This window comes from Plectrocnemia conspersa, unplaced genomic scaffold (genome assembly GCF_051122295.1).
Source record: "Plectrocnemia conspersa isolate PC_06_02 unplaced genomic scaffold, ASM5112229v1 ptg000010l, whole genome shotgun sequence".
NCBI lineage: Eukaryota > Metazoa > Arthropoda > Insecta > Trichoptera > Polycentropodidae > Plectrocnemia > Plectrocnemia conspersa.
This window is the reverse complement of record NW_028277174.1, coordinates 3552169-3613116: the sequence shown is the minus strand read 5'-3', so window position 1 is coordinate 3613116 and position 60948 is coordinate 3552169. Positions and strand designations below refer to the sequence as shown.

General features: G+C 31.2%; 3 protein-coding genes across 5 annotated transcripts; 2 read left to right on the top strand and 1 right to left on the bottom strand.

Moving 5' to 3' along the window:
• Positions 1-208: 208 nt before the first annotated feature.
• LOC148230356 (uncharacterized) lies at positions 209-5374 on the bottom strand. Of its 2 annotated transcripts, none has more exons than XM_088196208.1 (8): positions 5311-5374; positions 4995-5241; positions 4818-4937; positions 4516-4750; positions 3219-3309; positions 2980-3149; positions 2658-2906; positions 209-2266 (listed from the first exon to the last, which is right to left on the bottom strand). In XM_088196208.1, the coding sequence occupies exons 2-8, from the start codon at positions 5217-5219 to the stop codon at positions 555-557; spliced, it is 2802 nt and encodes a 933-aa protein (XP_088052334.1). In that variant the 5' UTR covers positions 5220-5241; positions 5311-5374; the 3' UTR covers positions 209-554. The 2 variants fall into 2 exon arrangements, with proteins under 2 accessions (XP_088052334.1, XP_088052333.1); XM_088196207.1 differs by having other exon boundaries at positions 4995-5220.
• A 7279-nt stretch (positions 5375-12653) lies between these two features.
• Positions 12654-30355, top strand: Plc21C (Phospholipase C at 21C). Of its 2 annotated transcripts, none has more exons than XM_088193986.1 (21): positions 12654-12884; positions 18311-18457; positions 21254-21391; positions 21466-21599; positions 21668-21853; positions 21920-22117; positions 22179-22361; positions 22421-22683; positions 22746-22918; positions 23117-23363; positions 23425-23582; positions 23654-23796; positions 25571-25799; positions 25867-26046; positions 26115-26268; positions 26330-26592; positions 26660-26949; positions 27021-27219; positions 27292-27426; positions 29221-29340; positions 29410-30355. In XM_088193986.1, the coding sequence occupies exons 1-21, from the start codon at positions 12795-12797 to the stop codon at positions 29494-29496; spliced, it is 3717 nt and encodes a 1238-aa protein (XP_088050112.1). In that variant the 5' UTR covers positions 12654-12794; the 3' UTR covers positions 29497-30355. The 2 variants fall into 2 exon arrangements, with proteins under 2 accessions (XP_088050112.1, XP_088050111.1); XM_088193985.1 differs by having other exon boundaries at positions 26997-27219.
• Positions 30356-37372: 7017 nt separating this feature from the next.
• LOC148230354 (uncharacterized) lies at positions 37373-39123 on the top strand. The gene is made up of 7 exons (XM_088194323.1): positions 37373-37648; positions 37708-38106; positions 38168-38253; positions 38317-38461; positions 38522-38683; positions 38753-38937; positions 39000-39123. Exons 1-7 carry the CDS (start codon positions 37532-37534, stop codon positions 39115-39117), a joined length of 1212 nt encoding a protein of 403 aa, XP_088050449.1. The 5' UTR covers positions 37373-37531; the 3' UTR covers positions 39118-39123.
• Positions 39124-60948: the final 21825 nt, after the last annotated feature.

The window sequence follows — 60948 nt, the reverse complement described above, 5'->3', positions numbered from 1 at the left end:
ATAGTATTTCACTAAATGACATGCATTTTTTTGGCCTGATTCAAGGGGGGGTTGACATCACCGCCTCCCCCCCCCCCTCTTTCCCAAATGACGTCCATGTCTTGAAAGGCTCAGAGAATTATGATATTGAAATTTTAAAATATTTGACATTGATTAAAAAAAATCATAATAATTCTTAAAGAATAGGGTTCAAAATAAAACTAAATTATGTATAAAAATCACATTTATTGTTACGTTTCAGCAATAAATTTATATAATAAATTTCCACACATTATTGTATAATTAATTTAATAAAATGTACATCTATCAAATACTGTCCATATCACAGTAAAAAAAAAACACTGTCAAATGATAAATACATAAATATTTAACAAAATATATGGTGTATAAAAATATATATGTATATATAATGAGATTGAGTATATTGTTTGACTTAAAACATTAAGGAATACGAGAAGTTCTTAAATTATCCACCGACGGTCACACACCAATATTAGTAATAAATAATTCACAACATACTGTATAATCACAACAAACATCCTAATTGACTACTTTTACGCTCCTGATTCCAGCGACGTCTTATGCTTATCGGAATCTCTGCTAATTGACAAGTTCTGAGGTTCGTCGCTGCCCATGTTAGGTACATCTTCAGACTTTGATGATGAAGATACGTTGCCTTTAGCCACTTGCGATATGGTATCAGCGATGTTCGAATGCGAGGACAAATTTAATACTGACGAAGACGATAAATTGAGCGACGAACCATAATTGTCCATCTTCATCATTTTGGCAGGAGACGGCGAACTGTCTGTAGAGAAGTCGGCTTTACCGGCCTTCTTCGTCAACTCCAACATTTGATTCAAAAACGACTCGCCTGATTTCAAGCTAGGCATCGCAAAATCGGAAGTGTAATCGGACAGTTTTGGAATTTTAGGAATGGTCGAAATGGATACGTCCGGTTGCTTCGTTATACTTAGATCTGGTGATAGTGAAAAATCCAACTTTCCAGCGGCTTTCATTGCTGAGATGTTAACATCAGGAGGCAGATATTCTTTAGCCGATTTCATCAGATCTTGAGTACTTTTTAAATAAAGGCTCTGTTCACTGTTCTTGCCCATCAACGGACTACTCGTTGATAACGGTTTTAATAGGTTTAAGGTATCTTGCATTTTTAATAACGACGGAGATAGATACATATTATTAGCATCTAAAATAGTCTGCGACATGGGATCTGGTAGTCCCAGGAGAGCACTAGTGCTTGGAAATTTGCTGCTTTGAAAGAGAGCATTGGCGATTTCAGCTGAGCTCAACATCAGATTAGATGCAAGACTCGACGGCATCGACGATGCTAAACTAGCTGCCAAAGAAGTCGATACACTTGTCGATGAAGCTGATGATAATGAACCGTAACTATTTTTATCTAATCCTGATCGTCCCGATAATAGATTAGAGTAGCTCAATATGGATGTATCAGGCATTTTAGATCCTGTGAGAGTAGCCGCTAAGCTAGTTGAGATACCAGGAGGTAGATTTGCTAGTAAGCTATTCGCCGCTAAAGCGTCATAACTCGATGTGGATAATCCCAATGGGACATTTGGACCGAGACCTAAAGTCATGCTGGTTAACACGTCCAAACCGGGAGGCAATCCCAAGCTCGATATCGAGCTGGAATTTTTAGATGATTTACTCGACGTTGGCGGAATTGGTATGTTTAAGTGCGTCGGAAGTTCATATTTACTGGATAAGCTGGTGAACGCGTTTGATGGAATGCTTAGGGGAGGTATTCCCGCAGGAAGACTGACCATCTGTTGTAAAGTGGTCATGGAGGGTATGTTTGGAATGGAACTCTGCAGCGATTTCGGCATAGGGATTGGTTGAGAGACGGCAAGCAAAGCGTCAAGATCTAATTTATCATCGCCTTCAGTGGCGCAGCCCAAAGCGTCTTTAATGAAAGTCCAAAGCAATCCATCACTTTGCTCCCTGGGAAACTTGGCGGTCAGGGAAGATTTCAACTTTTCCAAATACGTTACGTCCGATTTGTATACATTTTGGAATTCAATGGCTTTGTCGTCAATAGCTGAAGCATAATATTTTACGCTTTTAGATATTTGTTCCATTGCATGCGATGTCAAATGAGTATCATGTACTACAGTGTATTGCATCAAAAATGGGCGAGGATACTCTGTAGGTCTTTGTTCAGGAGGTGGCGTCACCCAATAACATGTTAACGAAGACTCCAAGACTGGACTCTCTGGATTATATGGAGCTAAAATTAAATTTGTGGTTATTTTCGTAATAACATTATGCACTCAATTTATATTATATTGTTTTTGCTTTAAAAAAATATTTTTTAAAAATAAGAAAAGATAATAAAACTCCGTAAAATTTACTAACTAGTCGGTTTAGGTACAAAAATGAATTACATGTGCCCTTATAATTTGATTTAAATGATATGCTTCGAGATATATGTGTGAGAGAAAGAGATAAAAAAAAAACAACGGCAAGATATATCTCGACAAATTAGAAATACATTCAAATGAGGCATGAAGAGTAACTTATTAATACATAACCATCAATAATTATAAATTAAATAGATAAATTGTAGATATTATCTCATTAAAAATAAGAATAAAGAACCTAAAAAAAGATATACTTACAACATATGATGCCAACGCAAGGCGCATAAGTCAGATCGCTAGGTCCACGCTTCCTAATTTGATAGTCGAGCTGATTATCACAGTCCCTTAGTGTCGGCATTGCAGCATTGACTGGATGAGAATGATACCAGCCGACCAGGGTGAGACCCATGCGTTCCATTGCCAAATGGATCTGCGATTCGACTAAAACCGTTGGATTATCATCGGCCTTGCAAGTCAAACACGGAAACGCATGTGTTATGGCAAGATCTACAAAATTAAAATGATTTTATAACAAAATATGATACAATCGAGAGTAATTTATAATATAATAAATACTGACAATGTGTGTTGACATCCCACGAACCAGCTAAATAGCCGCATACATCCGACATTGATAAATGGCAATGTAAATCAAGTACAAAGCAGGCATTTGTGCTTATGGATATTAAGAAAGGTTGAACTTTTCCAATGGACGAAAACGAGACAGCTTCTACCATTGTATTTGCATCGCTATAATATAATTTAAATTTAATTAAACAGAAAATTTAAATCATTGTATGCAGTTGTAAAAATACAGACTGTTGGACCAATCTATTGGGAACTGTGTTGTGTTTTACGACAATCCTTTGAGGTGGTGGTGCCGGTTGCTGTTCAACTTCATTTTCAACCTCTGCAAATAAATAACTGGGTAATGAGAAAAAAAATTTCATCTAATAAGTTTTGTGTTCTTTTAAATAAACACATTGTATTGCTCAAAAATGGTTAGATGATATGAAGAACATGTTCTATTGAAATTACAGTATCACTTTTATCTAGTTCACTACCCGGGGTCCAGGGGCATGAAAAGACCTTACACTGATCGATTTTTAAAAATATTTTTTCATAAATTTATTACGAGATCGATTAGTTTCATTCGTTCGTCTTCGTGCTTGTCAGTGTAACTGCTATGACCAAAGTTCATAGAATTCGTTTGTCACAATCTCTGAAAGGCCTTTTAATAATTGTTGTAGTATCTTAAATATTTTTACGCTCATTTTGAAAATAGATGTGCATTCCCATATATGTGAAGATATTATTTATTATTTTGAACCTCAAGTTTGTATTATATTATTTGGAATGGTCATTTTAAGTTATATCTAAATTTTTTGTAGTATTAGCGAATAGAAATGTGCACTTTCGGTGAAACCTAACTATGGGAATGATTTATAATTATTCTTTATGATTTTCGGAACAGATGCATAATTTTTCTCGCGTTTTTTAAACCATGTAAGTTTGAAAATTATATAGTCAAGAAAATAGATTTTACGAAGTTTGTGTACAGAAAATGTATTCTTGAATAATTTACATACACATATGTATATGTATAAATAATTTGTAAGTAATCATTACGTAAATAAAAATAAAAATATTTGCGTAAATAAAAATATGGTTTCTGATTTGTCCTCTGATTCGATTTGTATCACAGTATTTTTTTACGATATTTTATATTAGAACAATGCAAATATATTAACACTCTTTTCATTTTCGGAAACTTCTGATATTGAAAATCTGATCACTATATACCTATTTTTAATGACACCCGTCCAATTGACGGGATTATTCAAAAAGTTATAGATGGAAGATTATACACGGGAAGAAACGAAATAGAAATATGAATATATATTTTAATAATATAATATATTGTTGTTTTCAACGAAATTTGCCACAGGTTTTGTGTAAAATATAAATAAGAGCTTATAAAATATTAATACCTTCTAAAAATTCTAGCAGTGTTGAAAAAAATTTTAATAAATCATTATTGATACTGTGTTATTCTCACAAAATCTCATAATCGAATATATATTGTCGTATTGTAAACAAAGTGTAAACCACTTACCATCAGAAGGTGTCATATCTCTTTGCAATTGGACTTTCCTTAACCAAGCTGCCTTATAAGCGTCCAACTTCTTCCCTTTATATTTAACAGAAGCCCATCCACATCCAGATTTCTTATCAGGATTTATTATTCTCTTGCAGTGAATGGCCCACGCTGACGGTGAACAAAAAATCGTCTCCGTTTCGTGAGATTTGATTTTCCCATCAGCTTGTAGATCTCCGACAAATTTTTGACCCTAAAAAAACATAAAAAAAATAATAATACCGAAATCTTATTACTTGAAATATCAAAGCCAAACAAACCAAATATTCAATAGTCATCGCTGCTTCCCCGGGTTGTAATATTTTAGCATCCAACAACATTTGAAGAGTGACACTCCTTCCTGGCGTGTTTGCTTTGTTACCGGCGTGTGCTTCAGATTCCTATTATACGAACCGTATTAAAATAGCTTGGCATTTAAAAAAAAAAATTAAATATACCTCATCAGTGAATTCGTCGTGACTAATAACTTCTTCCTTTTCTTCATCTTCCGGTATAGCTGATGTGGAAGCTGAAGGGTTGAGAGTTGTCGAAGGGACATTTGAAATTTCGAGAGACGCCGGCGGGAGCAAGGGCGGAGGCGGGGGAGGAGGCTGCGGAGAGATCGACGCCTCGGCGGTGACGTTTTGAGAATTAGACGCCAACTGGTATGCTGGAGGGTCCATTCTTAAATGTAAATCATTTAATCTATCGTTGTATTCAAATTATAATAAAATTGATGGGTAAAATATCGACATTGCGCAAATTTGTAATTACTTTGTGTAGAAAACCGACTCCAAGCCGATGAACGTCAACCGGCATATACAAATATATACATACTACTTGGTCCTAACGTTAAAATAATTGACCATATTATAAAATATTTATTGAAAAACTAAAAATAAGAAATATATTATAAATTATAATTAGCATAAGTATGCACCGTTTAAGTATCTAAAGCAAACATAAGTATTGACAAATAAATCCCGCACACTTACTTGATGTTCAGTTATTACTCTTCCATTTTTTACATTTCAATTTCAAATCTACAATTCTTTAATGAAAATATATTTTTAATAATATTAAATCGTTTCAGGAGTAAAACCAGTGGTGTTGTAAGGCCCCGAACTTCGTTTTAACACATTTTTTTACGACTAGTACGATTTGTTAAAAGATATGCTAAAATTTCTTTGAGCTTAATTTAATATTAATCTAAAGCAATTTTTTACTTATCACACTGCACAACCCAATTACAACACAGCAAGCAAAATAACCAGGGTAATTGTATCCTGGTTCACATGAATTGAAATTTAATTGATCACCCTAAAGAGGAGTAGCGTCTCAGTACTTCTTTTTTTAGAACTACAACACTGAGTAAGTAATACAAGAAACTATTTATTTTTTAGATTAAGCTGTATCATATGTTGTCAGACTGAAGGCGACGAGTGGATTTACACACAGATTTATTGAAAGTTATTTAAATATTTGAGTGAGCGGTAGACGAGGCACCGCCGCCGTCGTCTTCCGTCGAGGTCTACCGAAGAAATGTGCCGCCCTCCACTGCCGTCACATTAGTGTTATCAGAGAGACGCCAAGTTCTGGGCATAATGAATGAATAAATAAATAGGTAAATAGACCCGCACAATATTATTTATTCAAATATGTGAGTAACCTAGTAATATAATCTATAAAATAATTAATATTAATTAAATATATATTTTTTAAAACTATATAAATATCTTACGTTAAGATTTGTAAATCAATAAACAATGTTATAAATTATCGATTCTTTAATTTATGTAGTCCGTAAGCCCCCTTCTTGAACAATATTTTTTTCGAATCCCATCTCTACCCTAACTATTTTACGTTGTTTTTGAAATGTTTTAATAAACATTGCTACAAATATTGTTGTTTATTAAAACAAACGGTCTTGCACATTTATAGAGATGAACATTTTTATTATAAACATAAAATCAATAAAAACAGGAGTAAAATAGTAATTAAAAGCTACAAAATATTTTGTCTTAAACTAATACAAAACATTTCTTGGTCAAATATTGTGATAATAGTTTTATTATAATATGTTTTTAAAAATATTTTTTTATTTTATGAGATAAGTGAAGTTGTTTTCTTAAAACCAGAACCGCGATGTCGGGCTCAATGTTGGAAATTTTTATTCTAAGGTCCGCTTCTACATTGAGTTGGTTTCTATACTTTGATTTAATATATAACAATACCGAAAAAGCCTGTTCACATAAATATGTTGCGCAGAACGGAATCAAATATTAGAGTGCTTTATTTGCAAGTGCAGGGTAATCAGATCTGAGAGAAGTAGTCAAAAATTGATGCATTTAGTTTTGTTAAATCGTAGTTTCAAAAATGTATGGCATGACAATTCCACGAATAAATATTGTTCAAATACAAATAAATATTAACCATTAGTAACTCATTGTCAGAATCAGCACAGGGAAAATTATTCTTAAGCTGATTTTTAGAGCCATTAAATGCTCAACAAGACTCTGCCGTGTATCATTAGGGAGCTCTTAATTGAAAGTTTCTATAAAATCGTTGAGTGTCATAAATACACATAATTGTTAAAGGTTTCGACCACAAGTCGTTTTTTCTAATCGCTTCTATTTTATCTTCGACTAAACTGAAATTCAGTTCATTTAAATAAGTAAAAATATTAATCAAATAAGCAGTCTTAGGTAATTAGTAAAAATCGTCAAAATTCAAATTGTGTATTAATTGCGAAAAGAAATTGAACTCGGCGATGAAACAATTAACGAAGGTCACCAAATATACATCAATAAAATAACATCTTTATAGTAAACAAGCTCCCCGTGGGCCCGGTAAGCTAAAATTAGACGGAGATAGAATTGATAAAGTGAAGCATTTCAATTACCTGTGTGGTTGGATAGCAGAAATGGACTTTGTCGAAGAGTTAATCCGCTTTGAAACTGCTATAAGCCAGTTTTTAAATTTAAAGCTGGTCTCACAAACAAGCACTGTACATCGTCAGTGCTATTGCATAAATGCGAGACCTGGACTTATTTAAAAATAAGACTATATTATTGCTGTTTTCCAAAATGAACGGTTCTTTTTATATTAATTTATTAATTGTAAATGATTAGTTAATTCAAATTAGTTATATATTGACATATTGCTAATATCAGAGATACACATTACCTAAAAATGTTTGTTTTTAATTATTTTTTACAACATTTATCATACTGAATTTCCAGAGAAACAGTGGTCATTATAAAAACATATGTAAATAGAACACTGGGAAAAAACAAAATACAACAAAGATTATATTCAAGCCACCAGTGTCAACGTTGAAGACAGCATAGGGCTAATAACTTTTAAGGCCATATAAATACATAAAATTAAGCAGAAACAATATATAGACATCTTTAAAATACTGGACAACAGATCTTTCGTCGGATGCGATTTCAACGCCAAACATCTTAGGTGGGGTTAACGATCACAACCCCTCACCCATAAAGGCCGACAATTATACCTGTCGTTCCAAGTAAACAACATGAAATCAATAACAGGGGAGCCTACATGCTGGCCTTCGGACCGCAGAAAAACTCTGATTTAATTAATTTCAGTAAAGTAAAAGATGTCCCAGAAGCTGAATTTAATCTTGACATATCGTCTGATTATTCTCTAATTCTGATCTCATTAAATTATTACATAACAAAAAACCCAACACACCAATTCTAAACAATAAAAGAACAATTAGGCAGACCCTAAATGATCAAAGTAGCCGTAATATTCAGTTAAAAACGCCAAAACAATTGGAGGACGCAATAGCGTATTAAAGCAAAATGATACAAGATGCAGCATAAAAGGCAATCCCAAATTATGAATGTAACAAAAAATTAAACCGCTTAAAAAATATAACAACCAAAATAACAGAAAATATTTTTTTTTTAAATTGTCAGTATTCTAGATCACTTGTCGATAAAAGAAAACTGAACAATGCAATAAAATAAGTAAAAAATCAAATAAAAACAGAAAAAATGAATCAATCCAAAAATATTTAGAGAGTTTAACAAAAACTATAAATTACTCTTTATAAAAAGTTACGAACAGAATAAAAAAAAGCCTTACCAATTCATGGTTCGATGATCGTTGTTCACATGACAACTGGTCACATGAACATTAATCTCAGGAAGATTGCTCACGTGGGTTATTGCTCACAAAAATTGGTCACAAATCGACCGCTTAGAAATATTTCTCACGCGGCTTAAGAAAAGGTAAGTTTTTGAAGGAAAATTATTCAATTTCAATATTAACAGGACACAAAGTGAAAAAAATCAATTAAGTGAAAAAAGACATTAACCCGCCGTTGGTCGCGCGAGTGTTGCATACGCCGTTGGTCGCGCCTGAGCGAATAGCCGCCTCTCAGTTCTTTATGTTTTTAAGTTTAAATATCGAAAATTTATTATTTTTTTTATTTTTGGTTTATTTTAGTGTTGTATATATAAATTAAATAAATTCTTTAAAACTTTTATTTACATAACGAAAGAAGAAAAATAAAATAATAAATATTTTATAAGTAAAATATTTTTTTTTTAGATATATGCTTAAAACTTTAAAAATAACATGAAAAAATATATTTTTTTTTGATCTTGATTACTTGAATACTTAGTTATGCAATCTGGACATAATGCCGATGAATGTTCTTTGCATATTGGGTTATAGCACATGTGGCATTTGATGGTGATTTTGCGATTTTTTTCCTAGGGCAAAAATTACATTTGGGACGATTCTATTCACTTGGTTCTGGGTGATGAACTATCGCAGTGTCAGGTTTCTCTCCTAAATATTGCTATATTTTTATTTGCAAACTTTGCGATAAATTTGTTTAATTTTTTTTAATTATCTAAGGAATCGAAAAAAAAATTCAAAATAGTTTTTTTATACTATGTATCAAAAGAGTTAAATTAAATATATTTATAAAATAAATTAAAAACATAATAATAACAACAAAAAAGTAAATAATAATAAAAAGAAACTACCAAAAAATATAATTTCCAGCACGAATCTAACCCGCGTAAATAACGTTCTCTCTCGATCCTTGATTTAACACAACTAATACGCAAAACCAAATGTATATCAAATTAGTAAACACGTGTTTGAGCCTGCAATATTGAAGAAAACATAATTATTGAAAAGTAGAGGGACCCACAAGTTAATATGTTTCATACAAAAAAAACGGCATCAAAAAAACCGATAGGGTGAGCGCTGCGCCGCCGTGCGACCAACGGCGGGTTAATAAATATTCATAAACTATTCTTTAATATAATATTTTTATGAAAATCTCCGGGTTAAGTATTAATGTTGCAATTAGGTATTTTTGATTAAATAATCGAAAGCATATGGACTATTTTATAAAAATGTCATGAAATCTGCTTATTTGTTAAGCAAATATATCAATGAACGGTTATAGATATAAACATAATTACTTTTATATAATAGCTGATCATTAAAAAAATAAATGAAAGCATATTATTGCAATGTATTTAATTATTATATAAGAAATATGTTTACTTAACTCCTGCTATAATAAATAATTCACAACTACTCTTAAAAGTGTTTCAGCGTAATCCCTTTATTTCTTATGCGCATATATTTGCAATGTTGAAATACGTTAGTAAATAAATAATTTTCCGAAATTTATAAATAAATAAATAACCATCAAAGTAAGTGTTTTAAAATTTCGCAAAGAAAAAAATATAAAGATTTGCTAAAATAATTTAAAATAAAATGCATATTATATTAATCTATCAAAAATCTATCCTTAGATATGTAAAATTAAAAATGTCTCAAATAGCAGATACTAAAATATTACTAAATAACAACATTATTTATCGTTATTAAAATTTTAAATTAATTTTATGCTACTTATTGAGATTTAAGAATATATTCAATATTAATAACTAAATTGTTATTAAAGTAAAAAAATATGTTTTTTAAGTAATTTTATTTTAAAATTAACTGGACCCAAATTGAAAACAATAAATTGATTAAATAAGAAATTGTTAAATATTCATACACTATTTTTTATATATTTTTTTAAATAAGTTCTCAATAATTTGTATGCAATGAATGTGTATTGAAATTAAATATTTTTTTATTGATAATTTCCCTATTCTTTCAGTGTTTGTTAACAGTAGTCGTATTTAATGATGCTATTTAGTAACGGTATATTTTTTATTTCGATATTTTCAACCCTTAATTAACAATGGCAATGGAGATTAAATAATGCTTTATGAGTTTCATAGTGGACAATAGCAGTTAAAATCATCTTTAATGTAATGGACAGGGATGAACTTAAATTGAGAATGTACCAAATGTGGTTTTAAAATATTTGTTTCGGGAATTTTGACAATAAATATCTACGAAAGGGCGCAAGAAACAGCTAAAAAGAAAGAGGTTATCTTGGAAATTTTTGTTCATTTTTGAACGCTGGCGAAAGCTATAAATGGTCATTTCGGAAATTTTGTGACAAACCAGAACCGATGATATTAATCTGGGACGTAGGAAGTTGTTAGTGAGGATATTAGGGCTGACATCTAAGCAGGTTTTAGATTAATGATACAGAAGCTAGCACAAAAACTCAACTTCTGAAAAGGGATATTCGTTTTTCGCGTTCTTCTATTGGTCAACATTCAGTTTAGATATTCTTTATTTGATTTTTGAATATTGTAAGTCGTAATATTGTTGTAAAAAGTCGGAATATGAACGCTATAAAACCGAGTGTTTCTACTGCGACGCCACGATTCTATTGCTTTTGACGTGAATTTTAAGTAATTTTTGGCATTTGCCATTTCCCGTAATTTGGCTAAAAAAATGCACGTTATTTATTGAAATACTGTGAATCTCAATGAAATCGAAATATTAAAAAAATGACCATTGAGTTGTCAACTTCTGCCCCCCTCCTTGGAAAAATTTGAAATAACGTTCCTGTAAAACAGACTTATTATTGAATCGCTTTTTTGTTTTTGATTGTTTATAAATTTATTGCTTTTGACTTGTATTTTAAACAGAACCCTTCTTGAATTTGGTTAGAAAAAATGCTTGTCTTTTAATGAAAAACGACCATTGACTGGTTAACTTTTGCCCCTTCCCTGGAAAGAGGTAAAATGATGTACCTAGATATGAACGGCATAATTCATTATGAGTGATTGGACAGATAGTGTGCTCATCTAATTCGTTTAAAAGCGACTCAGACCATAAAGAAGACCTTCCCTTGTTAATTAACATTTTTACCGCAGCTGATATTTTTGCGCGCCATTTCAAAATTTGTTTATATGTGCGGGGGCACCTATTTATGCCATATTTTTTAAAAATATTATAGTTCAATAAATTTACCTGATTTACACCCTTAAATTAAACTGAATATCCATATTATTAGGCTCAAAAGCTTATGGCACCTATAGGTGCCCAATGAATGCTGGCGATAGTATTGACAACTTATATAGAAGCCACCCTCAATGAAAGGGTTAAAGAGGGCTATTTTTACACCAAAACATCATTCGCACTCATGTATCCAAGAATCAATGAATGTTCTTGGGAACTACTTTCTCACCCACCGTATTCTTCAACATTGCTCTAAACGATTATCATAAATTTTGCTCAACAACAGTTTTTAGATAAAATTTTTTTTACAAAAGCAACAAAGAGTTTATTGCTTCCAAAAATACATTATTTTTCGTATTAGGTACAAAAAAAAATGATTTAAATGTGAAGAATAATTGTAGAAAAAGATTATTACGTGTTTTAATTTTTATCTTATTTAAACCGCACCTTAAAAACGTAAACTTATGGCGCAACCTGATACTCCATCTGGACTTGAAAATGCTTGTCGAGAATAAATGAGGAAGAACGCGTGCGGTTTTAGGCTGCGTTCGCTTTGGAATGTATTCTGAGGTAGCAATATTGTTTATGTTGCCGGTAACGCGAGACGACTGCCAATATATTAATTTATAAGTCGTCAACATTATCGATTTATTGTTGAGCGCGCGTTTCGGAGACGGGCGCAACAGTGGCGCCGCGCACGGTACGCAGTCGGGGGTACGGCGGAAATATTGATAAGAAGTGACAGTGTTTGTCGGTGTGCGGGCGCGCGGGGTGTGCGCTGTGCGCGGCGCGGTCGCTCGGCGTTCGGCTTTCGGCTGTTTTCGAGCTGCTGCGGAGCGAGCGAGGGCGTTTCGGCCATGGTCGCCGGTCGCTGAGCGACTACCATGTCGGGGGGTGCGGGGGTTGGGGGCGCAGGGGCGCGCTCCCCGCCGCCGCCCCTACAGAGCGGCGAGAAGTTCATCAAGTGGGACGAGGTCAGCCATTGCCACTACATACTATTATACATACGATCGCATACTACCGCTAAACATTGTCTATTCTATTCTAATCTAGGACCGATATTGCGCAACCGCTTTCACTCTGCATCCTGACACTTTTTATAATCATCATTTTTAAAACACTATTTTATCGAGTACTTCCAGCTGGTTAGATTTAACTACCATGCTAGATACTCGCCTATTATAAAGGAAAATATATTTTATTTTTTTTTCAATGAAAATATAAATTTGTCGTGTTAGCGTTAATATTTTTTTAAAATGCGTTCTTTTGTCTGTACTTTACTAATGAAATAATCGGTTTTGCTTCAAATTCGACTATTGAATTAGAGACGAAAAATTGTCTTTTTCGTATGAGTTCATAACAAGTGGTAAAGCAGCAGAAATAAACTAAATAATAAGAAGGTTGTGGGCGTTCATCTCTAGTTGATAATGAACAACTGTAGGCATTACTTGAATTAGAACCACACTCAACAATTTAAAGCTTGTGTTAGTCACACGATAGTTTAGGACTATTTAAAACAGCTAAAAAACAAGAAGCTTGAAAAATGGGTGCCGCACGAAATTAATAAAAATCGCCATTACAAAATTTTTTCTGCACTTTTTGCAACAAAAAAATCTGTTTTCAATTATTTTGTAACATATAACTAAAAGTGGATCGTTTACGACAACAGAAAGCAGTCTACACAACGGCGCGATAAAAATTAAAAAAAAATATGTTAGTCTGCACTCAGTGTAATCCACTACTATTTTTTAACTTAAGTGTTGTCTAAAAATTTAAAAATGTACCAAGAACTGCAACATTTGGTTTCCCCACAGATTAATTGAAAAGGTCCAATTTTCTAGGATGATAATGTGCCACCCCGCACGAGATAAGCTATTAAATATTGCCTCATCCATCATATTCATTTAACTATTTTTAATAATTCCATAAATAAATAAACTTGTATTTAATTGGAAAAAATGTGTCAATTCTAATGATGCTTATTTCAATTGATTAATTTAATAACTAACTGAGAAAATATATATATTTGAATTTGAAGTTCATAATCAGCAAATATTTTCTATTTAACCCTTTGAGCAATATCGCGTACATGTACATTGGTCAATCTTTCACTGTTTTGAGGTACCCCAGATCCTATTGTATATTTACATAAATAACTGAAGAAATACAAAACATTATATTTATTGTATAATATTTTTTTAATTTGATTTAATGTAAACAATTTTTATAGGAAAAAATGCCAATAATTGAAGTACAAAATAAACGAACATAACAAAAAATATTTTATATCAATTTAATAAAAATATTGAGAGCCTCTGAAATGATATTAAAAAATACTTAAAACATACTAATACAAAAAAGTAGTAAAATAATTCAAAGCAAAACATCGAGAATCACTGATTTTTTCTATGATTTACTATAAATGCAATATAAAATTATAATGAAGAAATAATAATGGAAAAATACGTAAAATTAACTCACTCCCAAGTATATACGTATATTTCAGGTCTCAAAATTGCAAATTATGAAAAAGACAAAATCCAACTTTTCGCACTTTTGAAATTCTATATTATTCCAGAAAAATCTGAAATATGCTCTATCTGCTATTTTTTTTATATACTTGACCAAATGTCGTTCGTAAATTTTTGAACACTGGATGATTTTACTATTTTAGCCACACCCAAAATGTGAAGCATAATATTTATACATGGTTAAACATTTAGGTATCTTGCCAATTTTGCTTTCTTTAAAATTACATTTTTTAAAACGCTTCAGCAGTAATAATTCTTCTACAGTTTCTTTGTTAAAACTTCAAGAAAAACATTATATGTCGGTTACAAAAAATGGTTTAATGCGTTGACAATGTCTGCATCGATAGGGTTGACAAAGCAGTGGAAGAGTTATGAATTCCAAGCAATTTAAGGAAAACAATAAATATTTCGGTCAATAAAAAAAGACAATATTTGTATAAACTATTATGTCAACGCGGAGATTGGCAAGAGATTAATTTCAGCCAACAGGTGTTTCTTTGTTTAAAAAACACCTCTTTACAACAGAAACAGCGACTCAAACGCTGCAGGCTTTATACTATTTTCGTCATATTCGGTACAACATTAAACTGTATGAGTTGTATCAGGAGTCTGACATCGTCAAGTATATTAAAATACATTGTCTCATGAGGTTTGTCTCGCATGGAAATAAGAGGAGCGCAGTTAGGCAACGACTGTGTTTGGATGGAATACAAAAAAATCTCTGAATGCTCTACATCAGCGACTGAAACTGAGTGGCCCAGAATAGAGTTGCTGTAGGGCTATGATGATAACCTAACTATTTAATTGTGAGGGTTCCAATATAATTGCATTTTAAAAAGCTGTGATCTATTTATGAAACTAAACACAATAACTCGCAAGAGTTTAAAAAGCGACTAAGCTCAAAATAGCCAAGCTTTTAAAAGCCATTATCGTTCATTACCGCAACCAAAAGTAAACCACGCCAATCATCTTTATTTGTTTATGATCTAAAATTGATATTGTCTCATGAGCCGAATATATTGTTAAACAATTACTTTTGTCGTTATCGGATATCTGAATTCCAAATGACCACATATAAGATATATTTGGTAAAGCGAAAAGAAATATCGTTTTTTTACAGGGAAAAAAAAGTACACGAATTTTTTTGAAAGAGATTTTTAATAATTTTTCGATGCTTTTTTTGTAAAATTTTTGCAGGTTTGACTTAAAAAAGAAATTAGATGTTTTTTCTTATCATATTGATCTATATGTTTTCTGTTATTATCATAGAATTGAAATTTAATTTTGAATAACACTCGAAATATCTCACCAGACATAAAAAAACCAAAGTCAAAGATGGTCGTGGTGTTGAAACTGACTTTTGGCCTGGATAAAGCCATTGTTTTTTATGTGTATTGCTATAAAGGATCATTTTTCGTCTCTAGTAACAATTCGTTTCAAAAATGGATCAGTTTCATACTTACTTAGCAGCGAAAAACAAATTGTCATACGTTGATCCATGGCCGACGGTGATACAGTATTGAACACAAACTCCTTGCCTATTTTTGTCAAGCCTTTTCAAATGATCTTTTACTGTCAACCAGGAACAACTGATTTCTTCTGATAATACTTTGATGGTTTTGCGCAGATCTGATTCTACCAGTGAGTTTAACAGGTCGTTATCGATTTTTTGTGGTATTCCTAATTTTGGTTTATGTTTTAGATTCAGATATCAGATTTAGATATTTATACATTTTCACCTAAATATTGCAACCGATCACATAAAATTATTATACTTCAAATATTTATTATAAAAATATTTTTTAAATCTAATTTAAATTGTATTTTTTTAATTTAATTCGTATCTATCTATAATCTTGATGACCTCAGTAAAAAATAAAATAATTCGTGTCTGAACCATTATATTGTAATTTTACTTCAAACTTCACACATTAAAAAATTAGCACAATAAATTCCAATTTTGTATCTTGTGTTAATTAATAACTTGAAATCCTTGTTGTTTTATTAATATGTTGACTATTAATATGTAATATATTAGTATAATATATCTAATACATAATTTTGGATTAAAATATTTATTTTATTTTAAAACCTTAAAAATACTATTTATTTTACATTTACATATTTCATTTAGGTTGCTATTTACATATTTCGAGTTATTAAAATACGAGATATTTGCCTATGCAAGTCAATTTAATGTAATCTAGGATTGACCTTATAAATCCGGGACAAACGTTCACCCTCTGTATACTAAATGCTTTTATTTATAACTGCGTGTATGCCATTCTATTTCAGAAATGTATTATGCATACTGTGTGACAACCAAAACCATTACTGAATTCGGACAATTCTAGTTACATATTAAATTCGAAATCCTTTCATTAATTGATAGCATCAAAAGAGCTTTGTGTCATTTTAATCTATTGAGTCTCAAAAGATCGAAGTAGTGATAAATTGCAGTAAAATGCAAAACTTTTATTTTATCATAGAAAATATTTGCATTTCATTGTTTAATTTATCATTGAAAATAATTGCAAAAAAAACACTTCTTGCGTTCAGATTTAAAAACTGTGCTAGTAATATGCTTTATCTTTTAAATTAAGTAACTTGAGGCACCATGTTCTTTATATAATCATTTACTGTGCGGTATTCTCGAACATGCATCTTTGTGTGGTTGCCAGATAATGCAAGTTACTTATTATTATAAAGAAAGTTAAAAAAGTCTCAAATATATGAAGGAATATAAAGTTATCTAATTATATTTCTGTATAATGAACTAGGATACGGATCCATTGATTCACGTCATCACGTATACTCGAGAAAGCACTACTTCAATATGCTGATAAATATTTTACAAAACTCAGATTCTTTGAAGATCTCCGTTTTTGGGTGCCACACTTTTTTTATTTACTTGCAGGAATGGAACTATTATATTTTTTTATCCAACTATCAGATAGTATCTGTTCTCATCTGGACACTTACAGTTGAGAATGTGTTATAATTTAGTATTTTTTAATTCTTATACACATAAATGTAGGTACAAGCTTTATACAAATTTTGTTCTTAGTTAAATCAAATCTTATAACGATGTTTTTTATTGAATTATTTTCGATAGTTTGAATGCTCTTATCGTGACATTGTGATATAAAATTGACCATGAAATATACATACATCTCTCAAGTCAATTTTTGCTACTTTGAGCAACTATCTTTGTAATTTATTTATTGTCATTTGAAAATAAAGCCACATGTAGCAAAAATAAAAATGATAGAAATCGATGTGTTCCTGGGAATAAGTATGTCTTAACAATTGACAGCGTCGCATTGCACAGTTTTGCTGGGTCTAAGTTTCTCAGCAGCATTATAGAACTACTATCCTTTATTGTTGTTGCATTGGTTTGTGCTGTAGTAATCTACTAGATTCAAGGAGTTTAAGAACTCAAATATATTACTAGAACTTTCTTCTTTATCTGTCAATCTGTTTATTCAAAAAAAAAATTTAATCGACTTTTACATTACTCCTTATTTTTTAGCTGTCTATTGTGCTCCTATAATTATTAAAATAAAATTATATAACAAAGATTACATCATATTTATAAATTCGAACTATTGTTATGTGTAATTGGGATAATTTACCCGACAAAATAAAACTGATTAATATTATATCTTAACTGATAAATAAATATTTATGGTTAAACCATAATTACTCAATTAAAACCCAATTTATTTGTCATTATACTTATTTAAATACTGTTAATGTAATATTTATCTATTATAATAATTATTTTAATATTTTTCTTAGAACCTTCAATGACATGATTTACTGTTTAATTTCCCAAGTATAATCAAATTCTTGTTTTTTTTCTGTAGGATTCTGGCGCCGGTACCCCTGTTACTCTGAGAATTGATCCCAATGGATTCTTCCTGCATTGGGTGGATCAAAATCATGAAGTCGACCTGTTAGACATTGCCACCATCAGAGATGCCAGGACGGGCCCTTATGCCAAAATACCGAAGGTAACTATCGCTTATATTGAAGAATGAATGCAGACATTATTTGAACCATTGTGTATATATCTTTATAAAATAATCAGTTTTTTTTGCATTACTGATCAAGACGGGATAATGTATATTGCGAAAACGGCTCGAGACCATATGCTTCTTGTGTGTTTATCTAGAACTTGTTTATGTAAAGACGCGAATCTATGCCATATATAAATTGAATCGCAGATTTGCCAACAATAACCAACCGATAGCTGCTATAACCATAATACATAACGACAATTTTCTGTATGTATTTATTATGCATAACTCATAGTTTTGTATAATTTAACTCATAAAGAGCTTCCTAGCGGACGTAGCCATTCACACAATATTCTCATTGTGCTTGGCTCATTGTCGTACATGGCCCAGAGATCTATAATTAAAACTTATTTGATCTCAAAGTCACTAGGAATATGAAATTTAAAGGAAGTTCGCTTTGAATAACGTTGTACTCGTGAACTGAAGTGGAATATTTACGCCGGTATAATAATATGGAAAACATAGACTGATAAATCAATTATGCGATACGAGTGCGTATCGTTGGTTTTGTTTACATGTGGAGTGTTTCAAAGTTGGTGATAAGGGGTATAGCTGATTTAATAGGGCTTCTTATCTACACGCTATATCCGTATTGAATTTTTAATTGATGGATATTTTTCACTCTTATTATGACATGCATGTTGTACTTTTTGTGATAATGATATGATGTATTGTATAATAAGTAAAAAAATATATTTTTTATAAGGTTAATGCACTGTATTCGTATGTATATTTGTGTCTTATTGTTGAAGTTGTTATTACATAAGCAGCTTTGGTTAAAATTGTGGGGCATCGAGGATCAAGGTTTTTTTTTACATGATTTATTTAAAGCATATTCTTAATATTTAGTAGGTCATTGACTTTAATTTCGACAGCCACCCCTTTTGCCATGTTATCATAGACATGCAGCGGTGTTAGGCTTCTTTTTTCAAATTTACTACAAATACAATTGGATTTCATAATTTGCAATGCTTTTATAGCAATATTCATTACTATATATGATATAATATTCTTTTCTTTAACATGAATTCATGAGTCGTTTTAATTAGTGCTAGAATTGCGATTCTTGCACTTAAAACATGATTCCTACTCCAACTGCTACCATATAACTTAAGAGTAAATACTTCCATATTTGATTATATATACAGTGGTACCTCGGTTTTCGTTGATTTCGGTTATCGTCGATTTTTTCGGTTAAAAATTTGTCTCGGTTTTCGTCGATTGCCTCAGATTTCGTCGGCATTAGCTTGCCAGTGTTAGAGTTTTTGTGCTTTTTTTTGTTGATTGCGAGTGTTAATACATATATTACTACAAATAATTGCCTCCGTTTTCGTCGGTTTCGGACGGTATATCGACGAAAACTGAGGTACCACTGTATAATGCAATAAATTGATAACATGTTCCTCACTGACTTTTTGACGCACACACAGAAACTTACATCAAAATTAAAAAAAATAGTTACATCAAAAACTGACATCAAAACTTCAGTTACAGTGACAACACTTATGTTTTAATCAATCACAAAGAAGGCACAAATTTGTATGTACAATATATCTAAATTCCAGTAAAACTGCCTGCTAAATTTTTTTTATCATACTATCTACTTGTAAAAATTATATAACTATTAAAAAAAAATTCCGGCAAATGCATCAAGAATTAGATAGATTTCTTTATATAAAAGTGTGTAAAAAAGTTTTTGCTTTTAATTTTTAATTATTCACTTTTTCACCAAAAAATCAACTATTATTAGATAACACGGCTTTAAGTATTCTTGGCATGAAAGTTCTAAAATGAATTATAGCTTTAGAACTTTCACTAGGTAAAGTCCAAAATACAAATTAAACTCAGCGGAAAATAAACAGAAGATGTACAGAAAGACGTCGCATCTCGCATATTGTTCCATAGTTTGTCTCTATTTTGATATTAAACTAAGTTTTAAAATTACGATAGCTATCTTTATCGATATTACAAAAACTTCTATGAGATTATTGGTCAAAGTATATTCAAACCGAATTTTGGTCAATAGGAGGGCGCAAAAACAATTATCGTTTCTCAGAAGTCAAAAATCCACGTCAAAAGCAATAAAATTGTGACATCGCCTTCGCAATGAAAACGTTCGTTACTGAGCGTTCGGTTTGGATATGCTTCATTTTATTCCCATACGTGAATTCTAATCATTTGACGGGAGGACGTCATTTGAAGAGGGGGGGGGGTGGATAAGAGCAATTGCCCCTCCTTGAATTTGGTCAAAAAAATGCATGTCATATAATAAAACACCATGAATGTTAATGAAATCGAAATATTAGAAACACAACCACTAACTGGCCAATTTCCCCCCCCCCCCTCATCCTGTAAAAAGCTGAAATGACATCCCTGTAATGCTGCGCACAAGTTTATCTCGATTCAAAAATGTTCTATTATAGTGGTTAACTTTTTTACATAGTTACAAATTATGAATCACTGAAATCTCTTTTGATAAATCAGTTTTTTTTATCCTTCATAGAAAGCAGTTATTAGTGTAGTTCTAAGAAACGTTGTTATCTCATTTAGCGAGCGGCGCAATAAATTTGTTTATATTTTCATGATTGGTTTTACGAGGTTCATTAGTTAATTATTTATAACTCAAACTTTAGCCGACTTTGATTATTATTATCAATTCTAATTGTTTCATATTAAATTAAACTACAACAAAATAAGATATGATTTTTAATTAGTTTTTGTTAAATTCAGGATCCAAAACTGCGTCAAATCGTCACTATGGGATCTCAAGACACCTTGGAAGAAAAGACTGTCACAATATGTTACGGAGCTGATTTTGTAAACCTAACATTTGTGAATTTTTGTTGCACAAAAAAAGAAATCGCACAGGTTATTTTTATATCAACACGGTTTACGTTTTAATGCGAGTAATTTATGAATAATTAAAATATGCATTATTTTAGCAATGGACTGATGAAATATTTCGTTTGGCGTACAATCACAGCTTAATAAATAGTCCGACGATTATGTTCCTACAGAAAGTGCACACAAAACTGTCTTTGGTCGTCGATAAATCTGGAAAGGTTCCAAGCAAAAAGTATGTCTATTTAATTTATTTATTTTATCGATGAACCGTTAAGATATTAAGTGTAAGCCAATTTTTAGTATTGTACGACTGTTCGCACAAAACAAAGACGATAGAAAGAGGGTGGAAAAGGCCTTGGACGCGTCAGGTCTTCCATCAGGAAAAAACGACACAATTAGCCCTTCAAAGTTTCAGTTTGAAGACTTTTTCACGTTTTATAAAAATCTCACACAGAGATCAGAAGTTGAGAAAGTCTTTGAAGAACTGTTAGTAGTTTTTTTTTTAATAATTCTTTTAAAAACTATATTATTCTAACAGTGTTGTTTGAATAGAGTTGGAACTTCTAAGCGCCGTCTCATGTCAACTTCTCAACTGGTCGAATTCTTGAATCGCACACAGCGCGATCCTCGATTGAATGAAATTCTACATCCGTACGCGAATACGGCTAGAGCAAAAGATCTCATTCATCAGCACGAACCTAATAAGTTCAACGCACAAAAGGGACAATTAAGCTTCGATGGATTCTTAAGGTATGTGGTTTTAAATAAATGATGTATGTATTATATTTCAATTTATTTTATCTCTTCCTAGATATTTGATGTCAGATGACAATCCTATTATAGCAAATAGCAAGTTGGAACTTTGCGATGATATGGAACAGCCCTTAACTCACTACTTTATAAATTCTTCTCATAATACATATCTTACGGGACATCAACTCACTGGAAAGTCAAGCGTTGAAATTTACCGACAAAGCTTACTCGCAGGTTGCAGGTGAGTTTCATAAAATTATATCGGTACAGTATGAAATTAAAACCGATGTTTGTAAATAGATGTGTCGAGTTGGACTTTTGGAACGGAAGAACTGAAGAGCCCGTGATTGTTCACGGTTACACGTTTGTGCAGGAGATCAGTGCTAAAGATGTTCTGGAAGCTATAGCAGAGAGCGCGTTTAAAACATCTGACTTTCCCGTCGTACTCAGTTTCGAGAATCACTGTAATCCTCGACAGCAAGCCAAGATAGCTAATTATTGCAGAGATATATTCGGAGATATGCTACTTGATAAACCATTAGATTCTTATCCACTCGAACCAGGTATGATCGAATCAATTTTTTAATTTAAATATTGTACGTAACAATGTATTATTTAATTCAAGGTGGCATAATGCCTTCTCCGTCGCTGTTACGTAGAAAAATTATCATCAAAAACAAGAAGAAGCACCACCATCACCATCATAAAAAAGCTGTCAGTGTTGTACCTGATGAAAGTGGAGTTCCTCCAACGCATCAAGGAAACGGAGACATAGGAACGACTCATCATTCTCATCAGGTATTATAGCTTTTTAATATTTAAATATTTAACGACGGAAAAATACTAGAAATACTAGTTAGATTAACTCACAACACCATTTTTGGTATAGAATAGATTGCAATCCATAATCGCACGCTCTATTAGATATGGAAGCTAGATTGTCCATATATACCCGAAGAAGATTCTTCAGATGTATTTATATTTTTTGTTTTATAGCTTGCACGCCAAGGTTCAAAAGACAGCTCGGCATCATCAGAGACCGACAGTTCGTCCGAAGACGAAGGAGCAAACACGACGACAGGATCCGTATTAGGCATCATTGCAGATGTGGACCCGGTTGCTCCTGGAGTACTGCCCGGTGATAAAGCAGCACAAGCCAAAGAAACTGAAGCCGGCGCTGAAATATCGGCTCTAGTTAATTACGTGCAACCGGTTCACTTCAGCAGTTTTGAAAATTCTGAAAGTATGCATCGACTCGTTTATATGTGGCGAGTTATAAATTAATCGTAACCATCTTATTTTAGAAAAAAATCGCTTCTACGAAATGTCTTCGTTTGACGAAAAGCAGGCAACGACTCTGTTGAAAGAAAGACCTATCGAGTTTGTTAATTATAACAAGTTTCAGCTATCTCGCGTGTATCCAGCTGGTACAAGATTCGACAGTTCAAACTTTATGCCTCAAGTGTGTATTATTAAATTAATTTCAAATTGATAAATATGATGTTTTTTAAATGATGTTTTATAATATTGTAGGTATTTTGGAATGCTGGTTGTCAGTTGGTCGCTTTGAATTATCAAACTTTAGATCTTGCAATGCAACTGAACTTAGGCATCTTCGAATACAACCTGAGAAGCGGATATTTGTTAAAGCCCGAGTTTATGCGACGTAAAGACAGGTAAATAATAATTGTACAATTCATGAGGGTTAATTTAAAAGTAAAGTCCTTTTGTTTATCTAAATTGAAATATAGTATTTGTGATACGGTGCAATCTGAAAATTTTATCAGTGTGTGAATTAGTCGTTAAAAAATAATCTGCAGCTTTTGGCTGCTAATGGCTGCTAAAATTATAAATTTGTTTTGCATTTCGTTGTATTTCTATTTATCAGATTCATTTACTGTTAGAATCAAAAATCATTCTGAACGTAGCACAATACAGGAAAACATTGCAAAAGTGCACAACGCTATCTTGAACATTATCGGTGTACTATTGTTTGCAAGATTGTAAGACTGACATTAAAAATCATGAAAATAAAAATAAAGTCATTAAATCTGGATTTGCGAACGTTACACAACGGCAACACCAGTTATACAAAATCTCATCCTACATAAATGTTATCGGACTTTGCCAATGACACTTGTTCAGATGCTTCTGCATTTTGATTACACTATTTTTTATAATAATATTTATGTGCATCAGTGGCGGTGCGTTTACTTAGGTTTAAAAAGCGTATTTAATTGGTTATGATTTTTAGAGAAGTAGAATGAGGCTAGGTAAAAATCTCATTAACATCTTAATCAAGAGTTTTACAAATGACGCATATTTGCGTCAACCGCTCTTAATGATTTTTTTCACAAACGACAAATATTTAAGTCATCAGTCTGTAAAATACCAATATCAATGCTTTTAAATGTTTGATCTCTTGTGCTTATAATTTAGTTTTTTATTTGAAGCATATTTTATTGAATTCGCTACTTATTTCAATCACAAAGCCATTGAAGTGTAGATGGAAGTTCCTGGCGAAAGTGTGATGTAAGCTATGTACGTGCTTTTTGAAGTAGATTAGGTGCTTCCGCCCTTCTCCCTCGACTTTTGGACAAATGTGAGAATTTTGGGGTGGAAACAAATTATTATTTTCTGTATTTTTTTTAAAAATGTTTTCGCTTAATCAGAGGACACTAGACAATGCTGTCAGTATGATATAGCATTCCTTTGTGTTTGTGAAGACACCTATGGTAGAGATTGTACTGACACATCCCATATTTTGCCATGTACATGTTAGCATTTTCTTTTCTTCTTTCTCCCAGATAACAGAAAGACACAACTTTATACGCAAGTCCTCTCCCAGTGTACACAACAAATTTTAATAAAATACCTGTCTCCGAATCACAGCGACCACAGCTTTATTTCTACTTGGTGCTTGGTTTTGTTAAAAGATATTGCTTCAAGAATAAGCGGCCTTTGAATTTTAGCATAGTTTCGTCGATACAAATTGCCATGTAGGTGTCCTTTGTCTCGTCAATAATTGATCCAATTTTTATGAGACGATCATCACCAGTGTACTGACTCATTTTGAAAATGTAGAAAACTTCTGATTAGTTGATATCGGTCTCTAGATAATAATCGTGAGAATCCAGAAGGAAGTGTCCTCCAATATGAGTCTTGGAAGCATTAATTGTCATGTCGATATATATTGGCAAATCGCACCTAAATGGCTTAAGCAATCACATACATATGTTTAGATGCAAGAAGAGTGTAAAATCAATGGTTTACTTTTCGCTGTCATATGATGTATTGTGTGTGCTTATTTTACCTGTTCCTATAATTAACAGTAACTTATATTATACTCGTGCAATGCCACTGATGTACATGTACTATATTTACTTTTTGATTTATCCTGAACTGAAAATAAAAACAGTAATTTATTGTAAATTAATATATTCTATATAGACGATTAGATCCATTCGCTGAATCTACAGTCGATGGAATCATAGCTGGAACTGTATCGGTGACGGTGATATCCGGTCAGTTTCTGACCGATCGTCGAGTCGGTACATATGTCGAGGTGGACATGTACGGTCTACCGGCCGATACAGTGCGTAAAAAGTTCAGAACCAAGATTGTATCAAACAATGGTATGAATCCAGTGTTTGATGAAGAACCGTTTGTGTTTAAAAAGGTATGTATATAATATTTAAATTATTATTAAAGATATACTTAATAAAATTATTTTTGTTTATTTTTAGGTCGTCTTACCGGAACTAGCTTCCATACGATTATCTGCTTACGAAGAAGGCGGTAAATTAATAGGACACCGTGTTTTACCGGTCGTTGGATTATGCCCTGGTTATCGGCACGTGAATCTTAGAAATGAACTCAGTCAACCTTTACTCATGACTAGTCTATTTTTATTGGTCGTTGTCAAGGTATGTGTAGTTATTATTAACTTGTATAACATATTTCATACGGATGATGCAATATATGTTTGGAGTAGGATTACGTTCCTGATGGTTTGTCCGATTTGGCCGAAGCACTCGCCAATCCTATCAAGTATCAAAGTGAGCGCGAAAAACGCGAGCAGCAGCTGTCGGTTCTGACGGACGATATGGACGTGGAAGTTCCTGAAGATCAATTGGGCAGCACGCCAGGTTTGAATAAGATAGTTGTTTTATATTTTAGATCTTTGTTAATTTGTCTGATTTTTTGTAGCTGCTAGTAAAAAAGATGTTACTTCAGCTCTGAAGCAAGGGAAAGGCACGAGTTGGTCTCCGAGACACAGAGCAAGTGTGGCTGGTATCACACATCAAGCTTCGTTGCAGCAGCCGACGCCGGTTTCGTTGGCTGGTGCGTCTTCGTCGCCAAACATCGCCGCCGAACAATCGTCGGCTCCGTCGAGTTCTCCTGGAAATGTCCATCATTCAATCATAAGTACAGATGGTGATAGTGATCAGAATGCCGGACAAGAAGTACAGGTACATATCCATAATCATTTTATAAATTAAAGAGTGGTATTTAAGTATATTTTAACGATGCTTACAGTCAACTTTGGATCAATCATTGGGCGTCACAGTTTGCGGTGAATCGTTATCTTCTGAAGAATTAGAAGCGGAATCTTTAGAGACTATACTCAGCAGTAAATCGGTGAGAGAGAAGCGCACCGAGCTAGAGAAAAAAATCGAATCTTTGAAGAGAAAGCAGGAAAAAGAGAGAGCTCGTGCAATGCACGGTCATCAAAAGTCATGCGATTTTCCGTCATCAGACTCTGCAGCTCGTCGAACTAAATTCTATATGACAAACAAACTTGTGAAACGTCTCTCCAGTAAAAACATGTAAGTTGACGATGCAATTGGATGTTAAAATATTGATTTTTAATTAGTTTTCTTTTTCGCTCGCGTTTTAGAGAAAGCACCGTAACGTCTGATATGTCTGTCGCGCCTAATGCAGTGGATGGAGAAGGCGGATCGACCGAAATCGGAAACTTGTCGAGGGATCATGCTCTTCAGATGCAAGAGTTGCGTGAAAGATATCACGAGACCATATTCGCTCAGGCTGATAAATATCTGAAGCAGTCTCAGCAAAATCAGAACAAATTGCTTAAAGTACGATGCTTTGATTCGTTTAGAATATTATGTATTGGATTTTTATACTTATTTGTTTTATATTTTTTATAGTCTTTGTTGGAGAGAGAGACAGACGAGGTGATGAGAAAGCTGCAATCGGCTAGACGAGGAGAAGTTAAGGCGTTAGCAAAAGTTCATAAGGATAGAGATGAGCTAGTGCGCATTAAACGTGAAGTTGCATCTCAGGTAAACTATAAGCATTATTCTTTTTCTTTTGCAATTGTCACTTATATTTTTTAACCCAATCGCCCGTTTTATAAATGTGGCACATTACTTTCTTGTTCCAATCCCCGGAAAGTACTTCATATTTCCACACATCTTTAATTATCTAATATATGATTGGAGAAGTTCAGATGCGCTGGAATTCTATAACTACTGGAAGATTTATTATTTTTGAGTCTTCATTTTGCACTCACAGGGAATATATTGTGTCCGTTTCACCATGTAAATCTTACCATGCAATGTTTTTACTGTGTGGTCAATATTTTTATAAAAAGTAAATAATAAAATCTTATCAAAATGAGTCAATGAACATATTCATTCTGAAAATTTTGTGAGAATCAAAGCCAATAAAACGATTATGACTCATCAGCTATTGGCAGAAAGTTGTATAAAATTTATACAACCTTTGTATTTGCCATTTGGTCGATTACTGCTGTACTTAATCTTGTACGACTTTTGTGTCGACGTATAGGACGCCGAAGAAGCACAAGCTAGCATCTCGCACTTTTCTAAATCGATTTTCGCTATGTTTATTTTATTAGTTTTTATTTTTTAACGAGTTTATTATTTTCCATAAGAAATCGTCAACTGAATTTAGTTTAATTTTATGGCCTATGTGCCGATTTTTTCCCCCCAATTTTAACGTGAATATTGCAGGTCAATTGATTTATCAAAACAATTAATAACGCTAAGATCATTCAAATGACATTTACAAACTTATGAAAAGGCAATAGAAAGGCGTTTTGACAAAAGGACTAATAATAAGATAATACTCAATAGCGTAACTATTCTTAATGCTTTGAATATATTCTACTCGCTTTGCTTTAATCATTTGAAATATATTATATGATTCATCTTTTCTCTTTAAAGCATTTTTAACACCATCATTAAACCACGCTTTTGGGTTGAATCGATATTCTACTCTAAATTTACATTGACTTTTTATTTTATTATCCACAATATTCTCATAAATATTTTATATTTAATGTATTTATATTTTAATTATCTTATTATTTTTTTACCGTAATTACATTATGTTTTTCTATATAAAATGTACAGTAATTCTTGGAGCTATTTTCACTTAATTTGTTCGAGTTATTAGTTGTCCTTGTATTTTTGTTAACACATTGTCGTAATCCAAATATATTTCCTCATTTTTCTATTTTTAAAGTATAAAAATCCTCACATTTATTCTAATCTCTAATAAAACGGAAAAATAGTTTTATCGGTTGAAGAGCTTTAGCGGCTTCAATTCTCACTGAATATCCGGAATGATTGTGTTCACCGACTCGTTTGTTATGATTTCATTAATCACATGAAATATCGCCCACTCGGTAAAAAGGTCACACGATAAAATATACAGGGTGAAACGAACACAATAAAATGATTGTGAATCAGAATATATACAGAAATCCAAAATAAATCTATTCCAAGGATTCCGACATTGAGTTTTATATATGTAAAGCTCGCACATTAATTAAAAAGTAGCAAATCATTTGTGATAAATCTCGGTCTTCAGTTTCAGTGTTGCTTAACCTAATTTTCTAAAAGCCATACTTTATGTAGAGCTTTGCAAACTTTGAGTGCCACATCCTTGAACCTCCTGCTCACCATTTGTAATAAAATGGATGGCCTATCACAAGTTATGGATAATTGGCATTCGTTTTCATCTACTTTTTAGTATTAGAGCTGTAGAGTGTTAATTTTTAAAATTATATATGTATTCCTTTTCTAAAAAATATTTTTTTATCGTTTTAGGTTGTTGAACGGGGAGTGGCTGAACGTGTAAGATTGACAAAATTATACGATAATAAACGAGATGCCTTATTTAAGCAACATGAGAAGGTACGGTTGCAGCTATTAGCTCAAAAAGAAAAGGTATATAGAGTGACATTTTATTCCTTTAATTAATATCAATATAATATTTTTAATAAACGATTATTTTAGGAAAAGAATGCTCTCTCTCAAGAATACGATTCTGTAAATACTCCAAGTGTCGATAAAGCTTTGGCTGAAGGTAATGTGTCTCTGTAAAATTCGAAAGCATCCCTCGAACTCTTACCAGAATCCAATTGTATTGTATAAACATGCTGATCTTGCATTCAAATCTAAATGATCGACAAGATTCGATTTCGATTTTCCTTGATTCGGCGACGGTCGTGATTTCTGCGTGGAACGTAAGGATATGATGTAATCTCGATGTGAAGGAAACACAAAAAAAACCTATCGCTGTTTTGTAGTCATAAGTGGTGTAACTGTGTATACTTGTCTTCTTATTCTGATAAGAGGAATGTCTCTTGAAAATATTATTATAATACACTTAAAAAAAAAACGATGGCTCTGACTGATTGTACGATTCTTTGATGTCTTCCTCTAGTCATTTTATTGTATAAACGTGTCAACCTTTAGTGGTCCCCGAACTGTTTTCGTTGTGAATTAATTGATGTAATTTCAGCGGCAAAAGCGTGAAGTGTAAATATAGCTTGGTGATACTTTCGTTGCCGATTTAGTATTATATTGTCGCATAGTCGAGCCATCGGTTGTTTTATCATTATTGTGGATTACTTCTCGTTTCTATCATTTCGCTATTTGTTGTTAACGCGATCCAGAGGGGGTGATTTCTGAGATATAATTGGAACTGTTATTTATTGATATTAATAATATAATGTTGTGTAAGCTAAGAAGTAATTAAGTGAAAAGTGACATTACAATCATTTTTTAAGGATTTGAAATCTGGTTGTTCGGGTTTGACTTGACCTAAAACTGTTCGGTTTTAATGTTGGACGATGTTTAAGAGTAATGGTGCTAAGTTCAAAGGATATATAATCTGTAATACAATTTTACGGACAGATTTTAAAAATTGTCGATTGTATGCTTATATGAGAGAAAAAAAGAGAGCTTGATTACAATTTTATTTTCCAGTCCCATAGAGTGCAATAATTTCAATCAAATTTATTTGTGAATATCAAAGTGGGGGACATCTAGTCAAAAGATTATGTTATGTTTTTTCTTATGTTTGTTAAATTATATATATACAAATTGAGACGTGCCATGTGGATGTTGTAATCTTGCCATGATTAGCCATGATTTTATTATCCAAACGTACAACGTGGCATTTACCAGTTTAGATGTTATTTATTGCACATTTATTTTAACGTTTGTTACATCTGAAGGTACTAACAAGATGACATCAGTATTGCTTCATGTTTATTGTGTAGGATGGAGGAGGGTTTGTTGAAATTATTTATGTGTATAGATTTTATTTTGCGCGATACAGCTTTTATTATGTGAATGTACTTTAATCCCGCATTTATTTTTTTCATTAACATTCCTACGAATACTCAGCTAAATAATCTCATTCTGTTCATTAGGATCTCTTAGTGAAATTGTCTTGTGTATTTTCTTTTAATTTTAAAATAATAAAGACACATATTTTTATGTAATAGGGAGAGTTGAAAATTTGAGGAGATTTTATTTATCTTTATATTTTTTACAATATTATTCTGTAAATATTGAGTGATAAGAAAGCAACAAATTGTCTTTAGTTTATGATTAATTCTTGATATACTTTTTCTTATGTTAATGCATTTTTAGCATGACGATATCTTAAGAGTGCAGTTTAGGTTGTGGCGACGCTTACTTTACTTAAAATACTTTAAAAGAACGTCTCACGTTGACGGAGTTCCTTGTTTTTAGTGTGCAATGTTCAAAATGTTTGTGTTAGAATTTTATTTTTATATTTATTAAAATAATTTAATTTTTTTAATTATCTTTAAAATTTTGACGTTTAACAAAGCTGTATATAGATAAAAATATATTTTGACGCTTTATGCTTTAATTTGATAGTTGTGTCTTCCCATTCTTATGGCTCTTAATCAATGTTTTTATGATTTTTAGTACAAATCTGTTCAACAGATCCGTATTCGTAAATTGCTTTATTTTATTTTGTAATATTGAATTATATATATATATATTTTTAAAATAATATAATCGAATCTTATTTCTATAATGTGTTTTTTCATTATTGATGTGATGTTTTAAATCCAGGTCGGCGCATTTAAAAGTATCTCAGAATGGATTCGATGGTTGTGTCGTTACTTTTATCAATGCGCCGTCCTACAGTAACTGATATTGAATACATTCTGAACGTATATAAATATATAAAATAATTCTATATACTTTTTCTAACTGACTGAATAATATACTAATTAGAGCTGAACGCGGAAATGATTCAGTTAATCTATCGGATAAATCGTTCACACGGCAGCCGGGGTTCTAAAAGAGCCCCGAATTTTAAAAATTGTTTGGCATGATGGATTGATTTAAAAAAACACGGACGTACCATACATCGATTCGCTCTATCGCAAAGCAATTAGAAATAGATTCTAAATAAAAAAAAGGCTTCTTCCCTTATGAATAGTCATATCGTAATTATGCACGATTTTTTTTAACACGATTTATCCTCGAATTGATGTTGTGTTTTAGATTTGACTTGTGTAATATACGATAAATATAAATATATTATAATATAAAAAATATTCAGATTTTTGACATGGAGTAAGTGTTTATGGATACTATTTCTTGCGAATTTAAACTTCAGGGTAAAACGATACAAATAAATTTCGGAGATCCAAAAGTATTTTTTTAAACTATATTCGTTTCTTATTTACCGCGTAAAGGTAAAATAAAAATGCATTTCGCCGTGTTGATGTTTTTTGACACAAACTTTTCACGTAATCCATATTTGTGTATGTGTAAAGATAAATTGTTTGTTGTTATCATATTTGAAACATATTTATCACTGTGAGCAATTTTAATAGGCTGGCAAATAATACTGTACAACAATTTTGCATATTTTTGTCACAAAGATAATATAACTATTCAGTTTTTTACAAAACTTTTGCTTCGATAAAATCTCAAAAATGTTTTTAACTGATTTTTCATTGTAGGTTATGATACATAGTATATATTAAATGTATTTAAAGCTAAATCTTTAGTTCTTAGAGTTAAAAAAAATAAGCTTCTACTTAAAATAATTTTGTATATTTTAACGATTACGTCAAAAATATATTACAAAAAACTATACCAGTAGTTTACTCCACATCACTATATTAACAAAGATTATGATATTATTGAAAGCGATTTTAATTCCAAAACTTTTTTATACTTGATTATAATTTAGTTGCTAAAACAAAACATTAAATGAATTCTATATGTCACAATCAATAAAAAAATTCAATAAAAAGTTTTTTTAATATTTTGACAAAGTAAAAGTGAAAAAAAAACATCAAAATTTTACCAAAAATTTCGCCAATTTATAAAAACATATTGAGAAAATAAATGTAATCATTTTTAAGAATTCAATATGTTATATACATAATTTACTATAATTACTAACTATTATATACACAGATTGGAAATCAAATTTAATTTTACATTTAACCCAAGTTAACTTATCTTTGTAACAACAGATTATTGTACACTGTAATTTAATTCATTTTTATTGAATATATTGTCTATAATACAAACCAAAGGTTAATGCTGGTATTTTTATTAACTTATATGTATGTATATAATTTCATATATATGTTACGACTATACTGAAACATATAATATAAAAATACATGAAAAAATTACACTATGTACAAAATATATAACAGATTTTAAATTGTCAGTCAATGTATTTTCTTGTCATGCTGTGTATTCGAGCATTATGCTCAAATGAGTGTTTAATCCGCCGTAAATTTGCTCACAAGGTCCTTCATTCACCCTTAATAATCATAATGTTATTAACACGCACACAAAGTGAAAATATTTTTTTTAACAAACTCGGCAAATGAAACTTTTTTATACCCATTGAAAATTTCATGTATGTATTATGATGACGCGTTATAAAATTTACATAGCAGTTAATATTGTTAAATGTGTACGAGATACATTTTGAAACACTTGTTATTATAAATAGCCGGTTATATTATTATATTCGTGACTATTTTTATTCTTCAATTTTATAAAAATAAATGTATTGAATAACCAAAAAAATAAAATATAATATAGTTATATTAATATTATACTGTAATATGTATTACTTCTGATATTTTTAATTCCTGCGTACTATATACGATTGTATAACAACTGACCATTACAGTTAATGATATATAAGATATTTTTATGATTTAATCTATGCTAAGTGTCTGTTTTATTAAATTGAAGATTATTAAACTCATATTATATGTCTAAAAGATGTGTTAACTGTGAAAAAAATACATAAGGTGCTTATCCTTTGCTTGGCAAAATAATAAGTTGTGAGTTGTTTTGCAAAATTATATATTAAACATATAAATAAATCTATTGCGGTTAAACGATACAATATTTATATTTTTTGGAATGTTTATTTAATTTATTATAAATAATATATTTATGTTAACGTTGAGATTCGAACATGATATACAATTTGACGGTTTATTTAAAGAACAAAATCTATTGTGAGTTATTAATTTGACAGTCGCACATTTTAGTATTAGTTTTGGCACTTTGTGTATGTTACAGTTTATTCAGAGACGTTAATAGCGCACAATTTCTGCTTAGACTTTATATGTGTATTTATTTTTGTTTAGAATTGCTGTTATGTGTATTTATTGTTACTAACGAAAAATGACAATTCTAGTCAGCGATAGTAAGACACCGCTCGGTTTAAAAAAAATGGTTTCATGTTTATTGTGTTGTTTTTTTCCATAAATTGAACGTAGACTAATATGAAACATTGTTGTGTGTAGTTAATTATCTATTTTATATATTATAATAAAACTTTTATTATAATCATCGTCAGGACATAATCTTAAACCTTGTACATATTCATTCAATTCAAATGAAATTAATCTGTTTCGTTTATTTGTGTTGAACTTTAAGTATTTACTTACATATCATAAACAATGTACTTTGACCTGTTAAAAAGTAATATGATATTTACGAAAGTTTACCCACATTAAAATGTTTCTTTACTAATCGATAACGTATATGTTGTGAAAATTTTTGTGGTGTATTGAAGTTATTCAAAACATACCTTCGTTGTGTTATATCATTAGAAAAATTAAAGGCCTTACCCTGATGTTTTCCTAGTATCTATATGGTGAACTGCCAAACAATGGTAATAATCATCTATAAATGTATAATGTAACAAATACCCCTCGTTGTAAAATAATATACATTTTGCCATTATACATACGTTGATTTCAACACTGTCACCAAACACAAAAAAAAGCAATATTCATTATTAAAACATCTATTTAAAAAAAAACAACATCCAAGCGATTTATATATTTTTTTGCTTGCGATATAAATCTGTATGTATTTTGGCATGTATATTTTTAAATATATAAAATAGTGTAATTATCTATTTAATTCTTGATTCTGTGATTACGTTAAAATAAAATTCCATTACGTTCAACGTATTTGGTAAATCGATATATTATAAATATAATATATGTATTGTAGTTAAACAAAAATATGTTTAGGACATAGTAATGCAACTGTTTGTGAATGTACGTAATGTATTAATAATAACCCATTTAATCAAGTTAATAAATAACTTTTCTGAAAGTTGATATTACTAATTCGATTTTTTTTATTATTTTAACTTTAATTTGAGATGATGCGATACTTAAAAGCAAGTATAATAGTTAAAAAGGTAAGTATAGTTTTCGATTGCAAAGAATAATTAAAAAGAGACATTAATATTACTAATTTTTAGACTGTTCGGTAAACAAGTTACAGTTTTTAGGATTACAATTTTGAACAGATTTCCAAGGGTTTTTGGAACCTCTCTATAACTGCTTTTCGAGAGAGATGAAAGCGCGATAAAACATTTCTAAAATAAAAATAAAAAAATCGCTGCCTTATCACACGTTTTAGAGTGCTTCAGAGAAATCTCCTACTTCCCCAGTCAACAGGAATATCAAGAGTTTTAAACCAAGCCAGACGCTAGATCTCACCAGAATAAAAAAGACAGTGCACTTACATTTCTCTTCGCCTGACGCCAGAGTTTCTTTAAACCTTTTGTTCGTCACTGTCTAGGGAGTGGCTTGAAACCATTGATATCCCTGGAATCTGGTTATTGGAACCAAAAACTCACAGGACTGTCTTTTTTTATAATTATGCGGCCTCAATCATATCAGAAAGGCCATCTTACTGAGGCGACGAAGGACCAGTGAAACACTTGGATGACTGTTCGTTTATTTTTTATTTTCTGCATATTTTACAATTAGTCCGCGTCTAGTTTACACGGCAACTAATAGTATAAGAACGAGCGTCAAATGTACGTTTGGTTAACTCTATGCATCTTGGTCATAACAACAGTTTTACCATAAATTTCAGAAATAAATCAGAACAAACATAACACACATTAAATGTGATTAGCCTTAGATTTTTAAGGTTTTATCATTTTCTTTATTCCTTTCACTGGTTCAGTTCCACAATATCTCTAGCGCAGTTGCGGTCTTCCAAGCTAGAATTAAATTTTCACTTTTGTAGTGTACTATGTAATCGTTTATCCCTCTTTATATTTATATTGCTGCTTTGAGCTCTAAAAATATAGACAAATACATATTAATAACTCTCATATTGACAATTACAGTCCAATAGCGTTGATTTCAGAACCTGTAAAATTATTTGAAATTGTATTGCATACATATATTTTTAATCATTGCAGGTGTATGCTTCTCGAGCAGCAACATGGTTTCCGTCAACCTCAATCCACTGTCACTAATCTTATGGTTTTTTCTATCTTTCTTTCAAGATCACTGGACTCTGGTATACAAGTGAACGTTATGTACACAGACTTTGAAAAGGCATTCGATAAAGTTAATCATACATTACTTGTAATTTTCTTATCTAATTTCGGGTTTTCTGAAGGTCTTATAAACCTATTCTCAAATTACTTGACCGATAGATATCAGTTCGTCAAGTATAAAAACTCTTTTTCAGAACGATACCTCTACTGGAGTACTTAAAAGATCCAACTTTTGTTAATTTCTGTTTCTAATGTTCGTTAATGACAGAAACAGTAATGCATCATTTAATTTTTTTAATATATGCAGATGACTTGAAAATTTTCAAGAAAATGCAGTCTCAATTCTTTATGGAAGTAGGCTTGCTTAACCAATTGCTTTTCAGTGTAAAGAAATGTCACATAATTTCATGTTCAAGGTCGTCGATGCCGGCAAAATATTCCTACCATCTCGGCGGATATATTCTAGACAAGTCTTCTTTTACTAAGGATTTAAGTGTGACTTTCAAAGAACGTTGGAAATTTAGTTGGCACGTTGCAGAGATTCACAGTAGATAATTAAAAATTAAGAAATGCGCGCTACTTCAAGAATACTTTAGTATTGCGCACTCTTTATGATGCTCTAGTCAGCAGCATATTAGAAACTAGCTCTAATATTTGGATTCCAGGCGTAATAAGTCAATGTAATGAATTGAAGATGGAAAAAGTGCAGCGTAAATTCTTTCGATATTAATACTTGAAGAAATACGGGTATTATCCTTTTTTTCCGAGTGCTTTTATTTTGAAAGAGCTGGGATACGTTTCTTTGTCAACTCGTAGAAGCGTTTATATAATTAAACACTTCTGGAAATTGCTCAACGGCATCGTAGACACTGCTTCGGTGCTCGAGCGGCTCCAAATGTGGTTATAGTTCTCAGTCGCGTCCATTGTTCTTGTCTGTAGAGTCTAGAACTGGAGCACTTGCCAACTTTTAATATTTACAATGTAAAAAAACAAATTTTATTTTTAAAAATTATAAATTATTGTCAATAACTATTTAATATTTATTTGATTTATATGGGATTATTTGTTTATTTAAAAACAATTAAAATATATTTTTTAATATGTATGGACATATTTAATTTTGTTAAGGCCACAACTGTCAGCTGTCAGTCTATGCTTATATAGAGGTTATCATTTGAACAATGGTTTCGAACGATTTTTATGAAATGTATTGCGATTATATAATTGTAATCATATAATATGAGTTTAATATGTATTAATATATAAACATATTTTATTAATATGGAGGATATATCGGTTAATAAGTGCAGAGCTTGCTTATCGCATAATGCTAAAGAAAGCTATTGCTTATTCGATAATAATATGGTAGAATTGTATAAAAACTGCACAAATTTACAGGTAAAATAAAAAATTTATATTAAAAATGAATTAGTTCATTATTTTTAATTATTTTTCAGATTTCACAAGAAGATTCTTTTCCTAAAAACATATGTGAAAAATGTTTCAAAATATTATTATTGTTGCAGTCTTTTAAAGAAATGTGCGTCAATTCTTATAAGACACTAGAAGAACAAACACTACTGAATAAATATAGTTTAAAAAGCACAAAAAAATCATTTGTATTAGAAAATAATATTAAAGATGATATCAGAAACAGTATTAAAAAGGTTAAGAGAAAGAGTTATCAATGCGAATATTGTCATTTAAAATTTACACAAAAGGCGTCTTTGATCAATCACATGAAAAAGCATAACGCAAACAATAAAAAAGTGTACTTCAGATGTACAAAATGTGTACGATGGTTTTACACTAATGAAAAGTTACAGGGACATATGCGAATACACGATGGAAAGAAGGTGAATATTTATTTAATTTTTGTTTTATATATTATTCATATTTATTTGATAATATTTTTAGCAAGCCGAATGTAAGATATGCGGAAAAGACTTTAAGAAATGGTCTGGTTTAAAGCAACATATGGTGCAACATGATGGAAATAAGAAGTATTATTATAATTTATATTGTTATTTATAGAAATATAATATTTAATTAATAAAATATTTCAGATTTAGTTGTCATGTCTGCAGAAAACTGTTTTTCTTCGATTGGAATTTACGAGCGCATGAAAAGACTCACTCAATTGAAAATTTGAGGAATACTGCAATTTGTGATATATGTGGGAAATCATTTTCATCTTTAGGAAATTTAAAAGTATAATTTTAGCGCTTGACTATATTTTTTTGTGGATTATTACTTTAAATATATTTTTAGATACATATGCATGTACATAGTGATTATAGACCGTATTCATGTACACAGTGTGATAAAAAATTTAAACAAGAAAGTTGTTTAAAGGAGCATTTGATGAGACACAATGGAATTAAAAATTTCATGTGTCCAGATTGTGGCAAATCTTTTACTACACATTCGGAAGTACTTTATTTATTATCTTAATGATATTTTTTATTATATCTATATGCATTTAAAATATGTTATTTTTAGATGATAAGGCATTCTGTATTGCATTCAGATTTGAAACCATTCATTTGCAATCATTGTAAAAAGCAATTTAAGAGAAAGGCTTTGCTAATCAATCATATGAAGATACATTTGGTTGATAGATCATATAAATGCGATTTTTGTGACAAATATTTTAATACTCCGTTGTTATTAAATCAACATAAAAGGTATGTATAATTATTGTATAATTATTATGGTAAAATATAAATTATTCTTTGATGTTTTTTAGATCTCATAAACAGAGTGATATGTATGTTTGTAATTTATGTAACAAAAACTTTGCACAAATTAATAATTATAAGAAACATGTAAAATATTGTAAGAAGAACGAAATAATAAATACATGATGAAAATAATATGTTTTTAATAATTCCACAAACAAAATAAATTTATTATGTATAATCGAATATAATATACATTAAGATATGATTAAAGGCATAGAAAAAAATGAAATCTAAGATACATAAAACTATCATATAAATGAAAGGCAAACAAACTATGCATAATGACTTCTGTATTGTATAATATATTTAACCAAAAACGTTACTAAGCACAATAAATGATTGTATATATAATTTATTATTATGTATTTTATGTTATGTAATTCAACGATAAAAGGAAAATTAATCAGTGTAATTTATTCAGATGGAAAAGAATATCAAACTTAATTAAAAGTTTATGATACAGAAGCGTAACGAAGGAGACAAGAGAATATTTCGCATTTCTCGAATTAAAATAACTTTTGTAATTGTGTTGGACGTAAAAGTGTTATTGTATTGATTAACTTGTTTTTTGTAGGGTAAACATGGGAAAAATGGACATCTCCGAATTTATGGTTACTGATTTAATAATACCATTATGGGCTTTATTTAATATAACCTATTATAAACGTATGTCTCTATGTCATTTATTTATTTAAATTAGGATCATCCTAAGCTAACAGATTATTCGAATGAATCACAATAGTAAAACTAAACACATTAGAAAAAAATGAAATAAAAAATCATTAAAATTCTAATCAGAGAAATTTCCAATAAAGATTTAGGAATTCCTTTTGACTGCAAGTGGAGATTCTCTCTATACGTAAACGACATCTGCGACGTCTTTCAAAATGCTCTACTTTATTATGAGGAACTTGTTTTACTTTAATGATTTATCAGTTATTCGTCTCCACGTCTCCACTACTCGAATCGAGATCTATATAAAAAGTAAATCAATTATGATGCAACACCAAATTTAAAACAAAAGCGAACACTTGTTAAATTTATAAACATAGCGTGCGATTATGAACGCCTAGTTGTAAGTAATATCATTTATTCGATATGTATACATATTAGAGTAACAGAGAAAAAAATAGTGATGGATTAGATTACAGTAAGAATAAATTCCTTTATAAAACTGTAGTTTGAATATGAATTCTACATCAGCTATCAAAAGTTAATTACAAAAATTGTTAAGCTTCCGCAACAAAAATACATAAGTCACCAACAACAAAAATACATAAGCACCACTCCGTTTCAGCCCACGGGCAAGTAAGTTTTTTTTCGTTATTATATTATTCGAAGTAATCGATTTTGCATTCTATATATTCTATTAGATTTTTTTAATTCGAAACCGTTTGATCTGGGTTAATGCAAGGTTTACCATTAAACGTGTTCCATTATATCTCGAGTGTTAATTTCCTCGTTAATACTCTGTAAACTCGAATAACTTCCGAACGGTTTAATCAAGAAGGGATTATGATCTAATGGAAACCGCAAAACGCTGAGAATCCTCTCGGCGATGGTTTGTTGTTGGAAATTAACGCGTTTGATTTGCTATTTTAATTTAATTAATTACCTGAGAGAGTTGCGTTCTTGGTAGTTGTTGGACTCTGAGGATTTCCGATTACCGACCAAAGTTAGATCCTCATAATAATATGTCTTAATAATAACCTTGGAGTATTTTTCAATATCATTACAGGTCGATAGTAGTCTAAATAACTCGTCGAGTGTTTCGCATAAGTGGTTTCCAAGACGATCTTATTTAATTATGTTTCGTAACATCAATATACTATATAATACATCACGTAACTAATCTTGGCCATTTCTTTTATTTGTATTAATGATATTAGCTTACATCTGGAATTAGTTCTTAGTTATATATACATATATTTTTTTAAGAATTCATTTGCGTTATTCTGCATGAGTAAAATATAATTCATTCTAAGGTTACAATTTGATAAATTAAACTTATAAAAATAATACGTATACATTTAGAAAAATATTTAATTAGTGCACTTTAAATATTTATTTAATTAGTATACTTAAAATATAAATAACAATCGTATAATGATATGATATGTGTTTTATTTATTGACTTAATTTTATTTGATTAAAGTAGCATAAATTGATTAAAAAATATTTTTTAATTTCTTCGCCATTATTTTTAGTTGATTTTGGTAAATCATTAAAAGTTTTAAATGCAATATATTTTAAAGAATTTGTGCCAAACTTCACAGAAAATGCTCGAGGAATGTGTAAATCATCAACAGATCTAATTTCATAATTATGTAGCTGTTTTCTGAATTTAAATTTAATATTACTAATCGATTTTTTCTTTAATATTTTTGGTGTTCTGGGAAAACAATGATTCCGGGCCTCGTGACGACATTGCCACTCTATATATTTTTTTTAAATCGTAATAAAATTTCTTGAAATTTATTCCTACTATTGCAATATAGCTTCGTTGGTCCTAATATTGCAGTATGTTTTAATTTCTCTAATAATATATAATTGTTTAAGTTTTGTTGTATTTCATTAATTAAATCAAAAGCTGCATATTTTATATTGGATTGAATATTTTATATCCGATTGTAATAAAAAAAATATGTTTTTTTAAAAAATAATTTATTCTATTGTTTAAAATATATTCAAAACTTTTTGATAGAATTTGTAAAGCAGACATAGGGGGGTAATTATTGTTAGTGATCCTCTTATGATTATCGTATCTTAAATTTAGGGGATCAGGATAAGCCTTGAACCCCATAATGTTTGTTCGATTTGCATGGAAGAACAGAGGCAGTGGCTTCATGGTAAAAAGCAATCTTTTTATTTTGATGTACTAATGGTTTGGAGTGAGCCAAAAATCATAGTGTTGATTGTTACTTTTGCTCTAGTAATGTGCAAGGTTTTATCCTTACATTTCGTTAGCAATACAACCTGTCTCACATGGACCTGAAATACCTGTTCTTTCTCCTCTAGATACACTAGAAAATATTTTAGATATTTTTTAAAACATATGATTCTGGCAGGAATGATCCAAAACTGGATTATTGTGTTCACAGCTCACAGATTTTTATTCTTCTTTACCAAAGAATATTAAATTCATGATAAACTTAAATTCTACTTATGACTCTTCTCTTTTTTCCTTGACTCTTCTGCCCAAAGTGTCTTCAACATTAACGATCCTTACTAATGGCAGAAAGTCTGTTCCTCATTTTATTATTCTTCAGTGCTTAATATTTTTTGATAACCATTTTTTCACATTTTTGTGGCATAAAGACAAACGGAGAAGACTATACTCTGTGTAAACATTTTAGTGTTCATTGAAGCATTATTTTAGGGTTTTTGATCCTTATAACTTTTAATCTCATTTTTATTGTGAATCGAAGGACTACGTACGACTTAAATGCTTCAGAGATAATTGGCCTTTTTATTGATATATACATTATAAGACCTTAAGAGGTGATAATCTGAAAATCTAAGATTGCACAATTTTTTACCACTGTGACATTTGCATTATAAATGATTTATATATGTACAACAGATTCATTTCTATAAGCAAACATAATTATTATTTATATTTTTAGTTTTACACAATTCCCGAAATATGTGCTCGATTGTCAATTACAAGAGTCGCGTCGACATGTATACCTGATATAACTTCTTAAAGCTTCTGTTTAGGATTTAACAACAAATGGAAGATTTAAAGTTACTCTGTTATCAAGTGTCATCTATCTCTCAGGATTTGGATTCAAGCATTGCTTGAACGGGAATATTAAACAGCTATCCGGATTGTTTCAGCAAAATTATAATCTCTGTTTGATTGAAAAGTTCCCTTACGCACTCCTTCAATATATGTATAAAATGTTTGTATTTGAAAATCTTTTTGCAAAGTTTGATTCTATACACATTTTTATGTAAACTTAGTAAGTCATATTTAACTGCTTAAAAGTTTAAATAATTTGGATATTTACACAGTTTTACATACAGTTCTTAAAATAATAAATACTTCTCTGTTCCTATAGAAGTACTGCTTTCTCTAGATGACTCAAAGTCGTTTCGAAGATCGTGTTAAACTCTTAAGAATTTGGGCGACTGCTTAAGCTAAATCTGATCGGATGAAATAGAGCGGCTGCTTCCTCGAGATGATCGTTTCAGTTGATTCGTTGTAGCTCCACTTAACGTGGGTTCGGTTCAATTCTCATTTATTCTAAGTCTAGTTCTGATTGAAGTGTCTTAAGAAAGTGATTCAGAAGAGCAGTGTTCTGGCGTATATACTTTTGATAATTAAAAAAAGAGGGTTGAAGTATTCTATTTATATTAATCGATACCCAGGTAAATGATTTTAGGCCACAGAATTAAAAAAGCGCAATATTTCTTCTAGTCTTTGGTCCTCTCACCAATGCAATGATTCAGTGCGGTTATTGTCTAGCTCATTAGAACATATGTATAAGAATAACGGTAGATTTGAGATCAGTACAATGTATTAAAAATTAGCAACGTTGTCATTTTATTAAATTTGTAATCCGGGGATGCCTGCACATTTTTGTACTGCATTTTGACTTTGTGTGTTTTCGATTTTTAGGCATGTGCTTTGAAGCTGTTAATGGATCTGTAGCTTCGAATATACAATGTACAATAGTTTGTTTTACCAAGCGTTTTAATTCTTACGCAATGATTATAACAATTTTTTAACCTTCTAAAATTGAATTTGCAATTATTTAAGATACTATAATTACGGGATTTAAATTAGTGTTGTATTAAAGTGTCATAAGGTAGCAATATATAAAATATAGTTATATTTTCAGACATCCTGTGTATGTATGTATGTATATTTTCTTATTTAATTTATATTTTTAGGCTCACGTCTACGAATGTGATCGCCGAAATGTGTCAGATTAAAGTGAAGATAAAAAATGGACTATGTACATCGTGAAGAAAACCCTTAAAAAGTAAGTTACACATCATTATATATTTTTTGAACATGTGATGTATTGTAACATAGAAATACGTTACTATTATTAAATTTAAAGCTCCATATCTTGAAACCAATTTTCAAAGCTAAAAGTGATATTACTCTGTAGGTATATGGGTATATGCTTCATTGGCATACATAGCAGAAATTAACAGATAAATTTGCCTAAACTAATTACGTAACTACGTCTAATCAGGGCTATACGTAGAGCGGCGTTAAATCATCTAAGAAAACGTTGAGCTTTCAACCGTAGCCGACAGGAGGACAGGGATAACTTTACATAATATTTTAGAGGCGAACAAAACGAAACTGTACACAGAAAACCTTCTAGACTGCGCTTTGTTTAGGTTTGAGCATAAATATTACTTAAAAGTGCATCCGCGGTATTACCCATCGGAAACTTATGATAGTGAGCTTTGAAAAATTATGGAAAATGGAATATTGTATTCTTTTCTACAACCATAAATTCATCAGTGCCTCAATGCACAGTTTCGCTATATTCAAAACACACTGAAGTGAAACCTTTTGTGAGGATCGCTTATTATGTGATATACCGTGAAAGGAGAGTAATAATCCACGTTGGCTTTGGCTTTATGTTGTTTTCACAAGAAAAAATATATGTGAAGAGAAAAACATATTTCCCCGGCAAAAATATCAAAGGAATCTTGCGGTTATAATGCTTCAATTATGCCTGGAAATAGCATGTATGTGGCCCCAGGTCTTTCAGGTTAGCGGCAAAGAAAATTATGGAAAAGATAGTGGTCTATAATCGGATTATATATAAAGGAGTGATGAATTGGCATATTTGTGGGGGTCATGGGAAAATTCATTTTTTCCCTTCATCCTCGCTTCGGTGGTTGAAAGAGGTCGTTTTTAACGCGTGATTTTTTAAAAGGAGAGCTGCGTTCGATGTTAAAAAATGGTGTGAAAGGTGCTTTTTAAAAAAAAAATATTAGAGGTGTTAGTCACTTAGGCGCTGAGATGAATTGCATTATTTAGGAGCAACGGTGCGCAGAGTAAATGGGGATTATTAATGGTAGGGATGAATTACTAGATAAAGATGAAAAATTTTCCTTGTGAAATATAAATTAAGACAAAACTTTTAATTTTATAAAATGTAGTAAGTAAATATTGTATTTTAAAACTATTGAGTGTTGTATTATTTTCTATAGTATTGAAAAGCAATTCATGAACGAAGTTTAAATAATATATTTATTGGACTTCATGTTTCAAGGGTTATTTTTCATTACTAATACTATACAATGTTTACCTTTAAAATATAATATGTATTATATACATATCCCTATATATGTATGTAACGAAAATAGTTTCAATTTTTCTCCCTAAGATCATTCACTTAGATTTCTGAATTTTGGTTTAAACTTCATCCTTTTTCAACACATTTTAAATAAATTTATAATATTAATTTACCAAGGATATCAAACTTTTTATATGTCCTAATAAAAATAGCGTGTGTTACATACAAAAAAAAAATAATGCCAATAAGTGTTAAAAGCGTAATGAATATTTTTTTATTAATATTGAAGACTTGCCGGCAAGTGAATTTTATATGCTGACGTACTTGACGATCGGAGATTCAAACGAATTAGGTAGAATTACTAATACCGCTAGTATCGATACCGGTAATACCGGTGTTGGAGCTAAAATTTACTTTCGATACTATCGGTATTACAAAAAATCATTGTAGGGGATTAGTCCAAGTAGTTTTATCGGGATCGGATATCAAAGTAGAATTTTATTATCCCTTTTATTCCCAGAGGGCCAAAATGTCGGCCCACCGTTCCTATACAAAAATTCCACCGGTCGATATTTCGGCGCATATTTAAAACAAAATAATATGTTCGATATTATTGTACAATATAAAAAAAATACATTTGATTTATTTCAGACAAGTCTAGCAATATCTAGCAGTTATGTAACAGAGAAATGACCTCGCCACCACGGCTTGCCGGCCTCTTTTTTATGATAGGGATGACTGGCGAAGTGAAAACAAAAGCAAGTATACATACACAAAATTCTTTCTATTATTTGAACATTTTTGTCTTCATTCAGACATATTTTCACCCAAATATGCTTCACTAAACATTGGTGGTAAATATTAGTAATGATTAAGTCTCACTAATTACATTTAATTAGGATTATTTAAAAAAAACTATGTTTATTTTAATACTATTTGACTATAGGTAAAGTGCTTTTCGCTTATTCTTACTTTCTAATGTTTAGGTAATGCAATAACTTGGGACAGAAACATACTATGTTTTTGTTAGTTACTTTTTTTAAATTATTTTACGTAGCGACTATCTTTTGAACTGCTAGAGATTTATCTATACTTTCACCGTGCACTTGTAATCTGGATATCTGACACATTCTGCCAATCCATTACACACTTTGTCAAAGGCTTTTTCAAAGCCAGTATATAGTCTACTCGTAGGGATTTTGTCACTGTTTTGGTAAAATACCGGAGATTAGTTTTTTTTAATACGTATATTTCATTAATATAAATACCTTTACAAACATTTGCTAAAAAAAATCTACTTATTAACTTCTTTATAACGCATCTGACTAAGGCATGTAATGTTACAGTTGCAGATTTGCAATAAATAAATAAATAATAATAATTGTATCCCAACACGCCTAACAAAAGGATATAAATACGGACACGATCCGTATTCTCTCTTATAGTTATGTGTGTGAGGAATTACCTCTTAACACTTTCTAGCTGTAAGAAGTACTCCGCTTTGCTGGAATTCCAGACCTAGAGCCAAATTCGAGGACGCTACAAACTAACGTATACATTGACGCCTTGTTGCAAACTTTGGCGAAATGCATACTAAATATCCATCCCTTGTCTAAGTCGCTCTCAAGTCCTCGACAAAAGTACGTCTGGCTTAAACCGTTCCAGACTATAAAGGAATTTTACAAGAGTAAAATATCTGAACTGTGTAACTATTGTATTGTATTAAAAATTATTGTGCAAAAACTATACAACATTATTTCGGATCTGCACCAGGATCATATAGGATTATCATAATACAATTTGGGACGCTTTTAGGCTTGATAACGCTGTCCATTATTGGTTTAACGCCATTTAGATTTATATCGACACGTACACAGACACGTGCACGATCCTTGCCAATTTTGACATACTCCTTCCACCCAGAAAAAACTCCATCTCGACTATATACGCAGGGCCGATTTACGGCCGGATGAGCAATTAATTAGGGAACTATTAACTCGATTTGGCCAAAAGTTAGGCTAAGTTCGGAGTCTCGAGAGTGTAGCGCCTAAAACCTATCTCATACTTGAGGGACAAAAATTGAATTTGATACCCCGGCAGGATCGTTGACTTTTTGACCCAAAAGGGGCAGTATTCCAACAAAGTCTGGTGTCAATAATCCGCACCGGAAAGTTTGCCTTTGCGAAACATAAATTGGATAAGAACAAGCCGTTTCTCTCAATCGTGAGAATTTGCACTGTTGGGATGTTATTAAGATGGATGTAGTTTGTAGCAAATTGTGGAGCAAATTAAATACGAATTGATTTCTGGTGTATATTTTTCTTGCAATCCTGGGCTATCTTATTTTTTTCGTTTACGGTATATCATTGATACAGTAACTTATAAATTATTAATAAATATTATATGAATGTGTTGAAAAGATTTAGAGTTTGATACTATTTAAACTTAAAAGGAATCCGAATGTTTTTTCTACGTTTTTATGCAAAATTAACAATATATTTAGAAGCTAATTAAAAAATTAAAAAATTGTAAAAAATAAAAAGGTTAAAATTCTTGAAGAATAAAAATTATAATAAATAATTTTACTTCTTTGGCATTTATGTGGATTTTTGAGGTCATGATAAATGCAGTAATTTTTATTAAATTGATTCTGATATTAAAAAACGTAGGGAAAAACGCTCTATATTAGAAATAAAAATAAATAAAAATTAAAGCCTGGTAGACGAAGCGCCGCCGGCCGTCGTTTTCCCGTCGTAGTCATCAATGTGTGCTCTTGCTGCCGCTACGTCACAGTGTTGCCAGTGTCCCTGTAAGCAAATAAATAGTAAACATCTTATGCGCCTTAAATGTCATTTTGTGTATTCAAACAGCTCTACAATAGTTTTAAAAAATATAGTGCATAAGATCTACATAACTGTATTATTACTATATAGCTTTTGAATATCTCAATTCAACTTTTATTTTATCTGACACGGAATCTTAAAGAATGACTCAGCGCTATTAAGCAGCAACACAAAGCACATTTTAACTACAAAAATAATTATTTTAAACGAATATTGAAATAATTCAATTTCACATTTTCATAGCTATTTTTTTACTCCACCAGCTGCAAAAATATACAAATTAACCAAACCTAATTGGTTTTTCATCTGCGTCGAATAAACTCGACCTGCGTCCGCTCTGGAATATTTAATCTGATTTAACGCACAATGCACTAGAATAATCGAATCGAGTTTCGAATTAATGAATAATTGACTGAAAGTGACAACACATAGTGGAGATAGATGTACTATGTACTTGCATACATGTGTATTAATGTAGATACTCAAATATTCACACATGGGAAGAGTCACAGAATCCGGCGCATTCGCATGCAGATGCATCATCATTACTGCATCACACTCGAGATCCTGGGTAAGCAAAGGGCGACTGAATCGGATCGTGACGTGGCACTCATCTCGTATGCTAATGACAACTGTCTGACCGGAATCGACAAGATGTCTGGGTAAATAAACAACCAAGCCGGACTCTGTAGTTTGTTTAGTGACATTTAATTTCAGATAATTCAGTATAAATAAGTAGCAATTTATTTTTTATTTTAATTAAAATAATACCATCGCGACCATACACGTTACACTATTGCAAAAAGCTATAGATTGTATGATTCATTTATGACCCAATAACCCAAGATGGTTCTTCACCTCCTCCAAGAATTTCCATCAGCACTTTCGATTAAGCTCAATCAAGTTTTTGCAAAAAAATCGAAATTTGTTGGACTAAATTTTTTTTTCCTTGAATAAAAGGGAAATATCTACTTGAATAAAACTTACTGTGTGATTTAGCATTCTTGACTGATTTCGCAGAAAAAGTTAGTTTGTTGATTATATATTTACAAGGTAAAAACAGCACCATCTGTGATTTGATTAGTAGCATTTCTGCGTTTGAAAGACGAGCTTTAGTTATGATTCAAGTTCTCAGGGATAAATGTTTTGACAGATTTCCAAACTGTTTACTTGTCATGATTTCAACGCAGTAACATAGATGTCCAAAATATAGAACGCCCTACAAGATTTTAAAAAAAGGTTCATTGATTTTAAAAATCTATTCAAGAATGGCGTGAATATGAATCAGATGCAAATATATTTGCAGAGCTATTAAATTTTAATAATATAGCACAGGAAATGAAATTATTACTTTGTAATCTGATATTTCTTTGAAAGCCATGTTTTTGTTGCAAATATATTTGTTATATAAAATATCCAAATTTATGAAGATGCTGTAAATAATCAAATTCGTGTTTTAGATCTACGTTTATATGTGAACCAGATTTTTTGTTTCTTAAAATGATAAAATATAAAACTCACCTGATTTTTATATTTATAATAAAATTAAATTAAGATAAGTCGATCGCAATCCAAAACAAGTTGGTCATCTCTGCATTACTGCATAAATCATATTCTTTAGAAGCTAAAGTTTCAAGTACTCTTAGCAGTTGCTTTGATTTTAGAATTGCCCTTATTTTTTAAATCTACACATAAGGTAACAAATTTAAAACTGAATTACTTCTTGGTATTTTGTCTTAGTATAGTTCAAAGAAATATTATTTTTACCTCTGCAACTGTAGTTCTGTATTACGGAAGATTTTTAAATCACATCTTCGGATGTATATATTGACTAATTTCATTTATCATACAACAAAAATGTCTGCAATTTTATTGAGTCTGCTTATAAATGTATGCAAATCGACTTTATTCTTTAAATGAATTATACTCATTTGTGTAATAAGACTTCAATCACAAAACTTCCTCTCTAGCAATTTACCAAGAATTTTTTTTTTAAAATAGCGGCAGATTGATCAATTTAATTTAGGCGTTCTCTAGGTGCTTTTGTGTCTATGTTTACTACCAATGACCATATTTTTGAGGGTTTCCAAATTAACTAGCCTTGTGCCATTATCATTACATACGTTATAAAAACTTGTACTATTACAATACAAAAAACATTTTTGGATTTTTGCGGCTTAAGAGGCGTGACTAGACGCCAAAAAGCTAGTAAAATTATTTAGTATTATATATAGAAAAATAAACTATTTTAGAGTTGCATGTATTTTTTCTGAAGCTGGCGAAGGAATGATGTCTTCTGGTTCGTCTTCCTACTGTCTTCTGTCTCTCTGTGTGTCCTGACCTGTTGTATCTTGGAGTCAGGTCTTTTGTACCGTAGGTTGGGGATGTCTCCAGTATCATTTAACCAATTGTTGCGCAACCAACGAAATATGTCCACGTCTTAAAAGAGTGAAATTTGCTAGATCAGCAGATGTCGAAGCGCAAATAACGCAAGCGTTAAATATTAACTGTATTTTTTCTGTCACCTGATGGAATATTGTTTGCGCAAGCAACCATAATGTACAAAAGGGTATAGATTATCTGTATTTACAATGGTAATAATGAAGTTCTTTTATGAACAAACGGTTTGTTTTTTCCTCTAGACTTTATCGTGGTGGTCCGTTCAGTGTCAGTGTTATCGTTCTTGCGGGTTACCCTTTGTTTATATTACACAATTGGTTGAGGTATTAACTGCCGAGTATATAAAGAAAAATAGCACGTATTAGTGAAATTAAATTATACGAATCAGGCCAGCTTCTAGTAGCTGATTAATAATATAATAGATCAATGTGCAATGGCAGCATATTAAGGAGCTAGATGGCGACAGTTAGTGCGGACGTCTTGACTCTAACGGGCAACAGAAGAAGACGCTATCGTGAAAACTATATACCTATGTAACATGTCATGTAGATAGAAAATTATTTAAAATATTGATATTATTTTTTTCATGTAAAGATAAGCAATGTGTTTAAAGATACATTTCTCGACACCTCGCCGCTCGATAACACAATCATAAAATTTTAACATTCACGGGGCGGTTCAAATACACATTCATTATGCACAAACGTGACGCATGTGAGTTTATTTTGTTCACACACACACATTGGTAATTAACTTAATGAATCATGACTACGGTCCACTTTTGACAGCGCACTTTATATCCGCCGGACGCCATTGTTAGTGGCTATAAAAATTGTGGCAGCATCATGATGCCGCTGTGACGAGGGAGATTATTTTAATTGTCCACACCCGGTGCGGCTTTAACGATGTGTCTCCGCAACACCTAGCAACTCAGCGACCAACCGACCCCAACCCCCCAAAAACACCCCAAGCCACCGGTCGTCCCTAATTATCTTTACGGTCGCGGTGATGTTTTTTTTATACCACTTTGTGTTATCGCAATTTGATATGATGCCGTGAAATCGAATTTCGCAGGTGATATTTCTCGGTAATGCTACAACGTTAATGGTCCACGTAATGGTGGCACAGTTGTTCGTTTTACATTATAACATAACATAGACCATAATTGCAAAATATATATTTAAAATTTAGTATTTTTATTTTTCTTAAAAAATATTTGTCGTGACCTCTGTAGTGAGAATCATGACATGTGGAACTTGACTCCTTGAAAACAATTTTTTTCTTCCTCTCCTGACACGCAACTACTTGAATTGTCTATTCAAGATTTTAATTCAGGATGTAAAAAGCACCTAATGCTTTTACTAGCAAAGATATTAGATTGATGGAATGATATTTGATCGGAATGAAACCATTTTCCCTGGGTTTTTAATTGGATGAAATTTGTCTGTTTTTTAGATAATAAAAAAAGTAGCGAGAGCCAATAAAAAAGTGATTTTTTTAATCAGATGTTATCTAATCTAGATTTGTAGATTTTTTATTCTGTATTTTTTTTAATAACTTTCTAGTTATTAATCAATAACTTTCTAGTTAATTTATCAATTTTTTAATGTAAATTTTAATTTCTTTTCTCATTTTTTCTTAAATTTTTTATTGTAATATATATATTTGTAACCATATTTTCAAGTTTTGCGTGCCACAAATAATATAGGTACAAACACGTGGGTATGGAATACTAATTGTTTAGTTTTTACCTTGCAAAACACGTACGCTTCAGGAAGTTTATTATGAGTGCCATTTCGTTAAAAGCAGCTCTTGTCTACCCATGGACCAAACTGCAGCGCGATGTGATATTAAATTGCGAACCATGCACCGGACCCAAGCATAGGGTATTTTTTATCCGGCACAATTTACAACGCGAAATTTACATATTTGCACAAAGATATGTTGTATGAGTGTGTATAATAAATAGATGTTTGCGTGTGATTATGGTGGCGAACCCTTTGACTTTTCACGACTCATTCAAGGCGCGCCAATGTTACGTCCTGTGTACCAATAGAAAGGATGTTTGTGAAGAAATGATCTCATTAAACATACACGCCTCGGCAACATTTTTTTCATTATTAAATATTTTTTTTTTATTACTTCATTCATAAATTGGAATGTTTGATTTTGCTGTATATAAGAAAAAAGTTTTTGATTTAAACCAAGGAATAAAATCAATTTATAATCCACCGCCTTTACTATTCTGTTGATGAAGAGTATACCTGATAGATATAGATAAGGCTTTTGACACGGTATTACACAAACTGTACAGATTCTACGCCTAATACTCTCATACTTGAGTAAAAGTTATGTTGTTTCACGTTATAGTTCCTCAGGAATGTTTGCTAGGGTCGTTCCTCTCTATCTTGTATACTAACGATATTTTAAAATTAAAAAACTATGCGTGTTTATTTGTATGACAACGTTACAGCTATTTACGGTTCAAAACCAATCGCAAATAAATAACAAAAATCTTTTGAATAGCAAAATAAATATTTTGAAAGGTAGAAAATTATTTATACGAAACATATAAAAACTTAGCCATTGCCTCTCCAAAGCAAACAAGACAAGTTTAAAGGGTCTTGAGTCGATCTTAGGCCCTCTCCATGTGGGAATTTGTTGTTCGCCATTTTCGGTGGGACGAACAATTACAGAAGAGAAATTAGTGTCTTATGGAGTACCACAAGGGTCTAAATTGGGACCATTGTTATTTGTTATGTATATTAATGATATAGTTAATAACGTGAAAAAATGTAAAATTCATCTATTTGCGGATGACACATTAATGTATTGCATAGGTGATAACATTAAAGAAATTGTAAATAATTTAAATAATGAATTAAGTATATTAGAAATATGGTTAAAGAATAATGTACTTAAATTAAATGAGAATAAAACTAAATGTATGTTTATTAATTATAAAAATGTTTTAGATAATAGTACCAAAATAGTAATAAATAACTCTAGTATAGAAATAGTGGATTATATAAAATATTTAGGAGTAATTGTTGATACAAAATTTAATTTTAAAGAACATTGTAATTACATATTAAAAAAAATTAGTAGAAAAATAGGTTTATTATCTAGATTAAGAAATATATTAAGTATAAATACAAAAAAAATAATTTACAATAGTATAATATTGCCCCATTTTAATTACTGTGCAACACTATTAAATATGTTAAATAAATTAGATAAACAAATGTTGCAAAAATTACAAAATAGGGCAATGAGAGTAATCTTAAATAAAAATAGATAAACTAATTGTAAAAGTATGATTGATAGATTAGAATGGTTGAATGTTCAAGAAATATTGAGTATGAATGTTTTAGTATTTATATATAAGTTAGAAAATAATATGTTACCAAAATATTTTAATAAGTATTTAATAAGAAATAAAGATGTACATAAATATAATACTAGAAATAGAGAAAATTTAAAGATAATTAGGTATCAGAAAACGAGTACGGCTAGGGGAATTATGTACGGGGGTTTTGATTTATATAATAGTCTTCCAAGAGAAATCCGAAACAGCAAAAATATAACGGGTTTCATAAATGGAATAAAAAAACACCTTCGTACATATAGAAATAAATTATAATATTAAGACTTGATTATTGTATATTTTTATTTTTTCTTTCTGTTATGTATTTTTTATATATTTTTATATATGTTTACTAAATTTGTTAGATGTAAAGATTAGCTATTAAGCTAAATAAATAAATTAAATAAATAAATAAATAATAATAAAGGGTGGCAAGTTTTTTTGACAAACTGCCATTGGTCGCTAAATTGGATTACAACGGCCGTTATGACGGCAATCCCGAATGCACGCATTATCTCAAGGCGACGGATTTATTCATTCTTTATGATTTATGACTATTTTAACGAAGAAGTTCATGTTTTCTTAAATTGTTTGAATGCTGTATCACGCGTTGAATTGGCTTTTTCAAAATTAAATAGTTTTATACATTTAATTGTAAATAGAAAAAAAGTTTAATTGATAAAATGAAAATATATAATTTTTGAGACTAAATTGCTGAAAGATTAAAAAACTTATTGTTTTATTTAGACTTTATAAGAAATAATGTTTTTTTTGGCGTTGTACAAATGATCGCGTGTCTAAGTAAACATCCTTGAAGCAGTTTAAAATAAATTAATTAAGCAATATTAAATCATTTGTTATTAGCCCTAATCATCACATTAGTCAAAGAATCACGAATTTACATTCATCAGGAATATATTTATTTTATTTACTTTATTAGGAACGACCACTTCGCTTTCAACTTGGAATAAACAAGAGTTCAACTGAATGCACACAAGCAGAGCTATGCCGAGTATCGAACAATACTTAGCAGTCACTTTCTACTTGGACCAGATCCAGTCAAGAGTTTAACTCGATTTTCTGGACAACTTGGAGACTACATGAAGCAGTACTACGGTGAGAATAAACACTTACCTATATATAATCCTTTTACAGCGAAAATGACCGTTAATGTAGAGTATGTAACTTTTAAAATGTATAGTATAAATTTATTTTATATTCTTTTTACATTTGATAATAAATGTTGAGCGTCCATGTTTTCGTTCATTCTCATCTCTCGCTCATTACAAGCAAAATTCACATAAGAAAGGAATACAACTATATTTTTGAGCCACATAATGATGACGATGCGTATATTCAAATTTATTTTATTTGCAAATGAGAGTGAGAAGTTTTTTTATTGTGCCAGAAATTCTATATAATAAATATTAGCAATTTAATTAAATAGTTGCATTCAGTGAAAATTCTATGTAGACTAAGATTCTGAGAAAATTTCTCTTTTGAAACCAGCTGCGGTTTAAAAGCTAAACTTTGAACCTTTGTTGGCGTCGGAACGTCTTTAACTTTATTTTCTCTCTCCTTTCTGGGTATGTGGAGGCGATGCGTGGGTTATGGATGCACTGCAGCTTTCCAGCATATGCATATCATATATATTTTTTATGCGCGTCTCGCCAGAGGGATTTTGCAATCTGACAAACTTTGCAAACACACCGTGAAAGAGTTTTTATTTCGTCGTGGCATTTTCCCCCAGCTGGATAGTGCGCTTAATCCCAAGCCCGCGATACGTTATGCTCGCTAAATTACTTTTTAGCTAATTCCGTATGCGACAATGTAATAAATAACGAGTATACACTGTAATTTAATAAAATATGTCATATAAATATAAATAATGATTAAACTATAAAAATATTATTCCTTATGTTATCTTTGAATAGTCATTATCAAGTCACAGTCAAACTGAAATATTTTATAAATTATTTAAAAAAAAAATTGCTGTAAAAATCGGCTTTTGTGATTTTTTTTATATCATTTTAGAAGCTCTCAATATTTTTTGTGATGTTTATTTATTTCATACTCTTTAATTTATCGATATTATATGCATATAACACTTTTTATTAATTATTTCTTCAGTTGAATATGTAAATATATAACTATCTGAGGTAGACCGCCGTACATGTACGGCGATACCGCTTAAATTCCATATAAGTTTTATGTTAGTATTTATAAAAAAGTTTATCGACATTTAAAATATGTATTACAATATCTCTAAATCAATATTAATATTTATTTTCCATACATAAAACATCGTTCCAAATTTAGTGGTTTCGGTTAAATCCGAGTATAAGCCGAATATTCGGCCGGCCTCTATTACATTTTATCAACTCTTGCGTGAAATAAGCGTTTCGCCATACAATGTATTTGATCGGCGAAAAAAATAAATCCTGTCCCCTGGGCAAATATGATATCTTGGTGTTATTAGCAGGTAGTCGACGGCAAGAGGTCAATTGAATTTTTCCCCCGTTTCGCAATCCTATTGAGTTGTATTCGTGAAGCGATATCGGATTAGAAATCTGATTTGCTCCGCAGCCAATCGCGCACTCCACTTGGGGAAAATTCCCTAATTCGACGCGATATTTACAATTTCCTACGAGCCGTGATGAATTGATCGTCCATTGCGCGACAAAAACTTCCACTCCACGCTCACGAGGCGAGGAATGATGGAAATGGAATTCCTAACGTTGATTTGTACCGCCGATGGATGTTGAGTGGTTCTTTTGGGTGTGACATAAATCACGACAGAAAATATTGGGATTGCTGTTGAAATTTAGGCGTGTAGATATTTTTTTATGAAAAAATAAGGGACAAATTAGGTGTATTCAAAAATATTTATAAATGTATCATACATTTCTCATATCTCTAAAACTGTTTTTTAAAATATTTTTTTTAAAAACACTTCATTTAATCTTGGGACTTCTAGATATCACAGCATAGGGGTCCGGGATATTATCGATCGCAATTCACCGCCAGCATTTTATCACCAGCAATTGTATGCTAGCGGCTTACCGCCGCGTAAATTAATCGCATAAAATAATTCTTAAAAAAACACTAGTGCTAAGATGAGATTACGTTTATTTTTTTTTAAATTTTTAAGTATATACATATGTATCTAGTAATTCTTTTTTTAGTAGAATGTGGGTCCATCCTGTTAAAATTTTATTTTTACTATGTTTTTTTTATATTACAACTATGGAATCTGTATTTTTAATGTGAAAATCCTTAGTCATAGAAGGAGTATGAATATATTAATAATAGAGTAAGAACATTCAACATGTTATATGTCTATTTTTCACATTTATCATAGAAGTGTCTACAAATTATACCATACAAAACTACACCCAGTATTGTAATAAAATAAACGCAACAATGATAACACGATAGGCGTAGCAAAGTGCTCGGTAATCATTTTAAGCCAGCCGACCATTGTGTTGTCCTGTTTTATTTGTTTATTTTTCATTTTATTTATTCTGCCGTATTCTTTTGGCGACAGCTGAACAAACGGCTATATGTAACTGTCACAAATGGAGGCTTTTTTCTCAATAAACCCGCAATTTGTTGACTGACGCGGGCGGATATTGAAAGTTCTAAGGGCAAACACCGGCGAGGTTTTCCTCCTTCATATTATCGTGCATCTCTCGTGTACTATGTGTAGGTACATCAGGGGGAGATGAGCTCAAAGCGAAAAATTTAAATGTGTACATTAGGGAAAATGCAATAACGAGCAATGCTGCGGGTAATTTGATCGATCCAAAGCATCGTAGTAAAGGGTTACATAATGGGTTCTAAGTAATATTTAATCGGTACTTACTAATGTGTCGTATAAAGGGATTATTAATTATTGATAAGGATTGACGTGTTTTGTTGTGTGGTAATCGTTGTGCCACAACAATGGATTAGGTTGTTAAAATTTAATGAGCAATTGGTTGAGCGTGAAATTGATTTTAATTACCATTATGATGAGCTTAATAATAAAAACTATTTAGGCGTAAAATTGATATGTATTATTTTTTGGTAGCGTTGGCTTAAAACCCCACTTTTTATTTGATGAGTTTTATCAGAGACACAATTTTTTTAGTACTTTCAAATATTTATCGAATCATATGCAGCTTTAAATGGCATCTCGATATTGAATTTGGGTTCATAATCTGGTTTTAAGTGGGGACTCTATTCCTTAGCGAATTGTCTCGCGATGCGATCGATGTGGTGCGAATATTGGGTTTAACTCTAGATTTCAGACTTCATAGTAAAGGCAACGTGAAGTGGGAAGCGGCTGCGTCAATGCTGGATGTAGCTTTGTTGTGTGTAACCTTGGATTGTGCGCGATTATATAGAGAAAGCTCTCTAACTTTGCTTACTCACAATACATGTTATCAATTGCGATGACTTGGGGGTGAAATTAGATTTGTTATTTTCTGCTGTCTTTATTGTAAAAACGTTTTGGCGTAACCGTCATAGTTTAAACAGCAAGATATTTGACTTGTAATTATGAGTAGAGCCCATCGGATTGTCGGCACTTTATTTGTGGTTCATTTCGGGATGGTTTTTATCTAATCTGTCCGAATCTCCGATCTTAATGTACGTCACTATAACAAAAATATTTTGTTATAGTGATGTGCTAAAAATATATATATATACAACTTTTTACAAGCTTCTCAAAGCTATTGCTAAAACATCATTGTGTTTGGCAAGCTGGATGGCTCGTGCAAGAAAAGCATTCTAATGACAGATACGGCAAGAATAAGGGACGCGATCGCGATTCTCTAATATATTCTTAAATTCGCAGCTAAAAGTCACTTTAACACGACTCATTTAAAAACTGATAATTTGTGAAAAGGCACTAGGATATAAAATTATATTAATTATTAAAATAGAGTTCGGTTACAATAATTCCACTGTTACTAACCTTCTGTCGTTCACCAAAACGATGACAACTTCTCTCGATGCGGGAATTCAAGTAGACGTCGTATATACAGATTTTGAGAAAGCCTTTGACAAAGTTTGTCATAGGTTATTATTAAATAAATGGTCGAACCTCGGTTGCTCAGATAATTTAACTCGGTTATTCTCGAGTTATTTAAGCAATCGTAGACAGTTTGTAACCTATGGGGGACGATTGTCAAAAGAATATTTTACCCCTTCGGGGGTTCCTCAAGGATCCAGTCTGGGACCTCTGCTTTTTGTGTTATTTATTAATGACATAAATACAGCAATTAAAAATTCAAGTTTTCTTCTGTACGCAGATGATTTAAAATTATATAAATGCATTCGATCTGTTGTGGACTCCTTCTCTCTACAAAGTGATTTAGACCCTCTATGGAGATGGGCTTCCATTAACCGTCTGCCCTTTAGTGTCGGAAAGTGCCATACTGTGTCATTTTCTCGATCCCGTTCGCCATCAGCTTATTTCTACCATCTCTGTGGTAACATTTTGACTAGAGAAACTTTCACTAAAGATCTTAGAATCACTTTCGAGAGCAAATGGAGGTTCTCTCGACACATACACGACGTCTGTGATAAATCTTCCAAGATGCTCGGCTTTGTTATGAGGAATGCCTTTCACTTTGACGATCCGTCAGTTATTCGCATCCTCTATGACACCTTCGTTCGTAGCATTCTTGAATCGGGATCTATAATTTGGAATCCCCGAATAGCCAAATATTCCCTTTTAGTGGAAAATAATTCAAAAAAGATATTTAAGATACCTTTACAAAAGGACATTTGGTTATTATCCGTACTTATATCCCAGCGCCTATCTTTTAGGAGCGTTGGGATATGATTCACTAAGTTCTCGCAGAAAGCTGTAAGTCGCTAAGCATTTTTTTAAATTACTAAAAGGTGCTGTCGACAATCCAGCTATTCTCGAGGAATTCCAGTTTTGGGTTCTTGATCATTTTCGAGAATCACGATCGAGAGCTCTTTTGATGGCCGTTAGGGCTAGGACATCCGCACTTGCCGACTCGCCTATAGCTGTGGCCATCCGGCATCTTAATACGCTGGCATTACATATTGACTTATTTAATGTTAGCTACGAGGATCTGATCCAGTTTATATCATTTAATTTTAATATTTAATATTTTTTTGTATATTTATGTATATATACGTTTTTTATGTTTTATAAATTTAAAATTTGTTTTTGACCATCATGGCGCATTGGGGTAACCTGTTAGGCCACGATGGTCTTAATTTAATCTAAAAAATAAAAAATAATATATATTGATCTCAAATGCACTGAATCAGGCAACGTAGTTATACAAAGGCCTTCATTTTAGCTAAATTTATTTATTTAATCTATTATTTAGTATGATGGCATTAAATACCATGTTACTTGTGCGGAAAGATTGCACTGAAGGTTTTATTTGCTTAAGTTTATTAATATTTTAGCAACTCATTTAAAAAACCCGTATTTGTAAATTAATATTTCTTGCTCACAGTGCCATTATTTTTTTTTAAATTTTATTTGTGTGACACATGTTGGCCGCCACATATCAAATAAATAATTAAAAAATTCTCATTTTATATTATTGTTATATAATGCGCCTACAAAATTATGTCAAACTGTGATTCAAAGAGACAACAAAACCTTACATTTGCAGCTTCAATATTATTCTGAAAGATTATTATAAAAATTCTGAGCGTTTTAGGCTATATTCATTATAATAAAAATTAGTTTATAGGTAATTTAGTATCTTATAAAATATATTTATATAACTAATTGTTTTATATATTTAGATACGAATATTATATTTAGGTTCATATAGTACATTATATATAAAACGAATAAATTTATAAAGATTGTGTGTATTTTCCCATGCCAAACTTTATTGCGACTTTGATTTGTCAATTCGATATTCATCTGCAATATTAAGAAATTCTCTGTTAAAAACTAATCTAAAGATTCGATAGGAGTCTGTAAATTTGTCACTATGTACTGCATTTATTTGTGAGATTTTAACCCATGACTTACACCACTGATAGATCATGACGGTCAACTTTATTTATTTCACTTTTAATTATG

Coding starts and splice junctions, on each gene's coding strand:
- LOC148230356 (XM_088196208.1), bottom strand. CDS start 5,219: ATGGACCCTCCAGCATACCAGTTGGCGTCTAATTCTCAAAACGTCACC. Junction 4,938..4,994: donor ACGACGAATTCACTGATGAG/GTATATTTAATT, acceptor TTCGTATAATAG/GAATCTGAAGCACACGCCGG. Junction 3,150..3,218: donor CCCAATAGATTGGTCCAACA/GTCTGTATTTTT, acceptor ATTATATTATAG/CGATGCAAATACAATGGTAG.
- LOC148230354 (XM_088194323.1), top strand. CDS start 37,532: ATGGAGGATATATCGGTTAATAAGTGCAGAGCTTGCTTATCGCATAAT. Junction 38,254..38,316: donor CAACATGATGGAAATAAGAA/GTATTATTATAA, acceptor AAAATATTTCAG/ATTTAGTTGTCATGTCTGCA. Junction 38,938..38,999: donor TTATTAAATCAACATAAAAG/GTATGTATAATT, acceptor GATGTTTTTTAG/ATCTCATAAACAGAGTGATA.
- Plc21C (XM_088193985.1), top strand. CDS start 12,795: ATGTCGGGGGGTGCGGGGGTTGGGGGCGCAGGGGCGCGCTCCCCGCCG. Junction 21,854..21,919: donor GAGAAAGTCTTTGAAGAACT/GTTAGTAGTTTT, acceptor TTGTTTGAATAG/AGTTGGAACTTCTAAGCGCC. Junction 22,919..23,116: donor CGACTCATCATTCTCATCAG/GTATTATAGCTT, acceptor TTTGTTTTATAG/CTTGCACGCCAAGGTTCAAA.